The sequence below is a fragment of the Nyctibius grandis genome, chromosome 3, assembly GCF_013368605.1.
Source record: "Nyctibius grandis isolate bNycGra1 chromosome 3, bNycGra1.pri, whole genome shotgun sequence".
NCBI classification, from domain to species: domain Eukaryota; kingdom Metazoa; phylum Chordata; class Aves; order Nyctibiiformes; family Nyctibiidae; genus Nyctibius; species Nyctibius grandis.
In genome coordinates this window covers 78,318,528-78,390,616 of record NC_090660.1, presented here as the reverse complement: position 1 = coordinate 78,390,616, position 72,089 = coordinate 78,318,528, and the positions used below count along the sequence as shown (strand labels likewise).

Genomic DNA, 72,089 nt, shown 5'->3' with positions numbered 1-72,089 from the left:
GCTGGTAGTGCAAGCAATACAGTCTTTATACTTGGTGTCTAAACAGGGGTGAATTTCACCTGGAGGCAACTTTGGCCTTTTGTACTAGCAATTATATTATTATAAAATATGAGTTTTACAGATGAACTAAATTCCATCTAGAATCTTCACCCAGAAAAAACAGCACTGCTGTGCCTTGTTTAGAATTTTTCTATTCCAGAGCTGGCATCCAGGAGTGTACTTGAAAAACAACTTTGATTTTACATCTACAATAAGCATAACACAATTTAAAAGCATAGATGCCACAGAGCTTAATTTAGAAACTGCTGCTTTTATTAAATTTTGTTACTTTTCACCTGCAGCTTTACATCAATATTGACTTTTAAGTGCTAGTAGCTTTCATTAAATTGAATTACTTTCTCCTGTAATTTGAAAAGTAATGAGGCAGATACTAAACGAAGCTGTTGACAAAACAAGAGCAGAGGCTACTAAAAATTACATGGCAAAGTGTGAGTCATAAACAATGATGGTTAGTGTTCAAGGGTGGTTTCTGAAAAAAATTGTATAAACCCAACAAAATAAACCATTCTTCTCAGTCACCTTCTGTGTGCCTCTAAGAAATGTGAATTCTACCTGATTAATTTTTTTATTTCTATTCTATTTCAAACAGGTTCTATAATGATTCCCATTGTATCCGAGTATCTTCCAGTTGTGCATTAAGTGATACAATCAGCATCTACTATGATTAACATCTGTTTTGTTTCATATGTTCTTTCATTCTCCCCAGAGAGAGAAGTGGAGTTTCTTGTTACAGAAGCATTTTTGTTTGGTGGGCTTTGGAAGTGCCTTTCCAGGGGTACAACATCCAAGCTGTCTTGGATTTATAGACAAACATATACATATAAGGTTCTATGAACCTGATTAAAACTACTGCAACCAGTATAGGAAGCAGAGTAGAAGTATGATGTACTTTCTGTATTCTTCATTGCTTCACATGTAGCAGCATTCACAATAGCTGGAGTTTTCCAAAACCTAAAGCCTTTATACCTGGAGCTGATTTTCCTGGATTTCTGCAGTCCTTTGCAAAGATGCAGAAATGAGAAACCGAGACCCACTCCTCTATCAGGTTAGAAAAAATTGCCCACTCAAATATGACTAATTTGAGCATACTTTCGTTTGACCTTGAGCTTTACTTCTGTCTTGCTGGGGTCAGTGTCGGTTGCTAATTTCATGCAGGAATTGACCTTATCTTTGCAAGCGGTCATTTGGTTGTAGTATAGCAATACAATATGACGGAGCTTTTTACCAGTAGCACATGATCAACTGAACATTGGACATATAACTTTATTGAAAAATCTTCAAGGCAGAAAATGGATGTACATATGAAGTGATGAATGACAGAAGAGAAATTCCCCATTGGTACTCTTTGGGTATCTCTCCCTTTTCAAATGACGCAGGACAGCAGGCTTGATTTCCTGTGATCTGTTATGATTTCAGGACCAAATATTTATGTCACATTTTTACCAGCAAGGAATTTTATGTCTTTTGCCAGTTCTAGTTCACACTGTATGTCAATAATGAGAAAATTGCTGAAAAACTTTATGTATACATTGCAAGCAGGGCATTCTAGATAGCACCTAGGTGCATGGCTTCAACCTTGATTCCATCAGAGGGTGCATCTTCAGAGCACCAGTAATGCACTACAGTGTATACAGAAAGACTCCGAGTGTAGGTGTAAGGCAAATTCACGTCAAAAATAACCCTTCTCTGCACTAATGTAGGTATGCCCTTTGTGCACATTCCTTTTATAAAAACTCAAACTATCATAACATATTGTCTAAATAATTCATTCTGGAGGGCCAGCATTCCTCTATAATCAACTTTATAATCAAGTGTGAAAAAGAAGTCTGAGAGCTTAAGAATAAATATTTGTCCATTTTGCATGGATAGAGAAGATATCTATTGCTGTGGTCAAGTTCTACTGTCTCCTGGGCAGGAATTTTGTTTTTGTAAAATTTTAGTGTAGTGCCTACTAGTTGGGTGGCCAGAATGTAGTAGGCACCAATGGAGGATGAGCCTCACAAGAAGCAGTGCAAATGCAGCAGTGACCTGACCTGAGCTGGCTTTGGTGCCCAATAACTCCACAAACACACCATCTCTCCTGTCTTGACCGACAACCATACCAGATGGAGCCCAAAGTCATGGACTAAAAAAACCCTCATTGGACATTTTGTGGACATTTATGGACATTTTATGAACATTTCACAGTGATGGTCCATAGACTAAGGGAATGATATCTGTGTATATATCAAAGGATGGGAAGGAGGATGGTGGTTAATGAGGATGTGTTGGATAGCATGAGACCTGAGCATGACGTAAATTATATGGAATAAGGGGTGGAGAATGTACCAGTTTTGGCTGGGATGGATTTAATTTTCTTCATAGTAGCTAGTATGGGGCTGTGTTTTGGATTTGTGCTGAAAACAGTGTTGATAATGCAGATTTTGTAAATTTTGTAAATTACAAAAATCAAAGAAAAATACATGTTTATTTAGATTTACTTATTCTTTATTCATGTTCTCATAAAAATTAAATTTCACCAAGAACCCCCAGTGCTCAACAGCTGTGAATGTTGAGTTAATCACTCAGTTGCCCAAGTATGGATTCAAATACCTCATTTTAGACATTTCCTTTAGAAAATGTAAGATTCTGTATCTTTCTGTAAGAGTTTAAACTGGTGTCAGTGTCTTGATCAAAAGCAAGGTTCAGCTCCTCAGCTGGTGCATTTCCATTAACTAGTGCTAACTCACCACTAAAACTTCTCAGGGGAATCAACTCCCCACAACTGTGCCCACCCCAAGTATTCACATCACTGTTTAAAGGGCCAATTTAGTGCCACCCTGGACCACTCAAATATATTGGAACTAAATGCAGTAACTGCTGTACTATTAACTATCTCCCAAAGACCTTGTCCATTAAATAAGAAGCCTGTTCATGACTTCTAAATAAACTTGTATCACAAACAAGTCTTACTAACAGGTATTGCATACTTGTCATTTGTGTCTAAAAGTACTCTGAAACAGGCACTGAACACAATAATCAGTAAGTACGCTTCTTATTTGCTAGACTACAAGGAAATTTACTCATGAAAAATGGTTCTTAATTATGTGTTTCATGGGTGATAGCCAACCCTACCATAACGAAATGAATGTCTGTGACAATATTATTGACTTTTCTTTCCAGAAGATCATGTTAAGTGCTTAGTGTACAGCTCCACGCCTGCAGAGGGCTATGGATCTGACAGGAATTTCAATGATTTTTCAGTAGTTGGCTTGTTAGGAAGTGCAGAGCAATAGAGATGAACACAACTGGATGCCTGCTTAACAGACACTCTCCAATCTTAGATTTATATAGGGTATGTTATAGATAAAGTACCAAAGAGGGGAAAAGGAAAACTATTAGTTAAGTGTCTAATTTGTCTCCCATTTACTTCTGTGTCATGTGAGAGCTCCTTTTATGGAAGTTTCATCAGGATTAGAGGGGTTTGTTTTGTTTTGTTTTGTTTTAAAGACCAGAACATAAAGGACAAAATAATTGTTTGAGTAACTTTACTAAGAAGAAAAACATTACATTGAGAGAGGACTCAGTGAGCATTTAAAAACTAAAACCTCTTCTGCTAGCTGAACATGACATTGACAGTAATTGGTCTCCTGAAGAACAACCCGATGTAGTACTTAACATTTTTACATTCAAATAAGTAACTGCATCTCTCATGGCATAATGCATTCTACAAAACATGAATACCAAATTTTTGTTATGACATATATCTTCCCTATTTTTCCCTATTGTCCTGGTTTTGTGGGAATAAAATTTATAGAATCACTTATCTGTTACATTTTGTTTAAGCTTGTGGCCTGCTGTGGTATGGTGATCAAGGCCATTAGCAGTGAAAGCCAGGGCAGCTGACCCAGGCTGGCTCGCAGGTGTATTCTATATCATTAACGTCACATCCACTATAAATGGGAAACCTTGTTGGGGTGGGGCTTTTTGTTCTGCTATCTTCTCTGTCTTCCTCCTATTTTCAATGGTTGTGATAGCTGGAGGAACTTGCTAGTGCTGTATAGGCTGAGTATAATTTTGTGTCTTTTGTATTAGTATTGATATTGGTTTTCTTATTTTATTAAATCTGTTTAAATTTCAACTCGTGAGTCTCCCTCCTTTTCCCAATTCCCTTTTTCAGCTGGGGAGGGGTCTTGGGTGATAGAACAACTTGTTATTGTTTAGCCCTGGGTGCGGGCTAAATGAAGACACCTATTTAAGTCATATGATGTTAGAGCATAGATAGAATGAAGAAGAGAGAAAGGAAGGAAAGAATTGTAGCTTTACATATGGAACTATTTTCTTAGTCTTATGTGATGTATATGTAAATTTTAATAACATACTTGATTTAGTTTCAGAACAAAAAGACTTTTCAAGGGACTTCATTGTAAAATGACATTCTGTAGAAGCTGTAGCAGACAGAATAGGAAAAGTCAATATCTCCAAAGGCACTTCACTCATTTTTACTGAGTTACCTTTATTAAAAACTTTCTTGTGGCAGAAAAAAAGTTAATTCAGCTTTAAAACTGGGGCTGTCTCTGTGCCCCTGAGCAGCCCTGCTCCTGGCTGGGTTTCCAGACCCTGGGAGCTTCTGGCCTGTGGGATGCCCAACAGCCTAAAAGTCCAGGTGTTGATAAACTCAGGCTGAAGTTAGAGAAGGGACTGGTGAACAGTGAAGCCTTTTTATCCACCACCAGTGTAGGATGTCTTTTCTAACTGGGGGAGTTATCCTAATATAAGAGAAGGTGTGTCTTCAAATGACATGCCTGATGGGCACACTTATTCCTGTCCAAACATCTTTAAAGATATTGCTTTTAAAGTTATTGAAGGTAATTTGAATTATGCCAAAAACATGAACCTCTTTCTCAGATAAGGGTGGGAGGGTTATATTTAGATATTAGTAGCTCAAGTATATAAATATACATGTATTGTTGTAGCCCATAAAACTTTGCTCAGACAAGTTCCAGTCAAACTGCTGTTTTGATTTCAATAGGTTTTTTTTTTCAATAGCAACCAGTAGTTTATACAGCAACTGCAGATTTCTTTTTCTTCTGTATAAAATTTAAGATTTTTATAGAGTTTCTTATAAAGGCAACCATACTTTTTTCCCCCCTCAAGCTTTATTAGAGATTCATCTTGCTGTATTGACAAATGATTTTGCCTACATTCAAATATGCTTATTTGCTTTTACCTCATATTAATAAGGCTATTTTTGCTGTGTATACAACTTTGTATTTTTGATTCTATTTTCACTGAGCCTAGTAACAACAAAATCAAAATTAAATTGGATTACTTATACATATGAATAAAAAGGAAACACTGTCTATGGGGATAGAAATAATATATGCAATTTAAACTACCTCATCAGGAGCCTTTAAATATTGAGGGTGTTAAACAACAAGATATGGACAAAAGACTCTGTGGGTGATGATATTTTAGAAAAAGCAAATGTTGGCATGGGAATATAGTCAGTAATGGAAAGGAAAAGTAAATTCTGTTTCAAAACTGATCATGAGCTCCTACTTGTTTCTCAAGCAGGACAATTTTAATCTCTAAGAGATGAACAATTATTCAAATATATAATTGCATGAAAATGTTGTAAATGTTCACATAGCTCTGCATTAAAAGCAAATTGAAAGGGATCCTAAGAGCTATTAGAAATCTCCATACTTATTTCTTTTTTTATATAGCTAGTTTATTTTTAAATCCTAGATTGTGAGCTTTCTGTGGGTTTTCTTACTGCTCAAAATGTGTAGAGTGCACTATGGCTCTGCTCCATCTAGGGTTCCACAAGGCTTCTCTCACTAATGTGAAATGTAGGGGTTTTTCTGATACTTTTTTTCATCACCAATATGAAAAAGACAAGGCAACCCAATAAATCATAATAGTCATGTTCTGTGTAATGGATACAAACAATTGTGATAAAGGAGGAATCTCTAGTTGAATTTCTATGACTTACTTTACCCTGCTCACTCCTGTGAAAAGCAGTACTCTGTCAAAACACATCAGTGTAAGGAAAGAAAAATTAGACCTTCAATGGGCAGATTCATCTTTAACATCTGTTAGGTTTTTATCCTTTATGTATATCCAAAAGGGCAGATCTTTATTGCAATGACATTTTGTCACAACATTTTTCATTAAATGACCTCCAAATTTTTCAAATTCTCATGACTCCAGGAAGCAAAATCTTAAGGCAATTGCCAGATATCAGAAACCAAAGGCTAAAAATTGCAAGAACCAACAAATGAAAACTACCAGTTTCAAGCTTTACTTGTAAGAATAGGATCAGCATCATGAACCATGCTAAACTTCCAATCTGAAATAATGTTACAATCATGTAAGCTATTATGATTCAAAAAGCCTCCACCTACCCAAAATTAAATGAGGCCCAAAGTGTATTCACACCCTGACATACATCAGTAGGCTACATCTGCACTGTACCCAGCAGCCTGTTTGCAACCGCATTCTCTTTTTGGCAGTCTAAAAGTCTAAGCTTAGGTTTCCTGTAAATCCCAGTTGTCTTTTCAGGGCATTCTGTCATAGCAGGCAATGTCACAGAAGACAGAAATACAAGAATAACTCCCTCCCCTTACTCAGACTATTTTGTCTGGCTGATATCAGTCCTGTCATAATTGCACAAAAATGGATGGAATACATGGGGAAGGACTGACCAGCCAGAGTATGTGGAGGTGCCCTGAAGTCAATTCTACCCTCCAGATTCCCACTGAGTTTTGCCCCAGGAAATACAAGTCAGAGCTGTTTTAAAAGGGTTCCCATAAAAGCAAACAGTATGGAAAACTGGCAAATTTCATCACAAGTCTTCTCTGAGCCAGCCACAAGAAGTTTAGTGTAAATGTAGAATAAGATTTTCTGCTTTAAATTCCTAGCATGTTGGAAGAGACTTCAAACTCACTGAGTCCACCATTTGACTCAAAACATTGCAACCCCTTCAAGAAAACTGCTTTAATTAATTCATTCCCCCAAGTTCCTCCTGCTAAAAAAAAAAAAAGGCATAAAAATTATATTTTCAGTATTTTGCAGTCTTTCTACTGATTTCTATTTTTCTTCTCAGTAGTCAGCAAAAATGGTAACTATTTAAGCACTTTTCAAATCCAGTAAGGGAAAGGCAGTCAGAACAAGAAATGATATCCTGCTCCGTATGTCCACTGAGATACTTCAGCAGCAGCAAATCAATTCATAGTAAATTGAAACTATACAGTTTACTAAATTTTGGAAGGAAGAATCCTGGGAATTATTTAAAAGGATGCACTGGAAAGCATCTGAGGGAAAACCACGGCAAAACAAACAAACAAACAAAACAAAAACAACAAAAGAAACAATAAAAGAAATCCAAATCAATTTAATTACATTTGTTTTAAAGGTGTGGAGGCCATAGCTAAGGAACATGAGACAGTTTCCCGGGAAGGTTACCACAAGTAGAGTCAGAAAAGTTCAATGTGTTAATGTGTATGCATATTTTTGGTATTAAAGAAGGTCTTTGATCTCATTATGGCAGCATTGGGAAAGTATGAACAATAAATGAAACAAGAAAGAAAATATGTTAATAACAAAGGACATTATGAAAAACACAGGATTATTTGTCAAGATGATAAAAAATATATGAGTCGAATTTTTGGCTTCAACAGAAACCAACCAGCACCTCAGAACATTTTGTAATGTTTTTCCTCTTGAAAGTAGTGGCATCCTGTGTTCATTGTTACCATTGTATGTTTGCATTAAATGACTGAGCACTGGCACAGGTTGCCACGGAGGCTGTGGATTCTCCATTCCTGGAGATATTCAAAAAGCCATCTGGATGTAGTCCTGGGTAACTGGCTCTAGTTGGCCCTGCCTGAGCAGGGCAGGTGGACCATGTGACCTCCAGGGGTCCCTTCCCACCTTGACCATTTTGTGATTCTGTGAAATGTGATGGTTAATAGTGCTTATATGAATTATAGTATTCCATGTACAAAGTTGTTACAGAGATTTGAAAACCACCTTAGCAGATAACAGTATTTTTTTTACAGTGGTCAAATGCTTTGATTTCAAATAAATAAATGCCAGGCCAATTCTTAGCATATTTTATTTACTGTCTGATTAGAAACAGTTCTGCTCAATCATTCCCAAGGATCAGCAGCATTTCTGAAGTCAGGTGAGGAAAATCAATAATCCTTAAGAGAAGTGTTAAGCTACCTCAAGTATTAGGTTGCATAAGTCTCCATGACAGAAGGAAAAGAATAAGAAAAAATCAAAAGCCAAAGAGAACAGGGAGGCAGGTTCCCAGCTGCAGGTTGCACTCAGGAAAAGGAATGCTCAGAGGTAAAATTTTGCATAAAACACGTCTGTGAGAGCCACAGGAAAAGGCTGACAGTCTTTCAGCTTCATGAAATTAATGGACAGCCTCCTGGAACTGATCAAAATTATAGAGAACCATAAATTATTTTTTTTCTTTCCATTTTTGCATATCCATCTCTCAATCTGCCAACTACTTTGTTCAGCTTCGTATTGTAGCGTTCATATTTCCTTGTACCATCATTTCTGCCTGGTGTTAAGGGAGACTGGCATAACCATAGACATGCTGTTCCTGGCTGAGAAGGGTCTTATGAAATTGGCCTACTGGCTACCCAGCCCTGTCCCACACACCAGTTCTTAGGGAGGTGTGGAGTGCTCTTTTCTTCTAAGCCACACATGTCAAGTGTTATAATGCAGTGTGAGATAACTCCTGACGACAAGTTTTAGCCTGAGTTTCACTGGCATGCTGCATTTTCCTGACCTTTGTAACTCTGAGAAATAAAAATTCACCTCAAGTATCAGATCAACCTTCTGTGAAGGTTACTCACATATGTACAACAATATTCAGGACTCTTCACAATTTTCCTTCTCTGTTGTCACTTTGAAAGGTAGTTGCAGAGTAAAGGTACAGTGATGGGTTGGAAAAAACAGAAAGATCAAAATTTGGTCACAAAATACTCAGAGAATTCTTGAGAGTTACAGAAAATCACGATCAGTTTGTGGGCAATTCACAAAAATACAAAGTGCAATAATTTTCACACATCTTTTAATATAGAAATAGTGTTGTCAGTATATACAAGATATATTTCCTTTTTTCTCTTTTTGTCTTATCCTCTCCCTTTCCCCACCCCTAAATTTTTTCTGCATAGATATACATATACCGGTTAGCTATTACCAATAAAAATTGTACAGTCAAGAAAGGCTGATGGAAATTAACAGGAAAAATACGACTATCACATTGTTAGTTTCATTACTGCAGTTTAAATGTGTTCATGATTTGGTGTAGCTATTTTTTCCCAGAAGGACGCATTATAAAGATTAGATTTTCAAAATGTATTATAATGATTAGATTTCTGATCTCATCTAGTGCCTTCTACAAGAGACAGATTTTCCAAAGGACTAGGTGAATTAGGTGTTGTTTTATTCTGATATTATACCCTCATCTGTATTTTCTAACCCTGTAGTCCAGAAATTGGACTTTTTAAGAAAATTTGTCCCTAAATGTACAGGTTGCGATATACCAACAAACAGACATGAGTACCTATTTAGTAAAATAACCACCATTGTTGTTTCATTAAGGTTCTCTTTGGAACCTTTGTGTCATTGGATTTTTGTCCTGATTAATAGAAAACAAGACGTGGGTATATTTTGCCCCTAAGTGTTCCTGATGCAGTGCTAAATATGAGAGATTTAGGTTTTGCAATGCCATACAGAATCATAGGATGTAATCTATATTCCACCTAATAGTAGAGAGTAAATCCACACAACTAATTTAAAGAAGTCCTTGTTCAGGCTCCATAAATATTCATATGCAAAGGAAAAATCAGAGCACTTCCATGGGATTTGGGATACTTTTGGGGCCAAGCAAAATATCATCTAGAACTGACTCAACATGAATCCCTTTTGTCTTTAAAAACAAGTACCTATTAGTTTGTGTGACACTGCTCTAAACAGCTGGCTTTTTACATTATCCATTATTTTTACTGTGCTTAGGTTAAATTCTGGCTCTGTGTTCAGCCTGCATAAATAGGCTGTGTGCAGGGGGCTCTGCAGGAGTTGCCAAAAGAGCTCCTCTCTCACAGTCAAAGAAAATGAATGACAGTAAAATTGCTTTGCGGTGCAGGCTAGAGTTTCTGTCCCATCCATGCAGCAAATCCAATCCTCTCCTGCTTTGTTTCCTGAAATCTTCATGCTGGAAGAGATATTCTCCATTGTATAACCAGGTATTCATGAAACATTTATTACAATAGGAGTAAATTTTTAAAAATGCCATCAATTTAAAAAGTCTTGTTTGCTTCCTGTGTTACCATTTTGTGTTGTTGACCAGGAAATGACCCTGAGCTGTTGTATAAGTTTATGGAGGTGACAGACTATGAATCCAAATTAGATGTCCTCTTAAGAAGTTTTGCCAATGTTTATTTTCTGTTTGTTTTTTGAAGAGTATAGACTATACTACCAGCTTGTGTAAATTAGCAAATTTCCCTTGAAGTCAAGAGAGCTGTCCTGATTGACACCAGTTGAAAATACAGCTTGAGCTTTTGAAAACCACAGTGATTAAATATTGGCATTATTTTTCTTCAGTAAGATTGTTTGCCAAGGTGGAAAATGAAGTAAAAGCTTCAGGGATAGAAAAGTTTCAGCTATGCATCTCAAAGGCAACTGGGACAATGAGCCATTAAAGGGAGTTGCTTCTTCCCCATGATGGTAAATTTAGCAGATTTTGTTTTACTAAAGCTGTGTCCCTTAAACCAATAAACCCTGTTCATTATGCCAGAACAGCAAGAGGTCAATGGACTTGTCAGTTGTGTCAAGCACGGAGATTATCTGAAGGCCAAAGGAACTGTAACTTCATCCCCAAAACATTCAGGCATGCCAAGCTTGAGAGAAGCCCACATTACAGAAGGCAGGGAATGTCAAGCTCAAGTCATATCTTGGGCTTAGAGGCCTCTTGCAATGAGACCATTCCCATCTCTGTTCTGTTCCTTTGGGTAAATTCTACCTTCCTCTGTCTTGGTGTACCAATGCTATTCATAGAAGTAGGAGGTACCAAGATTAGTCAGCTTGCTGTGTAAAAAAGCTGGCATCCAGAGGGATATACCCAACTGGATCATAGCATAACACCCCAAAAAGACGTATGGGGACGAGACTGTTGAGAAAAAGTGTGTAGTGGAGGGAATGGAGCAAGATCTGAGAAGACTAAGCCTATTCATGGGATTATAAACAGTCCTGTTCAGGCTGTTTGAAGGAAATGTCTGCCTGATCAAATTCTTATGTGATAGAGAAGCAATGATCTGCCCCCAAGAGAAGTATTTTGAATAATCTGTATAACTCTTAGTGTTTTTTTCCTCTGAAATAATCTCCCCGATTGTTTTGAATGTTCTATAATTCATGCCACTTCTCAAACATTTCTAACCCTGAATGCTTGACTTCCTCTGTTCCACCAGAGCTGTTTCCAGTGACATCAAACAAAACAGCATTTTCTTACATCAGTTCATTCATCACACTCAAATCTCTCTGTCTTGTTTATGGAGCTAATGTAGAAAAGATCTGCTTTTTGCAGAGGATTATCTCATCTTGTGGTATTGCAAGGCTTCCCACTTTTACATTAAATCTTCTGAGTTGAGCCTTCACCTGATGTGGATAGGTATGAATAGACTGATACAATACTTTAAGTCTGAAGAGGTCTGCCAGTAATTACAAGCCTGAATAACACCCGCCGGCAATAGCAAAACTGGTCATCACTTTCAGCATACTGTCCCATTTTGTAAAGGACATGTTCTCAGGTGGGTTTTTTTGGGCTCCTGGCAGTGGAAATTTGGAACATTGCTTAGAGCTAGATGAAGGTCACAGGCATATAACCAGCTTGAAGAGTCATATGATGAGACTGAAAGATTTTTTTTATGGAGAATAATATGAAAATATGATTATAATATAACATCAAGAATAGTGTTTGTCAGTGTCTGTACACTGCCCCCACTGTCGTGATTTAACCCCAGCTGGCAACTAAGCACCATGCAGCTGCTTGCTCACATCACCCCTGGTGGGATGGGGGGAGAGAATTGGAAGGGTAAAAGTGAGAAAACTCGTGGGTTGAGATAAAGACAGTTTAATAGGTAAAGCAAAAGTAGCACGTGCAAGCAAAGCAAAACAAGGAATTCCTTCACTACTTCCCATCGGCAGGCAGATGTTCAGTCATCCCCAGGAAAGCAGGGCTCCATCACATGTAACGGTTAGTTGGGAAGACAAACGCCATCACTCTGAACGCCTCCCCTTCCTCCTTCTTCCCCCAGCTTTATATGCTGAGCGCGATGTCATATGGTATGGAATATCGCTTTGGTCACTTGGGGTCAGCTGTACCGGCTGTGTCCCTTCCCAGCTTCATGTACACTCCCAGCCTACTCGCTGATGGGGTGGTGTGAGAAGCAGAAAAGGCCTTGACTCTATGTAAGCACTGCTCAGAAATAATGAAAACATCTCTACATTATCAACACTGTTTTCAGCACAAATCCAAAACACAGCCCCATACTAGCTACTGTGAAGAAAATTAACTCTATCCCAGCCAAAACCAGAACACCCACCTAAAGAATGAAAAATACCAACTAATCTCTATTAATCCCTGCATTAAACTTCCTGATCCTGCAGCCACTGTATGAGCAGATTATTTGCAGACTAGCAGGAAGCACTAGAAGCAAGGCACAAAGAGGATGCCTCTTGTCAATAGATGAACACTGTCTCCCTTAAGATCCTCACAAAGAAGCTAATTAATTATGGCCTTGATGAGCAGACAGTGAGGTAGATTAAAAACTGGCTGAATGGTCACACCCAGAGAGGGATGACCAGTGGCACAAAGTCTAGTTGGAGGCCAGTAACTAGCAGTGTACTCCAGGAGTCTATACTGGGTCCAAGCCTGCTTAACATCTTCATTAGTGATCTGGATGAAGGGGGAGAGTGTACCCTCAGCAAGTTTGCTAATGACACAAATATGGGAGGAGTGGCTGTGATGCCAGAGGCTCGTGCTTCTATCCAGAGGGACAAGCTGAAGAAATGGGCTGACAGGAATCCCATGAATTTCAACAACAAGAAGAGCAAAGTCCTGCAACTGAAGAGGAACAATCAGGCACCATTACATGCGGGGGGCCACCCAGCTGAAAAGTAGCTTTGAAGAAAAGGACCTGGGCATCCTGATGGACATCAAGTTGAACATGAGCCAGCAAAGAGCACTTGTGGCAAAGGTGGCTAATGGTAGCCTGGGCTGCACTACACAAAATATTGCCAGCACATTAAGGGATGTGATCCTTCCTCTCTACTCAGCACTGGTGAGGCCACACCTGGAGTGCTGTGTGCAGTTTTGGGCTCCCCAGTACAGGAGACACATGGACATACTCGAGAGAGACCAACAAAGGGCCACAAAGATGATTAGGGCACTGGAGCATCTCTCCTATGAGGAAAGGCTGAGACAGCTGGGATTGTTCAGCCTGGAGAAGAGAAGGCTCAGGGGATCTTATTAATATCTATAAATACCTGAAGGGAGGGTGCAAAGAGAGTAGGGTCAGGCTCTTTTCTGTGATGCCCAGTGGCAAGACCAGAGACAATGGGCACAAACTGAAACACAGGAGGTTCCCTCTGAACATCAGGAAACATCTTTTTATTACAAAGGTGATGAAGCACTGGCACAGGTTGCCCAGAGAGATTATGGAGTCTCCATCCTTGGAGATATTCAAAAACTGCCTGGACACGGTCCTGAGCACCCTGCTGTAGGGTGGACCTGCTTGAGTAGGGTGGGGTTGGACCAGATGACCTCCAAAGGTCCCTTCCAACCTCAATCACTCTGTGATTCTGTGATCACCCTAGACTTCAATGTCCCAGAAACATATTAGCTACCTTTTCATACAGGTCTCTTCTTATTAAAGCAGCTAGTACCAAGATAAGACATTATTCAGAACAGGCAATGCTGATCCTTCTTCCACTAAAAACATTCGAAACACTGACATAGCTAAAATTTTACAATGATGTCATTATTTGGTGAACAACTTGTTTCCTTCAGAAGTATTCTTATAATTAGGAAAAGAAAAGCTATCCTTACTGCAGTTTTTGAGGAGTGTCACAGGTATTGGTGGGATTATTCTGTTAAATAATTTGTACCAGTTTAACTGAAAAGATAACCCAGCCTTTCGTTTATCACATTTGCAGCATTATATCTAACAATAAACAGCCTGACTGCTTCATAATACAGTTTGCTAAATTTCCCCATGCACAAAACCTGTCTGTTGTCAGTATTGTTAACGTGCTGAAGGTGCCTTTGTTACCAGGCTTCCTTGTACATGCCTATGGTACGGCAGGACTCATTCCCTCCCTCTCCTCTCTGTGATTTCACATGAACATTTCCAGTGACAGAGCCCTGCAAGGAGTCTGCCATCCCTCTAGCCCCGCTGTGCAGTGCAGTATCACCACAGACATCTCAAGATTTTATCTTTCTTTGTAACTCCCACTTTTGACTAGGAAGGAAAAGAGGCATTTATGCTCTTGCTGAGACTCAAAGCAGCTGGGTTAGGTGGGAGGAGAGACACTACCTCTATTTCACAGTCACTTCTGTCACTAGGCATGAGTTATGAGAGTAAGAGCTGAGTAGCAACTTCAACTGTGCAGATACTTTTAGTAACTCCAAGGTCAAACCTGGAAGTTGTACTGAATAACAAGTCTAAGTCATTCAGCTAACACATACCATTTAGTCACTAGGTTGGAAGAAGTTATTTCCTTTACGCTGGCTTTTTGGGGACACAAACTGCATTCCTCAGGAGCAGATTATCTTCCTTGCACTGTGAGGATAACTCATATATTATTGCACCTTTTATAACTTTTCACCAATGCATATTGTCTGGATTTTCACTCCTAACACATTGCTGTCTAGGAATTTGTATGTCTGGAGAGTATTGCTGATCAATGAACTGGTAGAGATACACAGTGAACTACAGATTGGAAGGAACAAGCAAAGGGATGAGTTTTGAGTTGAACAGACTAGAGGAATTTAAGTTTGTTTTTAAGTTCTTGATAATTCACTCAAAATAAAATGATGGGTTGGCACCTTTATATCTACAAACTTAAATAATGAATTATTTCGCTCTAGAAATTAAGAAAAACTTGATGATTGTTCAGTTTAGAAGACCGCACAAGATGTACCTGCTAACTAATCTAAGCAATTTGGGAAATCTTCTACAGCAAAATTATAAAACAACCCACCCTCCACCCTGTTTCTGCTTACTGGATACTTTGCCCTATTTTCTGAATCATTTGACCTTCGTGATCCATCACCTCCAGACTCTTAGAGCAGTTCTAAAAGGTACCAGTTCCCCAATAGTTTTTATTTCTTTAGAGGACACTGAGAGGTGTAGCTCTGTATTATAAGCAGTTTCAAGGCATGAAGATGTATTTCTGAAACACAATGAGGAATATTTCTTATTTTACCTTACAGTTATCACTAAATAACTTTAAAGCTATATTTGCAAAAGCTTATTGTAAGTCGATTTCCTCTGCCAGTCCTACAAAACAGGTAAATGTAACTCAAATGGACACTCGATTTAAGTGATTTGTTTGCACAAGTACAAGCTTACTGGAAAACTGTTTACTGAGAGTTTGGGTGCTTGTGAATGAATCTTAAAATTTTCATCAGATTTAGCATTTGTGCATCAGCATAACTCAGCATAACTCTTATCCACCTACCAGTCAAACTACAGACAAATTCTCCTTCTCAGCCCCATTGACCTTGGTATTTGCCTATTTTCACATACCTAAGAAAAAAAAATGAGCTTTGAAATGTTATTCAAAAGTCATTTTGTTTGGGATAGTAACCAGACAGTTTTAAAGTACTGAGATCAATCTTTATGAAGATTTATTCTTTGTATTGTTGCAGCATCTACAAGTTCTACTCATATCACGTGATATAGGCATGGAAATTTGTTTTCTAATACATCAAAGTGCCATGCTTTCCTGTAAGAGGCATTTCTCATGTTCTCTGAGACTTCAGGTATTCTAGCCTTCAGCTGCAAAATAGTCTCACCTTTCTTGTTAAGGCCTGATTCTTTGCCAAACTATGGATGCTAAGTTATTCAGTATATTACAAGAGACATTAAGTCCTTTGCCTATGCATCTGACTAGTGCTAAATAAGAAATGGCTGGAAACTCAGAATTCTGGGGAGCAATAGACTGCAATTTTTATAAGAGTGGTTCTGTGTTGTTATGCTTGTGCTGCACTGATGTGAGATAAATAAGAGATGAATGTCTTCTGAGAGACCATGGTACAGATGGTGGTTTTCCTTAAATATATTTTAGCTGTTTTGATTGGACTGTACTTATTCAGTACATTGTAATGAAAACTACAAATTGAACCGAAGCATTAGCAGAAAAGAAGTCCTAAATCAAAGAATTACATTTTTATGGTGCAGTAGATGCAACAGTACATCTCCTTCAAAGTGTGACTTGCTCATTTCTAGAACAAATCTTTACATATTCCAAAATGATAAAAAATTCCAAAATAATAAAAAATTCCAAAATAATTACCTTGTAACTTTTAGAAAACTGCTTTCAAATTATGTGGGTTTTGAAGCTGCTGGAGCTTCTAAATATAAATTGTTTTAACATTAGCACCAAGCAAAAAAATCACTGCATTTGCACGATCTGGACATCATTGAACATATTTGATATAACATGCTTACACCCTCTTTCAATGGCAGATGGGCAAGCTTTATCAGCAAGCCACCAAACCCATCTGTCTTGTTATTCCTTTTATTTTAAAATGCATTTGCCTCATAATTCTTACTGGATAAGAGAGAGGGGCTCAGAGCATTTCACAAAACTATTCCTTGGCTCAGTTATAGCTGTGCCAGAGTGGGACTATCACCTCCAGTACAGCAAGCACTAAATCAATTTGTACAATGTACTTCTTTGTGTACTGAACTGGGCGAAATCCAAAATCTGAGACTAAGTCCTTCTGCATAAAATGATTGCTCTGTTTCTGTGCTTAGCGCAGCCTGCAGCCCCAAAGGTCTTGGGAGTCGTTCCGACACAATAAACGAAACACTTATTCAGAAGACATGATCTTCTGCTAGGAAAAAACCACCCACCACCACCAAGAAACAGATGGATTTCGACATATAAATAAGGAACGAAGATTGAACTGACTACAGGGAGATTTATTTAGCAACTGTTTCCAATTTATCTTTGGGATGTACAGTAGCAGCAATTTATGAGAAGTCAAAGCCAGCTTGCTATTTACATTGCATATAAACAAGCCTAAGTGAATAATTAAGCAACTGAAGTACTTGTTTTTCAACGTCTAGGTTAAGTTTGGAAGTCTTACTACCTCCTAGCACTTTTTGTTTCTTGAGCATCCTAAAACTAATTAGTATTACTACAAATTCTTAGGAGTCTTTTAGCCTTTGGAAGTAATTCCAAAAAGATATGCAAGCAAATCTAATGCAAGTTCTTGTATTTATTCTAAAATAATACTCCTAATAAGGATATTGTCTTCATAAACAACATTAATTCAGAAATAATTGCAAACACATCAAATAAAGTTTGTTAAACTGTGTAATCAGTCTTATATTAAATAAAATTTCAAGGATATTATTGCTAATATTGCTGGTGTAAGCTACAGCAATTTCTGTTCAGCTGAAATAAAATGGAATACTTTGAACAACTTAATTTCTTACTAAACAGTTAGCATCTGCTGACATTTTTATTTTATTATAATGCTTATGCTTTAAATTAAATTAGTGGATTTAAGAGCCACTGGCAACCAAAGTCTTTTGTGTGTCTATTAAAAGATATAGTATTGCAAACTTATTCATGTTGTTTGGCCAGTGTACCTCAGTTCTTAACCAACAATTTCGCTGCTAGCCTTCAGATACTCACCCCATTGTTAGTAAAGACAAAACCAATATTTGATACAGCGCTGGGGGCAGATACAGAATTGAATAACTAGGGTAATTATTGCAGAAATCAATGTGACTAATACGACACGGAGCATCACGACTGGCTGATTTGGTTGTATGTTCTTTACTTTCCTCCTTCGGTCTCTTGTATTTTCCTGTGCCTTATTATATTGAGCTGGTCTGACTGGGGGGCTTTTGCTAGCTTCTGAAAATTTGAGACTTGTTTTCAGTACTTTTTGCAAAGTGCTATGATGGTTTAACAATGTAGGCATCTGTCTCCTAGCAAACAGGCTAAGATGAACAAGACATTTAACACAGATCATTGAACTGCTGATAGCAAATTTCAGGTGTCACATTACCATCCTATGTTAACATGGAGCAGGAATCACATTTTATCGTATTTTCACACCCCCCTAGTACATGACAAGGACTTCTCATTTAATAACAATAATATCTATAGTGACCGTATTTAAAATACTATTTCCATCATTTATTCCTGACAGCAAAGACAGGCTAAAGCTAAGACTGACAGCATGGCTTCTTTTCCCATATGCACAATGTATGTCTTTACAAAATCATATGCAATTTTCAGAATACTAAAATATGCTAACATTTGTATATCTAAAGCCCTGTAAGATGCATATTATACACTGAATGAAACAAAACTCTTCAGGTTATTCCTTCCTTGTATAATTCCCTAGAGTTCCACAGATGCTATAAAAAGCCTTAAGACATAGAAGTGTGACAGTACAGTGTTTCATACAGTATTTATATAAATCTCCAAACAGAATATCGCACTGTATGAATAATCTTTGTAACTTCCAAATATTTACATTTCTAAATCTGACCCTTTGTATGACTACAGAAATTGCAGGAAATAAACCTTCCCTTGTGTATTCACAGGAAGCTGGGTTATCTGAGTTTTAAGCCAAATTCAAAACGTACTTGAAAAGCAATTGCCAAATAGAGGACGCTGTTTATATATGTACATCTCTGCCATATAAAGTGAAGTGCCATGCATTTTCCTGAGTATCAACACACACACAACAGCTAATGTTACTTTTCTTCTTTTAAATCCACTGAAAATCCACAGACAGCTGACAGTCTGACATTTACATAAAACTTCAAACAGTGTACTTCATCAGTTAAAACCTGCAAACTTACACACGTTATCCCAACCTGTGTTTCAGGCTTGGTTCCAAAAATACTTCATGTATAATTTCTAGATCAGACTGTCCCCTATACAGAAAACAGACCACAAGGGAAGTCTGTAAACTCTCTAAAATTCCTCAGTATCCACAAACTTTAGGAAATGTTTCTTCGTTTCCTTAGTTTATGTCCAACTAGTACTATGAGCTGTCTGCTGACATGAGTACAGGTCCCAGGTTCCCTAAAACGAAAGTATCCTCATATAGGTATCAAAATGGTGAGAAACTGTTAAAGAATTATCTGTTTGGGTCTAACCACTTTCTTTCATACTAACTCTTGTTTAGTTTTGAAATTAGCTACTCCAGCTGGAAGGGATGCAAGCACAGTAGAGAAATGCCTTAATTGATCCTTACCGAAAAGCTCACCAGGCAAGTGAATTATGCTTGACAAATACTTGACTCCTCTCCAAATGATTCCTATGCTTTTCTTTTGAAAAGATTCCTCATGGAGCAAGTCACAATGGGAAATACCACAGGATCATGGGACAAGGTTCATATGTATTCTTCCCAGCTTCACATACACTTTCAAGGGTCTACTGTATTTAGTGGGCTTATATTTCTTGGTATTTTAGCCCTTTCAAAATTATAAATGGCAGATATCGACATACTAAAACAGCTTTTTTTTTTTTTTGGCAGAGGATTGTTATGTATCAGTTGTAATAAATCGTGTTGGCTACTTACAGGTCTTTCCTGGGAGGCAAGTTAAATATTATGAACAGCATGAATTAAGCTTTACTTTCTTATTCATTATCCTTTTTTTTTATTTCAAGTTGAGAACATGATTTGTAACCATTTGGTTAACCAAATAATTCTTCAGAATTTAAAATTTAACTTCTGTATTTTTTCATTAGGCTACAACAAATTTTCTGATACTGCTAGTTACTCACTTGGGCTTTCTGTGGATTAGTTGTGACCATCTGGCATACAGTTGCTGCTGGTGCACATAAAAATACCAGTGTGTAGCTCCCACACTACAACTGCTTGGAAATGTCTACTCTTTGACTCATTACTTACAGTAAATATGGAAGATAATTTCTCAAAAAGCCAATGTTAGCTGGAATATCTATAATAGGATAGAATCATTCCATGTGGAAAAGCAACAGGACTCCAAAATTTGTGCAACAGAAGATGTGAGGAGGAAGAATTACTCACCTCCCTTTCTTCTTGTCACTGTGCTGGTTAGTAGAGCTGCTCACAGCAACCATTCACACATGCTGAGGTAGCCCCCACTTCTCCTCCCACCAAGCACTGCCCCTTTGCACAGGAACTCACAGCAAATGTAGGTGGGGACTTTACAGATGAGACAGAGGAGAGGAAGCAAAGATACGCAGCAGAAGAAAAAAGAACAGCAGGAACAAATGAGAAAAAAAGGCAGAAATTTGGTGTGGTGACTGCGTTTCCACATGGGACCCAAATCATCCATCTACTCAAAGTGAGGAAGTTGTAGTTTCGACTGAAGTTGTGACTGCCTTGTTTGTTCCCTCACCCCAGGCTCTGCGTTGTTCGAAGAAAGGGCTGTACCCTAGTGCCTGGTCAGAGGAGTAGGGAGCTAGCTCACCGTCCAGGCTCTGCAGCACCCAACAGGCTTTCCATGGGCTCCTGAGGCAACTGCTAGGCAGGGCCAGGCAGTGGACATGGAGAGCTGCTGGATGGCAAGGCCAGGCTGCAAGAAAGTGTCCCGCCTGTGTGGAAAGGGGCACTACGGTTGCATTCACACCGTTCTGTTTCAAATGTCTCCCTCAGCAGTTCTGTGTGTCCCTAATTTCAGAAGTGGCCTCACTCCATTTTATGTTCTGATAACCACAACTGTAGGTATTGCAAGGCCTTTCTGTGTTACTGCTTTGGTGCTTTTAAGGAAAGGCGGTGCAAGTCTGTCTCAAGCCTTTGAGTGACCTGGAGTCCCATCACAGTCAAAGTGTACTTGCACTTTGGTTTCAATTCTGAAAAATGGTTAATGCCAGTATTGCAAAATCTACATAAAGCTTCTTTCAATGGCCCCCTGCCACCACCTTCAAAAAAAAGGGGTTTATACATCAAAGACTCTTTGTCTCCCTCATCAATTAACAGATTTCCCAAATGGAACTCCCAAGCTGACCATTAGTCTTAAGAGGCAAAAAAAGAATGTGTAATATAAAAAACCCGTTTGTTCCCAACAAATGTAGCTAGGATCATTTGCACTAGAAACATTTACCACAACAGCAAAGAGTTGAACTGAATAAAAAGTGGTAGCTTTTTTATAATCAGTTCCTGACACAGAGGCCCCCATTAAAATGAGATAGCAATCTGCTCCCAAAGACGGTGGTCAAAACTTGAAAAAACGACGAGATTTATCCATAAAACTCCCAATGCAATTAATGGAAGTTGTGTGCCTAAATTGCCTTTACAGCTTTTAGAACGCCAGACTATGTCTGCTGCTTGGTCCTACACTTGCAATGTTCAGGACAGAAAAAGTAAATTTTTTTTCTCCTTGAGGCAGGACAAACAATTCAAAAATAAAGGCTGTCAAAGGTACTCTTACTATGTAAATTAATTTTATTCAAAACGGATTAAAAAAACTAACAAAGCTTGCCTAACTACATGAGGTAGTACATGTAGCAAAATACAAGGCAGAATATTGTATTCTGAAATATGAAGAATATGTATAAGTTTACAAGTTGGAAGGAAATAAATTCAACAACAGAAACAAAAAATACCAAAAATAAAGTTTAACAGCTTTTCAGTCTTAAAGCACCAATACACTTTTCATAGAAAGAAACATAGTATCACCACTACATGTTCTTCATATACCATAATATGGTAAAATTAATGCACAACGCTGTTCACCATAAATGAATTTTTTAACACGGTGAAGCAACAAGTGACATAATCATCACTGGGCTCCGTACCACTGTACTTCCTGGCCTGCAGGAGTATTTGCCAGGTCATGAGGAGCAAGGTTAGCCTTTGTTACCATTTTCTTTAAGTTTTACTTGAACATTTACCCTCATATTAACGTATAGCATACGGATACCATGCACAGCTTAAGGCCTTAAGCTTGGATATTTTTATATATGTGTACAATTCTATGTTTTTGCTGAAACACGATTTAGGTAAATTGAAGGAGTCACATGGCAAAAATAAAGCATGTATGTATGCATTGCAGAACTGATGGCTTATTCCTTAATTTTACATTAGTCCATTTCTCAATATGAAAATTTTCTCAGATCCTTCAAGGTTATATATGTCTATCTCTCACTCACCCATCCCAAGATAGCTGAACATTTGTGAAGGACTGGGCCATAATGAATTGGTTATTTGAACTAAAGAGCTTAGCAGCATCCAATAAACATTTTATTTATTAATATATTTAAGAAATAATAAACTTGAATGGCCCAGTCTCTTAAAAATATTTCTTTAGATGAAAACATGTTAATATGACACAGGACTTCCCTATACTTTATATTTTCCACTTTACTTCAAAATAGGTATTTGTACTTACTATTAGTGTGAAATTGAAAACAGTCTAGCTCTTCATTTATGCTTGCACAGCTAATGCTACTGTAAATCATCAAAAAGTTATATATATTTTTATTTTATTTTAAGGCATGATTTATTATATTGAATTATTCAGATGGCTTCTTTTATGTACACTGGAAATAAAACCTCAGGCCTCCCTATGGTATAGTTTTAAGGTTACTGCTAGTGGCATATAGAAAGCACCATACAATAATATATTCAGATGAAGAAAACAAAGAACATTTACGAGCTTTGAATTAACTGTATAGGTGTAACTGCTAAGAAAATATAGCAATATTTAACACAGGATTCAAAATATTGTTATATATCATTACAAATTTTCAAATGAATTTTTCTCCCATGTTTACTTTTACAGATTTTTTTTCATTAAGATATATACGTAATTTAAACTTTTTGGTGGAAAGCAGTATACATCTTCTGTACAACAATGTTACAGCTTTATACAAATTTTAGGAATTATAAGAAATGGCCTTTATTATTCTCTTCCAAGTGCTCTGGTTTCACTTGCCTGTTTTACATTTTACTTGCTAGACTCAAACAACAGCAAATACTCTGAATGCCTTGCTTCCTGGAGGATTCTGTAAACTGAAACATAAAAAATTTCCTGATGTTATTTTAAAGACTGCAACACTCCAATGACAACTTTTTTTTAATTGTTAAATATAATTCTAGGATCCTGCGACTCCTCCTGTGACTACTCATAACTTTCAACTATCTAAGATTTTTTATAAAATCTATTACAAATAAAAATTACATAAATTTCAGATTAATCTTTCTTCCAAGCAGCTTATTAGGAACAAATAATAACATAAAAAAATTCAAGCAATCCTTTGTGATGAGGGATTCTGGTTTAAAGAATAAAGCTCTTCTGAAGCAAAAAAAACCATGGAGAACAAAAGTGTCAGTAAGGAAGCACTCTTTCTGAGGGAACTGGATGGTCACGTGGAAAGGCCAAAGGATACATAAATTAAGTCATCCACTAAGCAAAGGAAATCTGTATTTTACAAGTTTCCAGGTTTGTTGAAAGGTTTGAGGGAAAAAGGCAAGACACTCCCCCACCCCCAATTAAAAATAAGAAAAAAATACTCTATCTTTTCCTACTTCCAAGTTTACTACAGAAACTTTTGGAGGTTTTTTCCCCACACAAATTTCTTGGAAAGCCTATAGTTTTAGAGGTAACAAGCATTCTTAGCTTTACAGGACTAAAAGAGTGCTACAGGATTTTTTTTAAGGTAATTTCTCTTTCTTCCTTTAGAACCTGGAGAACTCTTCCAGGGATTAAACTTAATGCCTGCAACATGCAGCCATGCATTATCATCATAAAATGCACTAATACACTGAATACAACTAAATGAACTTTCACAGCATCTCCATGTCTTTCAGAAAAACACTGTTAAAAACAGTCAAACCATTAAAAAAAAGAAATTAAAAATATGTTTTAATGATTGTGAATTTTAATGTTTATGAATATTATTTATGATCCAGGCTCACTGGTTCAATGTTATGTAAATCAGTAATGAACACTTCATCATGAACCAATGAACTTGCATCAGCTACCAGTACTCGTCTATTGCAGATCCTCTAACTTGGACAGAATAAAGCACTAATGTTAATTTTTAAAAAATCCCAAAGAAAGCAAAAGCAATTTTCTTATCAAATATTGTGTTAGTTGCAACAGAACCAGCAAAGTAAACAAGAGGGTTATTTTATTTCATAAGCAGCTTTTTAGAGTAATGATTTATGAGCTTAGAGGAGGCAGGCAGCTCTGGTACCACAGCTTCTCCAAAGTCACCACAGCTCTTACACAAGCTCTGTAAATCACTCATGTTGACCTATTTGTTTGGTTTCTAGCACTGCCCCAGGTACAAACAGACACGATGCAAGACTTTGTAAATCTTATTGAGGTGAAGGGTAAAGTGTAATGTTTGAAACTGGGCTCTGTACCTTTCTGAATATATCCCATTTTGAAAGGAAGCAATGTACACCTTTCTTTTGTCTACTGGCATAACATCAACATAACCGCCCTGGTTGCGGACGACGCCAGCATGTACTGCTGCCCGGCAGATACTGGATATCTAAGAAAGAACGAGAAGAACATTAGTTTTCATTCATCCTTTTATTTCAAAATTGTTTAGCAGAAAACTAATAAAGACACTTATACCAAGTTCTAGGAAACATAAAATACTTATATTTATTGCATGACTGATTTTATTAATCTTATAGTATTTAAATCACTTTTGTAAGAATTAGGCCAATTTATAGGAGTACACACACTGCCTCTTCAAATATCTCCTGCAGCATGACCCCAAAATCATTTCTTTCAGGCTATTTCAGTTCAAGGATCAGGAACACGTTTGAAATCTTGAGTCTTTCAAAGTGAAAGGCTCTGTCAGCCTTCACTTCAACAGCAGAGAGGTAGTAAAATTCAAACCTTAGTCCCATTACTTACTATACATAGGAGATTCAGTTTAATCTCCAGTCAGACCAAACAGGGGAACCATAGAACAGCAAAGACTCATCGCAGTCATGTTTCTAGGAGGATGTCCTACCCCAAAAGTGAGGGATAGACTGCAATAATTCCATCCCTAGGTGCAAAACCTCAAACAGCAGTGAAATGTTCTGTATTCAAAGGGAACACCACAATTTCCTATCCAGGCACGGGCAAATATTAAAAGCTAATTAGATTAAAGGTATAATCTGAGCATCAAACAGAAGACAAAGGTCTAAAATCATCCCTTAGCTATGACAGTTGATTAATGGCAGACTGATGGCTTTAGCTCCTTAACTCTGAATGAAGAAATAGAGTCAGGAGGTAAAGACTTCAAAATTGCTTCAAAAGATGAATTTTTAAATCAGGGTCTAATTCCACAAACTTCATGCAGGCAAAATTCTCTGTGAAGTTAACAGCAGTTTCGTCCGAGCGAAACCTACATTCTCTGGCCACTAATTCCTCTCATGAACCTATGTAACATAAATAATACCCACAGAAGTATTGCTCAGTGACAATCTTGATAATGTTCATTTAAATAATTGATTTAAACTTGCAGTCCTCTGCTACTCTTTCAGTATTTAAAAAATTAATCACCAGAGAAATGAAACTTATTAGATACTCCAGAATGTAGGTCTCGATCTTCAATACACAGCACAGCAAAGTGTAGCTCCAGCTACAGTGAATCTCCACTTGAAGCCAAGTTGTTTCATGGAAAAAGTCTTCACTGCAATAGGTCTCTCCTCAACCAACCTTAAAACCTAGCCAATATAAATACCAATAGCTAGTCACACAGACCACGATTTAAACAAGAACTGCATTTCTTCTAGTTATAATTGGAATAATTTATATCTGTTACCGTAGCTATTTTGTAATCTCAATGCTATATAAAATCAGGAAATTAAAATAGCAATGATTTTCCTACTCTCATTCCAAGTACAGAACTTGCCAGTTTCACTGTTATATAGTTTGTCTTTTAATATTACAGTATTTCCAGGAGCAAAGTTTTGAAATTGTTTATGCAAAGAATCTTCTGCAAAGACGCTTTAGAGTTCTGCTCTTCACACTGCTGGCTGCAGGTTTTGAACATGCCAGAAGGGATGCCGTCTATGCTCCTCCGTACTTTTTCTCCTCCTCCCACGGCTACAAGACTTTAGTTATATCCTGAACACCAGCAGTCACCTTATTTTTCAGATTATATAATTCTTTATGTACTCATACTATGGGAATAACTTAAGATCAGATTGATCATATGCAATTTCAAATATACAGGGGGAAAAATGACCTCTGCAATACAGGATTACAGTCTAAAAAAAACAAAATATGAGATGCACAAGCAATTAACTACAGTGAAGAACTACAACAGTATTAATTACCAGTACTATAATGTAGTAGTAACTTTGTTTTCAGTTCACATTGTAGATGTAAAAAAAGCTAGAGGTACAATTGGGGAAAAGAAACATCAAAGTTTGTCACCTCTGTAAGAGTAGCCAATTTTGTGTACATCATTAGATAGGCAGATACCTTCATAACTGCATTTGAGGGTAGCTAAGATACTGGCTGTTACAATGTTATTCAGAAGTTTCTGGTCAAGTAAAAAAGAAAGGAAAAGTCAAGGGATGGAGATTTTGACAGAAGTCTGGCTGACTATTTGTTGGAAGCTACTTCCAGTAAAGGATGGGGTCATTGTTAGGGTTGGTACCACAACTGGTTACTGGATTAATTAAATACAGCTAGGCTAATGCACAACATTTTAAAGCTAAAGGGAAGACGCTTATATGGGATATGTGAAAAAGGAGACCTCTGAAGAATGGGGTTGATGAGGCCAACTCAGAGGCTATTTTCAGGTGAAAAATAAGCTGATATTCTGATACTGCTTTCCAGATGAGACTAAAGAACAAATGTGCATACTTTTTGAATATATGAACAATTAAAGGGGTATAAATTCACAACTATGAACAAGCTCATAAGAATACAGATTAATAAATGCATATAGTTTTATCAATATATAGAGAATATATTTTTTTGAGAAAGTATTATCTGCTTTGAGCTTTCAAGAACTTCTCATTGGCTTGGCACTCTTCGTCTAAATGGAATCAGATTCCAGTACTGATGCCATAATATTTCCTATACTCAATAATATTATGTCATCCTGATCACACTTCCTTGAACTGTTAAGGTGAACCTCCTGTTGATTTAAGCAGAATATGATTTCACACTTAGGTCTATCACAAATTTCAGCATGTTATTGGTAAATTAATTTTACATTAGCAGCTTTATGCCACTTTCTGAAAGTCTTTATCAGAGATTTGGGTTTGTTTCTTTAATTTTGATGAACTCGCTCCAAAGGATACATAAGACAGTATTTTTAAGTTAACATAAACATTTCATACAGCATTACATGACCCTACTTCATTGCTGTGCTGTGAACCCTCTGAAATTTGTTAGTATTTAACAGGTCATAGAATCTGAATACCAAGCTGCTTAACTAATTTCCTTCTTCAGCTACTCAGCAAAATACCAAATATCTACCACAGCGTAGCAGTACTCTGCAAAGGCATTTTAACCACAAGTGTCTCTCCGTCACCATCACAGGACTATAGAACTATTTAATAGCATTTTTACATCATATTGTTTATATTTTACCACAGCAGAGAATTATGAATACTTCTGCACAGTATTAGGGAAATATTTCCATACATGGTTACTGAAACAAAAACTAATACGGCCAAAGTTTTCAGATGGTATGAAATTATACAACTCCATCAAATTCTTTAGATAAAAGACTTTTGTTGATCTCTAGCCCTCAAAAGGAGGCTCAATTTTTTTGTAGAATTGCTCCATCAACATCCATAACATAGAGTCACTACTGGTAAGAGATTGCCTTTGGGAAAATGTTGCCTACTGTGAAAACAACAGGATAAATATAAACCTTAATCTCTTTAGAAATTCTTATAAGGCAACTGGAATGTGGTTAAGAACTTCTACCATATACACATCTAAGATGTACCCATTAAAATAAAATTTTACCAAAAAAATCTGCAAGTGAAAGAATTTTCAACTGAACTATTGTAGCCTCTCCTTCTCTCTATGATAATGCTTGTTATTTTGGTACCTTGACAATCCAAGGACTAACAGCAACAACAAAGGACAATCTCTGTACAGGCAGCTGCTGCAAGATCAACTCCGACAGAGTTCAGACAATCACACTGTTTCTGACATGATTCAGTTCTTGGGAAGGTTTTTATTTTATTTCATAAATGAGGTCATATTGAAAAGTGCTTTAAAAATACAGATATTGTTAAAATGCTTGTCAACATGACACGATTCTGAAATTCCAGAAATAAGACACAAAAAGTTTCAGACAAAATGGATGAACCAAAGTTGAAAGGTGGAACCAACTCTTCAGCACAAGATAGGAGGAAACTTTCTTTCCTGGTCTTCCAACAAGGCAAAGCATTGCCATGTGGAAACTCTTAGCAGTGGGGTCAGCGGAGACACAAAGCGCAAAGGTGGCAATGTGTTTGGGCCATATGAAGAATGAGTAATTTGTACTTCTGTCTGCTGAGAACGACACATACTACAGTTGTTATTCACACCATAACAGCTGTATTCAGAAAAGAAACTAATTGTACCATAAACTCAGAACAAGAGATACTTTTGTTTTAAAGAGCTTGCAATCTACCTCAAGACAAGTGAAAGAAAAGATCAACTGAAAAACAGAAGATACAGAGCATAGAGGGAGGGGTATTATGTGAAAACTCCCCACACACATAAGTTTCTAGATGCTGGCTATATGAACCATGGCTGTGATTTATCTGCCACAGACAAAGAAACAATACCTAGCAGACTGGAAGAATCGAGGATGAAATAATGGGGGTTTTTGTTTCAATCGAGTCAGGGCCAGTCATTGCAATGTCAAAGGAAAAAAAGAATGGGAGGAAAAAAGGGTGAAAATTCTGTGAGGCACTACTGATAAACCAGAGAGCAACCCTTTTCAGGAACAGGGAGGAAATGAAGTCACCGTAAAATAAGAAATGAGTTTAAGAATGAATGTCTGAGCAGACCAAAGCCAGAGAAAGAAGTTTAACTAGATTCTCATGAATACTACAAAAATGTTTTTGTAAACATATCTTTTTGCATTATAGACATCTATTAATGTTATTGCTTATTAAGAAGAATCTCTGCAAAATCTTCTTCGTTAACTGAATGCAAGTGGCCTAAGCAGTGGTGCAAATAAATAGTCATATGCACATACGCATACATCCACATACATATATATGCATTTTTGAAACAAAAGAATTTGCAGGAACATCACAAAAGCCTCATTTGTTTTGTCGAAATAATCAAGCAGATCATGAACTGCAACTTCAAATACATGCTATGACAAGTGGGCAAACAAATTCTCTATATCTATGAACAAATCTGCCTGTGAATACATGAAAAACTGCAAAAGAGGACACATTTATTAAATAGATTATTCTCTATAAATACTTCACCTGAAACTAGTGCAGTAATATATTATAATGCACAAAATACCCAATCATATTATTTAGTTAAAGTTTCAATAAAAAGTATCTTCGTTTTAAAATAATTTAAATGTTAGTAACAAAGGAACACTGTAGAAAACCACATAATGCTGATACCATCGATGGGAACATCTGTACAAATATAGGGAGGACACATCTGTGTACATCTAAGCTATGTGCCCTAGGACCCTTCTGTAGGAAATGGAGAGGAATAGACATCTCTATATACTGAGGTAGACACTCTGAAAAGGTCAAATGAATTCTGCTCTGCAGGTGCCTGTTTATCTCCTTTACCACTATACTGTAAGTACTACAAACTACTATAAACATAACCTAGAATAGCACCTTCAGTGTAGATATCTACCTTGACAGCATCTGAAGTTGATAAGAAGACTCTCATCCCTGGTTCCTTACCTGTATTTATGTCCATTTTTTCCTAAAAGCAGTATGGCTGCACAATTTCTATACAATGGAGATGAATAATGAGATAGTATATCTAAAATAATTTTAAAGCATAACGCTATAATACTAATTAAAGTCATCTGGGACTTCTCCAACCAAAGCAAATACATATTCTGAGATGTTCTCCTGTGTAAGTTAAACAGAAATGGGTCTTCTTTCTCCTACAACAAAGTCTTTTCTAACTCAGTGGGAAACTTTGGCTGTAGCCTTTGATTGAAACCACAGAACTGAAAGAAAATCAACTTCCAGAAAATGGACTTTCATGAAATCTATTTTCACTGCCCCTCTTACACACATTAAGGACTCAGTTCCACACGCACAAATCAATTTACTTCCTGAAATGAAAGTACTTCTCACACACGTAACACTACTTACGGACAAGAGTGTTTTCAGGACAAATTACTCAGGTAATCTAATGGACATTAGTCAGTTTCAAAATAATGATGAATAAATATTTGCATACTATTTTCACACATTTCAAAGTGCTGGAAAGTAGTGAAAATCATCATCTGACTCAGCTGGTTGCCATACTATTCCTTATGACAGCTAAAAGACAATTAAAAAATACAGTTTACTGGCAAAAATGTAAACTGAAAATATGGGTCCAGAGACTACTGAAGTCTACACTGAGTTTTCAAATAACTTTCTGTATCTTCAGCAGCTGAGTACTATTAACTTAAATGGGAGCCTCTGAAAAAGAACTTTTGAAAAGACTGTGTAAAAAATCAGCATATGGAGGAAAACTGGATTTCTATATTTTGTCTTATTATCTTTACATTATAGCTTTACATTAGGATTTTATATTTCATTATATAATGCAATGTAAATCACTATACTTACATCAGAATAAATTCGTGTTCCAATTACACGAGCATAGTGTGGATTTGCCTGCATACAGTTGTGAGGACAATACACCCTGAAATATCAAAAATAAACAACACACAATTAGGAAGAATGACATCAGAGTATTACTGTATCATATTCAACATCAGCATTATTGAGTATAAACCAATTTGATGATGCATACATATGGGTCCATACTGATACTAAAAGGCTGTCAGTTTTTGAGGCTTTGACAATATGGGTGAAAGCATTGATGATGTGAGTTGTGGTTCAGAATAAAGTGCTTGAAAACATACTTCAATAGGTCTGGTCTTCTTCCCTTTGGATAAGCAGATGGTGTTCTTGTTCAACGTATGTGAGGCCAGTGGAAAAGCCAGAGAGAAGACAGACTGTTCACTCATATTATTATCTGTTTCTACAGCATCCTACACAAACTGTACAGTTGAATACCTTCTCAGGAGAGGCAGATCTGAATGAGGACCTGCTATGATGCTGATGATGTGGTGATGGAAGCCAATTTAGCAACTTACAATGAGGGTGAACACTTGGCATCTGTGGCTAAAATTAAAAACTTTGGAAAGTAATGAGATTCTAAGCTGATTCTAAGAGATCAGAAAGCTACTGAAACAAAGACTGTCTTTATTTAACTGCATTTTGTTAACCTTTGAGAAAAACTCTGTGATTTGTGCCTGCTGTAGCTCCAAAATGCACAGGAAAACCATGTGGGAAGCTAATAGTAGTACAGAAGGAGTCAAGTATCGTGTTTGGTAATTGTGATATGCTACAAGGAAGAAGTGTCAGTCAGCTTTAGGTCTACTCTGAGCTGTTTCATTTAAAAAATGGCTTATGCCCTAATGGCTTTGGAGCCAGCCTACACACAGCAGGCCTGGGCAAGTGTTCTTCTCCGGGATGTTATCCACACTCTAATCAATATTGGGCATGTCACACCACTTGCACGTGCTACAGTCTTACCAGATGGGTAATTCAAACAGGCTGATGCAGCTAGGAAAGAGATTTTTGTCTGACGGAAGCAAGATGCCAAAGAGGCCTTTTGAAGACCTGCTGATTTATGATTAGGGCATGAAAGGGAAAAATGAGGTAGTGCAATCAATGCCATAGCTGATTACTGCTTGTAACTCCTGAGACTACATTTTCAGAATTAAGTTAAGAGCATGCACAGAATCTTCAATGAATCACTGCTGTTGTGAAGTTCCTTAAGTTGATGCATAATTTTTAACCTTATTTTTATTTTTAAATTTTCTTAAAGACAGACCCTATTTTTCTCTTAATGAAGCCAGTTTTAGTTTTTAATAATGAAGAAAAAAAGAAAAAGATAGAAGTAGGTGGTTGTACCCATCCATTCCTGCATTCCACTCCTTCGCTTACTTCTCCACATCTTCCAGTTAGAAAGCCAGGAGTCATAGCCAAACACCAAACAAGTCCATGGACCCAAGCGCTACATGAAGGGATGTTTTCCTAGCAGTTCTGGCTTTGTACTTGTTTCCTGTATTGGCTGTAGGATTGCTATGAAAGTAATCCTGTGGATATCTCCAGCTTAGCTTGCGGTAAATCATGCTACAGTGTATTTACCTTTGACTCATCTATGGTTTTAAGAACTGTTACCAATTTCCTTCCTCAAAATATTGCGGCACAGGCTCCTTTTGAAGAGTTAAAATGGAGGCTTCAAAGAAATGGCACATATATTTAAAGCTGTTAACTGACCTGCATACCACACCTTACCTTGATCATATATATTTCTTTTTTTTTGCAAACATATTTGCTCACTCTATCCTCCAGAACTCCCAAACAAGTTGATAACTTCTATGATAAATATCTGTATCATATCCTTTTATTGTATCTGTTTTACAGGCAAATAAACTGAAATAAAGTGTATTTTGCCCAAGGTGCATAGGTATAATAGTGGACTATGAAGAACAAAAACATAACTTTCTTCACACTCTTTAGTCTAACCACCGATGATTTCACTAAGATTTTCCAAGGGACCAAAGAAAGATCATTATGGACAAAAGAAAGTGAGAATCTGCTAATGAAAAAACCTGTAGATCATCTTTACCTAACTGGTCTTCTACTTAGACCAAAGACTAAAATACCAGTAAAACATTTCTGGCTTCACTTTCACAGCTACTGTTGTCACCTTTATCAATTACAACTATAACTGACAGAAAATATGGCAGCACTTTAAATTAATAAAACTCAAAGAATTTTACCTTGGACAGTGTGAGGCTGGTTTTTGAAATGGGCACAGTTGTTCCACTGTTGTTTCACAGGTTATAGCTTGAACTGAAGAAAGTGAAACAGAAAAAAATAAATGTGTGCTATTTATCAAAAACACAACTCAAAGTAGTACTGAGTTTATAAGACATAAACGCTAACCTGTTACTTTAGAGACAGTGAAGGAGTTAGCAGACTGGTATTTTCTGAAGAAGAAATAATAGCAATAGTCAGTAAGTAACATATCTCAGTGATTTCTTTCAGCTAGAAGAATTTTTATTAGAGAATCTAGAAATAAACTCAAGACACTGACCCCAATTAATTTTTTTTTCACTGCACCCCCTCTTCCCAGTTGTGAATCTATTTATTGCAATGACATATTTACTTTGTACTCTCAGTGAATCTGTTTGAAAACCAGGAATGCATGTTAAACTCTTTCAGTAATTTAATTTGCTAAGAGAGTAAGTGTGCTAGGAACAAATTATGCAATCTTATTTGTCCCTCAAAATGTAGCAACCAAAATCTGTGGTTGCTCAGAAGCATTCATCTACTAGAAAAGATCATTCACTTCCCCCTAAAGGTTCAATCCTACAAACAACTCCAACACTGAAAAGAGTTTCTCCTAGCAGCCTTTTTGAAAAATTGCATTAAATTTTACTTTTGGATCTCATGTATATGTTAAATTATCACCAGCATCACTAAAAACCCAGTATAACATGTAACAGTCTGTTCTTCTCAGTAATTATATGGTACCCAGATGTATCTGTTTCCTGTTGTTATATAAAGTCAGGTATATACATTCCCTTGTTACATTACAATTGATGAACACTTCTATTTTACTTCTTTTTGTCTCCTATTTTACTCTTTTAACTCATTGGATATGCCTCTGATTCTAATATTTTTCATCTGCAACAAAGAAGCTGATGATGCTTTTGGCACCCATAAAGTTATTTATTATTTAAAAAAAAAAAAAAAAACAAGGAAATGATTCCCTATTCACCTCTTGAGCAAATCACTCTTGCGTGCTCCATAGCACTGCAATTTGTATTCAGAAACTGTTTGCTTGCATTAGTTTATTTAGTTGTATGGCTCACCAATTTCACATTTGCTCATTTATTGGATTCCAGTTTGCTTTCACGGAGTTAGCTCATACTTCTGTTCCGCTAGCATTGTCAAACACTGATGTGGGAATAGTTCACTGTATTCTATTGTTGATTAGCTTGCTGAGATATTGCTAAAAATGGTATTCTATACTATGAAAATGCAACAGTTGAAAAAACATCTGTATTAGCAATCCTGATTATAAATCAAAGGAGCTGAAGATTAGGAAATTTGCTGTATGTTGCATGGACATTCCCTTTTCTGTCTTTCTGTTTTGCAGTATGCATTAGAGGTGAGATCCACTTCATTTCATCTATTCATTGAATAGATATGTAATTTATGCAAGGCTCCACCTCGAGACACCATTGAGAGTCAGCCCAAGCCTTATCGATGGGCCTTTTGAAGCTTGAAACTTTGTTAAATCATCTTTATTTATCCCAAAGACTTTGATTTATAGACTGACTTATGAAGCTGATGCCTGATCACAGTATTTTGTAAATTCACTCTAAAAGGTGATGTCCTAAATACTATAGGACATTAATGAAAAATTATGTTATCTGTGTGCACACGTAGCATCAGGAGTTTCCTGAAATATACGTGTAGATAGGAAGGTATAGATTTGGTCCTTTAACAGTCTTATCTATAAAGTATCTAATTTTTTTTTACAACATCTGAATCACAAAACCAAAAGCAAAATGGCCATTACTGTTCAGCAATGATATGATTATCCATGCCCATAGCAAACAAAACCAAGTGTTAATACCTCGCTCTGAGTTCTGATTCTCAGAGGACAGGTGCTAAACACACTCTGTAAACAGGACACTCGTACAGTTTTGCCTCAGATGGCACAGAAACACAGAGATTTCAAGTGATGCGAAATCAATTCCTTCTAGTTTGAAGATTTTCTACAGTTTAACTACTCCTACATTTGTAAGAAAGCTGGGTCCTTATATGTTAGAATTGATATAATCAAGATTTACTTCTCTCTTTGTCTCAAAGCATTTTAAAAAGAGATATTTGTCTGTACGTTCATTTTTTGCGGGGGTAACTTAAACCACAGTCAGATCATCCGATGACCCAAAGAAACAGATTGATATCAATGCCTTAAGTGCCACCCAGGCAGCCCAAATTATAGGCCACTGAATTTAGTCTACCGAGTCAGTGTTTCTCTCTATCCTGGATTAGGTAAATCTGTTGAAAAGAGAAACTATGACAGGTGTCATAGCATGTGACATTTGCTTGCACAGCACAGAGTGAGAGCGCAGCCTCGAAGGATTACCTATGTCCTTACCCTCAGGTTCACACCTGAGCCAAACATATTGCTCAGCAAAATCCTGTTTCCTTTCAGTTTGATATTACTCATACATTAACTGTTACACACATACTACTATTACACATATACTAACTATAGACAGAAATAAGGACAGCAACTTACAGCTCTACAGAGTACTTTAAGATATAGTAAAGTTTAATTTGCAAATACTAATATATCTTAGATTCACACATACTAATATTGATGTTGTCCTATCATAGGATTATTACGTTTGGAAACAACCAGGTATTTTCCACATTTATGCACTGTTTTTCTGGTTTTTCTTTTAGCATGTCAACAAGTATTTGGATCTGTTTTCACATACCAGTCTTAGGGCAAGCATCTGAACAGTGTAGTACACCTCCGAATGAAGCTTCCATAGTATGTGATATTATTCCATCACTGTCCAATCCGGAAATTGTGCAAAATATTGGTGCAAAATATCATATGTAAATTGTGGAATTGTGATGAAACTATCAAACATATAGGAACAGGTATATTTGCTACTTGGTTCATATTGTTCATAGGCACAGTACAAGAGGGTCATTTCCAAACACAAACTTGTAAGATTATTGCCTTGTTAGCTGTCATAGATTACTGTGCTCGTGGGCCAGCCCTGGAAATATTAACAGCTTTGTCCAAAACATGTAAAACAATCTACTTCAGTGCCAGTATGTACTAGTTTTCTACAACACATATATACACTTACAAATGAATTAATTGAATACTCCAAATATTGGGGTTATTTAACTACAAATACTAACTTACTGCCCAAGTGATTTTGTAAATTATTTCACCTTCTTTTGCATCATTACTGCATCACTCTTCTGTCCACCATTAAACACTGGCTAAAGTTTCAGAATGGATACAATACCTGTATATCCACATAGCTTTTTATAGCATTTTCATATTCTTTATGATAAAAAGCATGAAAAAAATGTTATTTCTGTGATATATTTTGTATGAAAAATTTTCCATACTTTTTAATTTTAAGAAAACTTACCCAATTGACTGAATGCCATTTCTATAAGACTTGATAAAGAAATTTTTCCTTCCTTGCCTAGTGACATCAACCCAACCACCTTCATTGTCTAGGATGCCATAATGTATGGCAGCTTTACAAATACTGGATTGCTGAAAACAGAGCAGGAAAAGCAGTTTTGTGTCAGACAAAGCCACTATTTTACACTGTAATTTAATATGAGAAAATCATTTTTTAATTACAATGTGTCATTAAAAACTTGGTAGATAGTCTGTTAAGGTTGATGTGGTCTATATAGGCTTAATTTCAAATGAAGAAAACACTACTTTGCCCTACCCAGAGATAAACTATATCCATTTACAGCGTACTTGTTCACAGTAGCTGTTATTTCCTATACTGTTTTTCAGTTCTACAGACTAAATGATATATTTTCAGCTAGCACTAAGCTTACACAAGTCGATGTCTTACTGAAACAATTTATATGAGTGTACCCACAAATTGCTGTATTTCTTCTTAAGTCGTGCCCTCACATGTGGACACAAAAATTCTACTTCTGTGCATGTATAAGGAGTATTAAGTACATTCGGACAGTACATAAGGAATAGCAGATGCAAACTTAGATCGTCTGACGCTACCTTAAACATTTGGTGTAGGCTTTTATTTTTGGTGAATACTGATTTCTTCAAAATCCATACTTAATACCATTTTAACTAGTATTCCAACAGAAAAGACATTTCATTAAACATTCTACTGGTGCAAAATCTAATTTAAAAACATTTACCATTTCATAATGTACACTTCCAATAACTTTGGCTTTGCTATCCGAACAACCAGCAGGACATTCATACCTAAGAAAACAAAATACAACTTGGTCTTAAATCCTGGGATTACAAAAAGGGAAAATACTCCAGCTCGCATACAAATATAGACTTTTCGAATAATCTCAGAATGACAACTGTAAAATTTATCATACCTATTGCAAGTTGTTCCTTTGCACTGATCTCTTAGCCTTACTTCACATGAAACAATCTGAGCTAAAACAAGCAAAAAGCAATTTCACTGCAATGAATTTGATACTATATAATTCAAATTTGTTGACCAGTTTCAAATCAGGTAAATTCCTTACACATTTGCTGTGTGCTTATTACTTCATTTTTCTCACTGTCATCAGGGCCTGTGGAGCCTGAAGGTGAATGAGTTCTTGGCCGGCTTTGTGCCATTGCATCCTGGGCTTTGGATCGCTGCCGTTCAATCTCATTGGTTTCCTCTTCTGGTTCGTGGGGAGAATAAGGCCTTTCTGAATCCTCTGTTTCAGAAAATGGGGAAAAAAATAAACTCTCGGGAAAAAAAAAAATCATTGTTTGTGGAATGTAAATCCCTTGCCATGTTTCAGTAACATTGCTTTGTTCTCATAAAATAGTGGACGCATACAAGCAAGAAAGCAAGGAAAACTTTCCACTGCTTCGCAAGGTGAAGACATCAAGATTAATAACATACCTAAAATGTGTTTCTGATGCCGACAAAAGGTAGATTTTTTCTAGCACAGGCAGCACAACTGAAGTATGAAAATGCTTTTAACACTCCTGTTTCAGTATCTTCTTATGCCACTGAGATAACATGTTTCCCTATAAAAAAGTGACTGCATAGACTTCCACTATAATTACAGAAAGGCATATGAATAGCACACATCAACAGTCCACATTTTTGTGTACTAAAAGCCTTCAATCAGCACTTAAATCAGCAGGAGTTCAGTACACTCCGCTCCCTCTGGTGAGGCTCGGCCTCACGTATCATAAGCACATGATCTCATTCATCCTAGTAAAACAGGCCCCTACCAGGTCTTTGGGCATATGCATATTATATTCTATTCCACTATGTTAAAGCATAATGAGGAAAGAAAGCAAAAGAAAGGTTACATTCCTCTGCCCATTTATAGTTGTACTGTTGGAATAGTACATACCTCTGTAACAAAGATTTTCTCTGCAACCTCCTCCAAAACTAGGGGGACATGCAGAACAAGGGCGGCCAGGTTTATAAGGAGCATGACCCCACCAGTTACCCCTTTACACACACAAAAAAAAAAATTAGCAAAACATCCCTTAATAAATGAACATTTTAACATAAAACATCATTTAATATGTGGACAAATAAATGATGAAAAACAGCAAACACTTAGACCGCAACATTGTTTTGATATACCAAACATACAGGAAGTTTTGATATACCACATGTACGGGAAGTAATTGAAAAGTTCATGAAGAAAAAACTGAAATACTGCCATAAGCTGCTGTAAAATCTTTTTAGATTGGCATAGCACCTTAAGACTAAATTCCTCAATTACATGAGAACAGGCTCCGCTCTCCTAAATGGAATATTCTATAGAATTTGTTCTTAACCATGGGCTTCATGTTACACATTCCTTAAAGTAACAATGGGGAGATACGTTTATTTTTCAGACAAAGATCTTTGATGTTGTATGCTAAAACACAGGCCAGAAAACTGAAGCTCTAGAAAATCACAAGAGTATTTGTACAGCCAAAGGCTGCCTTGGGAACAATGCTCTACTTTGTAATAGCACAAAAAAATAGAAAACCCAGACTGATTTCCTTTCAGATTATTTCCTGGATTATTATAAAGTATCTTGCCCACTCAAGATATTATTGGGTGTCAGCCTACTTACTTAGGAGAATAATTGCATACAAGATAGACTGCTTTTGGCCAGATCTGTCCCCAGATGTTCATGTTATGACACAAATTAATTGCACAACCGATTCTGCTACTTGTAGCCCAAACAACCTATGGAAAAGGAAAGACATGTGAAAACCAAAGCTGATTAACATGAAATCAAAACTGTCTCCAAACTTCAACATATAAAACTCAAATTACAAATGTGATGTTATATTCCCCTCTGTTATAAATGGGTTGAAGTGACCTAATTACAACTGTCAAAAGGCCATTCAGTTATATCCTTATTAGAAAGAAAAGCTTTACCTTGATACAGAAGATATGACTCTCATTTTATATAAATGGTCTAAGCATGTATTTGGAAGTGTAGCAATGTATTTACAAAACATGATCTGAAGAACTGATTCTTGGAATTACAAGTAATAGAAAATTGTAAATTAGAAGGAAGTTAGGTTGCTGTGCCCTGGAGTTCTCAGCACAACCTAAGGACCCAGAGGCGTTTAGATTGGTTAGACAGAGAAAAGTTATTTGTCAGCAGTGAAAAGAGGTAACATAAACGACAAAACTATTCACAAATAAAGTCATACACCAAAACCACTCAAGTCATGGATTTTAAACGAATATGCTTTCATGTCATTGCAATCTAAGGTGGCTGTGCTCCTTCACTCATCTGTTGAAACCATTTTCATTGCAGATCTCAAAATAATCTGAACGACAAAGGCTGAAATGTTCAAATTAAACAAATATGACAGGTGCTAAACTTGTATTAATTCAAGACAAGCCAACTGTGTAGTTACAAAAGGATTTAGGAGTTGAAAGAGATAGGTACTGTGAAGAATTAGTACCACAAAAAAATAAATATATGTATTGTAGATCTCACATGTAATGGATAAATGTAATTATATGTATTTTTACAGAAATGGTAAATAAGAATATGGAGGTAATTCTGTCTTAAAATTAGATACAATTGTAAATTGTACTAGTAAACAAATAAAATAAATGTTTAAAAATTAATCGTTTTGAAGTTTTCTAATATTATATTGAATACTATATGCGGATTTTAGTATAATCTGAGGATCACATATTTCTCATTCACTGATAAAATTACTGATAACCCTCTGGAAAAATTCAGGCTAGATAGATACACAGATTTCAGAAGTACCAAATCAATTAGTTCTTATGCAATTTCAAAATCTTGCTGAAGTTAAAGCAACATGTTAAAAACCATTGTTTGATCTGAGGAATTCCCCTAAGAAAATCTTTTTTTTTTTTAAATGTTCTGTTTCTTCAGCATATTACAGAAAGGACTACCAGCATACCAGCACAGAGACTAGATTATGCAAAGTACACTGAGCAGTAACACTCAGTACCGGGTTTTGTGAGCTTTTTCCTTAATCCTGTTAAGGAAGTGATATTTATGAAGATGAAATCTAAAGATTTGTATGACAACCCTACTCTGTCACCAATATCCAGTGATTGTAACTATGGAGTCTAATAACAACAAGCCCCTTTTGCACTTTAGTGCTATGGTATATACTGCAAGATTAATATGTTCTACGTGTCATACAGCAACATAAGTGGAGGTCTTGACCGCTCTTTTCCATAGCTGACAAAAAACAAACCCACTTACATACCTGTGTGTAATGTGTACAAACAGGACCAGAGCATTTGTAAGGACAATATGGGTTGCATTCATGAGGATGGGGATATGTGAAATCTCTCACTTCATCATACCATGCTTGGACATGAAATGTTGGAGGTCTGTACCTATGAAAGCCAGTAGTAGTCTATTAGATCATTCAAAAGTTACAGCTTCTATCATTCTACTTTTAAGCAAATTTTGTTAGATTTAAAAAAAAAACCATATATAGTACAAAACAGTATTTTAAACTACCTTCCCCAGTGTGCCCCCAAATTCTGCCCAATTGATGGAAGAAGGCTTGCAGGCCCATGCTCCCATAGACAGGTTTCAGCCCACGACTCTGCAGATCTCTCCAGTTCTGTGTCCCATGTCTGAAATTTGAAAGGAAAGAAAGGGACATCTTAGAAATACTTGATGGGTAAAAAAAGAAGGTTGTCCATTTTTAAAGCTTCTGTTACCAGGGCAGTAAACTGAAGAAAAAAGTGAGACTTTACAATTGTATGCACCATTTGTGTTACATAAGACAAAAAAAAAATGTTTTCAGCAAGAGAAAAAAAGTTTTAATCTCTGCACAGCATTCTCTTTAAAAGCATGTGTAGCCATGTTGCAGTGAATAAAAGACAAATATGAAACCGAAAGGCTTAGTTCAACTTTCCAAGCTAAATTAAGTGCATTTTCTCTCTTGTGAGATTTCTTTTTTAGTAACAGGCACTTTTCTTAGCCAAAAGGGTATTATCCAACACACTTTCAACATAAGGCTTTATTTCCTCTAAACCAATAGTTTATTTGAAATGAAAGTGTTTTTCTCTCCCTTTTCTATAATCAGCTTTTTTTGAAATAATACACAGTGCAAACACAAAATAAGAAATCTAGAGTAAGGTTGTCATTCACTGGTTTTATGGCTAGGTTGGCAAAAAAAAAGAGGCATTCATGTTAGTAAGAGGCATGCTTAGGACAAGTTAAAGATTATGAATTATTGTTTATCAGAACTGTTTATCCTTGTTTTTTATTCTTTAAGGGACATGGAAGAATAGGCTTGTAGCTGAAAGGCAAATGCAAGGTTTTTTTCTTTCAAAAGCATACTAAAACCTGCTCTTCTTGAAAGAAATTATACCATACTGTGTATGCATAGTTTTTACTACATTAAGCTGGGGTTTGCTCTAAGTGGTCCCTCTTGTGCAAAGTATCCATACCGCTGCTTGACTTTTTAAATCTCCTGATAGTTGCAGAAGTAGTTTCCAGATATCTGACTCTCTGATACCAATGCTCAGGTTAGGAAACTGAAATATTTCCAGGAAGGAAACACATTTCTTGATAGAAGCTCAATTATTTCATCGTAAGTTCAGACTAAGTTTCTTATAGTGAGACTGTGTTATCTAAATAACATTAATTCAGTATTTCCAAAACCAAATTCCCATGCAGACACTGGAGATCATGTCTACAAATTTTTGGCACAGATTAAAGGTAAAAAACTCCTTAACAGAGCCAAAGAATAAAGAAATATAACAGACAAATTCCATGTGCTAGAATTTATTTTTCTATTGATTTTGACATGCAGTTTTCACTTTATTAATCAGATTACTCATTAAAAACAAATGTGTCCTTGGTTATGCAAGGCCATGATTATGTAAAGACTTCAATATCACCCAGTTAATCCTAGAATATCTGTTCTTGATTCTCTACTTCAGAAGTATCTAACACATTGAATTCCATTTTGTCTGTTATTATTTATATTATCAGCAAATAAGAAATTTACAGGGTATATTTTGACTCCCAAAAGGCAATATTTATTTTGACAGAATTACTCTAACAGTATAATAATGACAGAATAAAGCTTTTAACCCATATACAGATACAAAACCCACTGACTTTAGGAAACAGCAGGAATTTTCTGTTCACCCTACTAGGCCTGTATTTCAATGTCATAAGCCATAAGAGTCTTTAATGTTCATAAGAAAATAATCTAATCTTAAATAAAGAAGTTTTATATGACAGTTTGTATAAATCTTTTCCTTGTCCCTTTCCTTGTCACACCATCATAAATAGTTCTTCTGATTGTACCCATTGTAAAAAACATAAAGATTAACACACTGCTTCCACATACATTTTTTTTCTTAGAAACTCTAGTACAATTGCTTTATCATTCTACAATGAAATGAAGAGACTGTAACATTTTAAAACAAATGCCACAATATACTCTCTTGTAAAGCATCCCTCACATTTTCAACTCTGAAAATAGCGGTCATTGTTAAAGGAATTGTATTGTTGTTGTGGCGTTTTTTTCTCCATGCAAGTTTCAAAATATTTTATGCCGCTATTTTAACTGAAATAATGATTTTTTGGAAGATCAGAGCTAGGCAGTCAATAGTAGCTGCTTGAATCAATTCCTCAAGCTTGTGAAGTAGTTATCTTTCTATAAGAAAATTTTCTTTTAAAGACTGATGATAGCTATGCATGACAGAGCCATCCAGAAGTCTGCAAGAATAGCCTTTTGATGAAAAACTTATATTCATCGTTAATCCTCCTGACAGATGAACACCCACACTCCAAGGTATTGTTGAGATTGGATACTGTCTTCAAAAAGTTACTTCTTTTTAAGTGTTTCTCTGCCTTCATCCAAGTATAAAATATGGTCTTCACTCCCCGCTGCTTGCCTAGCCAGAGACAGGCACACTTCTAGGCCACAACTTCAGCTGCAGCAAAGAAATAATCTTCATGGCTGAGCAGATGGGATGCAGCGAAGCTCTCTGCCCTGTCTTGCTGACAATATCAGCAATGAGGAGTTTGGGGTGCTTGGCTATTTTTGCTCATTGCACAGTCATTCCTGACTTCAGAAAATGTTGGTATATGAGCTGGAGAGCCAACTCCACTCTCCCCAAGAATGGGTTTGTGTGTGTGAGATTATCTCAGAGAGGAATCTGCACAATTAGTTCAGGGCAAGAGGTCATAACTTAAGGCTCATCATGAGTTAATCACCCTATTTCTTCTTAAGTTAGAGATTAAATCTGTCCCATTGGTGCTTTCCAGGGTTTTTATTTACTACTGTCTATGGTGAAGTGAGCTTCATCATAGTGCATTTTCTTTGAAGCAGCTTCATTTATGATTCTACTCTGGAGTCCTCTAAGACAGTGATAACATCAGCCTTCCTTGCTCACTGCCCTTCCATGTCAATCACAATGACAGGTCTAATGACAGAAACTCCACAGAGTCATCAGTTCATGACATATATGAGAGGGATGGAAGGGAATTAAGTAATAGGGAAGTTAGAATCAAGTTAATCACAATTCTTGGCAGTTTTCATTGAAAACAAATCATTGGCGGATTAAAACCAAAATTTGTTTCAATTGAAATTTTCCTTTCTCTAATCCAAAATTAAAAAGTATTCTAACTAGCATTAACAAGCTAGACAACTGTCATTTACTAGTGTGTCAAAGAAATAAGAAATCTTTAAAATATACTAAGAAAGTAACTATTTAGCCTAATGAGATATTAATTAGCATGGTAAATTTTTATATAAAAATATCTTTGCATCATTCATTCAGTTATCAACTGTTCTCTAAAAACAGCTTTAGCAATCTAATTGTTGTAACACTCAAGAAAGAATATGATTTTTAAAGCTTGAATAATTCATACTTCAGTACCTTTGTAAAATGTCTGTGATACTGTCTCATGTGAACTGTCTTGTAAATCAGAATTTAAACACAAGCATAAAAATACAGCCATTTTTTAAATCAAAAATATACTATAAAATTTCACAGCATACATTTAATATACTCATTAATTTTGATTTAAGTTTAATCACTAAAATGTTGATTAAAAGCAGTGAATAAAAAGTTTATGATAAAAATAATCAGAAATCTAACAGTAAATAGTTGCTGCTGTGTAAGGATTGAATTCACCCAATTATATGGCCTAACCCAAACACACAGTAGGCTGATCAATCAACAGATAACCCCAACTTCAAAATGTTATGATGAGATATCTGGAATTAATCAGATGTCAAAAAAACCTGCATATATATTTTGGTTTTGCAGCAAATGATGCCACGTCTTGCTTTTGTCCTCAGTGCATGCACCACACAACAAAGTCACTTCAGAACAGTCAGCTGGTCAGGAAATTCTCTGTGTGTGCCACAGAAGAAAGGACTCATACATTTGTTTCTCAGCCTTTAACACCTAAATCTCTTATTTTTAAAGGCATATACAAAAACTACCTGGTATGGAGATCATGCACATATAACTAGTATAGTTTATTGTCAGGAAATGCTTCCTATTATCCTGCCAGCCAATGTTTAGTTTGATCCAGGGTTTTTCTTTGGATGAGAAGGAGATCATGAAGAAATATCGACTTACAGTACAGCTTAACATTGCCTATTCTTCACCAAGACCATCAACAAATATTGTTGCTAATGGAGCCAGTTATTTCAAAGCTACTTAAGGTATCTCAGTGCCAAATTGTAGTCGACAGTATCATCAAGTAGATTACCAAGTACATCAAGTAGATTACCAAGTACATCAAGTAGATTACCAAGATATAGCTTAATTTTTTCTTTATTTTAATTATTTAAGTATTGTTTTGGGGTGTGACGAAGTAAATCTCAAAGCTATTACATATTCAGATGTTAAAAAACTGTGAAGTGTAAATTGCATGTAGGAAACAATCATTTCTTTAATTGCAGTATTCATCATCCAGCTGTCTCCTTTTCTCATCAAAGCCACTACTTCTTGAAGTGTCTGTAACTGAAGTTAGAATTAAAATAAAATCTCTCCTAAGTTGCATCAAATCTGTGAAATATTCTAGAAGAAATGACTCGATGTTCCAGTTCCAAAGAATTTCCTAGAGATCCAAGTGACCTTCTTCATCGCTAGAGATTTTCAAAAGAAACTTAAAAGGGGATAAAACACTGATAACCTCCTAAAGTCAGCAAAAAGAGGAAGAAGGGATTAGAAGTCTCCAACCCTACCAAGACAGAAGCAATACAACAAAACTCCAAATCACAATGTAGAAATGAAAAAGTTTTTCTCAGTCTCCAGGATCACTCTAATGATTTTTAATAAAAAAGGGAAACTGATATCCTAATTTCTGATGCAATTCTTGAGAAGACTTTATCTTAAATTTATATCTGACTACTCCAGTGACACAAACATTTTACATGTGTTAATAACATTATGAACAGGTATGGAATTTCTCAAAACAAATTAAAAACTTGTAAAAGAAATTTGACAGATTGGAATCCCATATCACAGCTAACAGAGTAAATTAGCTTAAAGGTATTTTTAAAGGTCATTTCTACAGTTACATGTAGTTGGAACTTAAACAATTCAAAAGGTTTTCTACTGCTTTGCCACCATGCTTAATCATTGCTTCAGAGACGATCAAGAACAGGAAGAAGCTGATTTACATCAGTGATGCCACCTTTAGTTTTGTCCTTCTCCTCCAGCAGTTAAAATAGGAGATCCAAATTTCCTTCCTAAATTAATTATTATGATTGAAGTTACATGAAGAAAAACTGAGCATGTTAATTCTAAGGACTAGAAGACTCTTAAAGTATTTTCATACCAATCCAGCCAGATTAGCTCTAAATATAATGCATTTTGCTCTGTGTTTGCTCACATAGCAGGCTAATGAAACAATCATGTAAAATAAAGTATATAAGTATATAAAACCTGCCTCCTTACTGGAACACGAGTTTTATTCTTGTGCTCTTAATAGCATTCCCTTGTTTCACTTACATAATGGCAAGCTTTTGGCTTCAAACAATGAAAGCATCTCCATATTCAAAAAAAGATATACATATATGTTTCCATGTTTAATTTCATAAAATTCAAAAGGCTTTTGTTCTCCTAGTGTTCCCTTCCTCCTTAAAGCAATGAAGAAAAAAGATAAAGGCCGGAAAGCAAATGTATAAGGAAAGGTTTCCAAAAACACATAGAAAGGTCCATTCAGAGCAAGTTACACAACGAAGAACTTCAAACAAATATAGAACTAATTAGTCAATCTTTAAAATGCCAAGGTTCTTGGCATTTTAAAAAAAGCCAGAATAAAAATGAAAGAATATGAAGAGTCACAGCAACACAGGTATTTTACATCCTACCAGAAGTAGGCATTTCTCATGCTTTAACCACAATGTCATTAGTGATATTAAAATCTGGCTACTGAAATATATACTGAGCTTACATAGTTCTGATGCTTTAAATTTAATTCAAAAAGTTCTTCCATAACATTCAGCAGCAGCAGCTGGTATTTTACAGATTTAAAGTAAGGACACTTCTAAAAGAACTTAACTCTTTGAAACAATTAGTACAGAAAAAGTTTAAAAGAAACCTCTGCATAGCTAGAGGCAAGGATCCTTTTTCTTGTCCACATTTGCTCTGTAAGCATACAGGTATACATTTCTTCTGATTCACACAACTCATTTAGACAACCGGTACATTAAATGGTGCTAACAGCCAAAGGGTTTTGGGTACCATTATGCTGATAGCTGACGGCTGGAGTGTTGAGTACACATATTCCTGAAGACTGTAGCAACAAGTGACTTTGGACATCTAGGTTCTTAGGAAGGCAAAGGATGATGTCCCTCTCTCCCTCATTATTGCCTACTGGTCTATAGTTCCAAGTGGTGGAGAGATTCATTAATCTAGACCTTACTCTATAGAAATAAATGATGCTTTTATTATTCTAATGATTTTTTTTGGTGCATTCACAACAGCATGTCTGTGCTTTGTTGAATAAAATGAAAAACTGAAATATTTGGCAGAGATTGCTGAGTGGTAGGGTACTGATGCTAAACGTCATTTGAGAGATGCTCATTGTGCTTCAGTTTTTGATATAAAGATTTCCAAATTCAGAAGGAGAGGATCAAAAAACAACAAAACAGGCATAGGTAATATTGAGTTTACTGATATTCAAGATCAACATTCTGCAAGGCAGACTTTCTTAAGCAAGCGCTTATTCAATACTTAATCAAGATACTATACGTTAGCTGTTAACCTTGCCAAATGTACTCTTCCTAAAACCCCTAGGTCATGCGGACATGACTAAGTTCTCAGGTAATACCCCTCTTTATGACAAACAATCTTTTCTTCTAATGAAACATGTACATTCAGAACAGAAAATCCAGATGCTGGAAAGCAGCTTCTTAGCCATCCCAGAGGACACATCTTTCTCTGTAGCCATCCAAGAGGACATATCTTTCTCTGTAGAAAGGTGCCAGCATAACCAATTCCCTTTTACTCTTGTATCCTCCTGTGTGACAAAAATGGTCTACATTACATTAACTTCTTAGGCATCATTGCTGTGAAGCACGTTCCTCCCATAGTACAATTCATCCACACACGAAAACCCTTAGTTCAAGCCTCAGTGCTGCAAGACTTGATTTCATCATCTAGTCTGAAAAGTCTACCACTGACAAGATGGCATGGTCTATAGCTCAGACGCTTCTGCTATTCAAACCAGTATACCCACACAGTAAAACCGCTATTTCAAACTTGTATTTCAGCCACTATGTACAACAGAAGCATTGGCTAAGCTTCCAGACCCTGCAAGCATCTATTTTACAGTAAGAGGAGAAAACATTTAGCTCTACATACTTCAGCCTTAGAGTCTCAGCAGGGTTGTATATTTTATCTACCGTCTTCCTGTTTCAGCTTTGGAAAACAACTCGCATATCATCTGAGTATCAGGATCAGTTATGCTATTTCTGCTGCATTTCTTAGAGTTAGGTCTTAGTTAGTCCTTAGTTTAGACCTACTATCTAAAACATTGCCTTTCATGAAGACAGCAGTCAGAAAACGATGCTGATCTTTTAGACCGGGTTGCAATACCACCATGACTGAACTCAGAGTGGATTAAGGGTTTGTTTCTTTTTTTTTAATCTAGATCAGGAATGTGCTTTTGAAATGAAACTCCTGATCACTCTCACTGTGCATCACAGAGCACTCGGAGTACAAACTGGATCCTTTCCGGATAAAATGCCAGGAGTTGTGCTCCAGGAGTGCATCTAACACTTTGCAGTTGTTCATAGGTATTCAGTCCACACAGATTAGACCTAGTTTTAAAATAAAAACTCCTGAAATGCAGACAGTACAAATGTTAGGTCCTCAGCACTAATGCTTTTGCTCTACAAATCTGCTCCTATTGCATCACAACATTCGCCAACACGGCATTGCCTTCATCAGTATCTTGTTAAAACCTAGTGCACCATCAAAGACATTCACACAGAAATGGCACTATCAGCTTTTCACAAATGTTTCACATATGCTAGACTAGCTGAGGCTAAAACCCAGGTGGCAGATTAAACTGAATGGTAGTAGCAGTTAGTGTCACCAGCTGCCAACTCTTCTTCTACCCCAGAAGGTTACAAGTTTTGCAGCAGGGATCTTGCATGCAATATGGATCTTCTGAATGCTTCTGGTTTACAACATATCACATTAAAATAAGCCACAACTAACACCAGTCTAACTTTACAGACTGGACTACAAATTGTGGTATTTAACCTCTGTCAACATGGAGTTCAAGTAGCGTGTAGACTGAAACCAATGTTCTGCTTATGGAGGAGCTGATGTTTCAGTGAGGATACCGCAGCTTGAATCACAATTCATCAACAGCCAAACTAATGACATGGGGTGGAATTAACCTCTCCTGAATTTAAACAGCCTCAAAGCAGATACGTACATCTGAGCTAATTATCTAAATTACCTTTGCAGTTACATAGACAAATAAGTATCTATAGAGGGAGATAATTTTAGCTACCCACCTTTAATTGAGATAAACTGTGTGTTGGAAATTCTCTTTTTTCTCTACTAATTATAAAGGAGACTGGCTCACACGCAGACATCTATACCACAGACATCAAAAGCTTAGTGAGATGAATCCCACCATTTGTGTTGTGTGAGTGTTAAATCAAAAGACCACATTGTCACCCAAGGCAGATCAGCATAACTGAGTCCAACAATTATACCAACTGGTATTGCAACAGAACTGGAAAGCCCCATAGCTCAAAAAATGTTTTCCAGTAAAACACAAAAAATACAGTGACAACATTTTAATTTGAGAGGTTTTCATATACGTAGTAAGGCAGAAAAAAATCATATGGGATGGGACTATATGGAAAGAAAAAATGAGCTAAAATTTAAGCTCAGTAAAGATGGAAAAGTAAGTACAGTGGGTGCCACTGAAAGTAAACATTTACCATGGCATAGTATAAATACCTCATTGCTGTATACATTCTAAATATAGAGAGAAAGTGGTAAAGTAAATACCACAGTACAGTATGGGTATTTATTTACTTTTTAATAGAATCCACTGTATTCTTTAAGACTAATGACACTTAGAAGGAAAAAAAAGGAAAGATGAAACACAGAATGAGAAATGCCATGAACGAATAAGCCAGAACTAGAAATCTGCTGCATGGTACCAGCACAGAATGATAGAAAGGTACAGCTGAAAATTACTTCAAGAGACTGATCTTGACTGTAGTCTATCTAGGCTCTTCCACTGAGCCAGAATCAAATATATGTGTACTATCAACATTTTTAAAATGAAAACTAATAATAGTAGTTTCAGAATAATATTTACTGTCATTTTTTCCTGGAGTTTTATGACTGCAAGACTAAAGAGGATTTCCTTGGTATGCAACCTAAACCTCCTACCCTGCAATCCTAGCTGATGTTTTATTGCCAAGAAAAAACAAATCACTCTCTTTCCTGTAACAACTTTTATTTATTTCCCAGATTAAACAAATTCAGCTGCTTCATTCCTTCAATCTTCCTCATAAATCACATATTCTGTGTTTACAATCAATCCCATTAATCTTATTAATTGTCTCTAGAATGGCTAGACCATTCTTCAAAAATGACCAAAACTGGGCATTGCACTTCAAAGTCTCACCAGTTCGACACAGAGAAGTCTCCTTTCAAAGACTGCTGTCTCATGTTATTTTTTAACTCAGTGCAACTCCTGCATCTTTTTATTGCAGTGTTACCCCCACATTTGATTCCTTGTATTTCACCTGTTTGGCTTCTTCCTTATTCCATACCTTGCAGTTAAATTTCATCATGTTGATTCCAGGCTATTACTTCCACTTGTCAAGTTCTTCTGATTTTGATTGTGTTCTCTAAAACAACCCCAACCTGTGCCCATGTTAATGTATTCTGCAGTTTTCAAGTGTATTCTTTGCTCACACAAGTCATAACCTAACTGCTTAACCAAAAAGGGACGGGCTGCAACGCTGTCAACACCTTCAATCTGCCAGTTTAACAGGGAGTTTCTGTCAATTTTCACTTGCAAAAATGTCAGGGTCGAGAGTGTCAAGAAGTTTCCAGACTCAAAAATATGACACCTACTACTTCCCTCTGATACACTATGCTGGTTAATTACTGGGTCAAAAAAAAAGTAAAATAGATTAGTCTGACATGATCTCTTCTTGATGAACAGACATTGTCAGTATTTATCAGCTTGGCTTTCAGTTACGCTTAGGTGAGGCATTTTCATCTGTACCAAGGCTGCTGAAGTAAGTCCATGGAAACTAATAATAATTAGCACATCTGAAAAGTCAATAACTTGCACATGACTCAGATGCTTACCTTCAGTCATTTGAGTTTGAAAAAATGTAGCCTCCGTACTAGCCTGAGGACCCTTACAGTATACAGCTGAGTGACCACAAAAACTCAGGAGTACTGAAACACCACACAACTCTCCTTGAAAATACAAAACTAACCATACTAACTAGTACTGAAATATCTTTTAAGCACAAAGACAGAGGATAGCTAAAATTCTTAAACTTTCCACTACCAAGAAAGTTAGGTATCCATTTTCTGTTGGAGGACTACTGACTGTCTAGAAATGAAATGGTAAGGACCTTACATGCTACCATGTGGTAGACAAGAGTTTATAGAGCTTTAAACTGGGCAGAGATCCCTGAATAGACCTTGAGGTTTCAGCTACTCTCTTGGAAAAGAGTAAAAAGCAGGAAAACTGTGGCTTTTACCTGGAAACAGGAAAGCGGTATGAGGCCAAAAATATTGTTCCCTAACACTGAATAAATTGCACCAATATTTAGAAGTATCTCCCTATTACAGTTTCATGTGTTTGAACTTTTTGTGTTCAAAAAGTAAAACCAGGAATAGGAATCAGTAGACATGACTAATCACATTTAATTCTGTGTGTACTCTAAGCATGTTAAAAAAACTCTGCTGGAATATTCAGCTTTCCAAGGTGTTCTGAAACAGTACATTTACTTTGCTACTTTTTAAAACCAGTGCATAAAGACTTTCTATTAGAACATGACTAAATATCATCTATTCACTTCTATATTCTGACACGAATGGAAGAGAAGCAACAGTGATGTGAAAGCTGATCTTGATTTCTGCATTCTGTCCTTTGTCAAAGTATGAATTACACACATTCATTACAAATAGTATTCATAAATATTTATAGCTAATTACAGAGTGACCAGAGCACTGGTCCTTACCTCAAATCCTATTAGTGATTACCACGATAAACTAGCTGTAACTGATTGCTTTCATATAGCAGTTTTAGAGATGCTACAGAATTTCCTGGACTTCGAACGTGAATTAGCCACAATATCTCAAATACATGTCACAGTGAATCACAGAATCAATCAGGTTGGAAGAGACCTCAGGGACCATCGAGTCCAACCATTGCCCTGACATCGCCATGTCAACTAGACCATGGCACTAAGTGCCATGTCCAGTCTTTTCTTAAACACATCCAGAGATGGTGACTCCAACACCTCCCTGGGCAGCCCCTTCCGATGTCTAATGACCCTTTCTGAGAAGAAATTCTTCCTATTGTTCAACCTGAACCTTCCCTGGCGAAGCTTGAGGCTGTGTCCTCTTGTCCTATTGCTAGTTGCCTGGGAGAAGAGGCGACTCCCACTCCACTACAACCTCCCTTCAGGTAGTTGTAGACTGCAATAAGGTCACCTCTGAGCCTCCTCTTCTCCAGGCTAAACAACCCCAGCTTCCTCAGCCGTTCCTCGTAGGTCAGACCCTCCAGACCCTTCACCAGCTTGGTCGCCCTCTCTGGACTCACTCCAACACCTCAACATCAAAGATGACTACTGTGATTTGACATAAATGAATCGAACTTACTACCAGAGAGCACCTATTGATCATAAGTGACTTGGGACTACTGTTAGAAATATGTTTAAATAAAATCTAAAAAAAGAAAGTTGGAAAATGTATTAAAGAAGTTCCTGACCATTTGGAGATCCAATTGGGAATTCAGGACAAATATATTGTGATATGTATTGGGCAGCCAAAATTCTGGATTTAATGAGTGAAATAGCCTCATTTTAAGAAACTGTTATCTTCCTTCATAATAAGGTAAAAATTGTCCTTCTCTATATGGATACAAGATAGATAGTCTTCTTAATGAATCACGCTTTTCTAACTATGATAGTCACTCTACTTATGCCAAATCTGAGGTTCAGGACTATATTTATAGATAACAGGATAAATTAATATCTAGCATTTAAATGAAATTATGTTAAGAAATAATTTTTTCTCAATTAAAAAAATCATAAGTTAAAGAAGATTCCCAAGCAGATATCATGAAGATGACAGGCTACATAGAGTTACTTTTATAAATCTCATTGATTCTGTGTTCAGTTCATATTTTGTATTTAAGTTCTGATTCTGCTACTACTAACTAATTTTTAATAATCTTTTTGATACAGGGGATGAAGTTCTCTGACAGGAAAACAAAAGATGAACAGTGCCTGTCCTGTGTTGTTAATTATTTTATTTTGGGAAGGCTCCCTTAAACTTTGAGACAGCAAGCCTTTCTGCTACTTTCCACTTTCAATTTCTTTACTTGAAGTTGCTTAGCTGTTGTTGGCATTACATGAGTAAGTCATAACGTGGACTTATCCACTTGCTTTCTTGCCCACTTCACTTGCACAATCCTTTGCTAAAACTGCCAGAGAGAATAAGAGGATAAGTCAACGTCACTCTGTTCTTTGATGCAGTGTCAGTAGCCTTTGAGCACAGGCAAAGGAGCTGAAGCACTTCCACCAACCTTTGAAGTGGAGCAGAAAAGTGGAAAACCAGAGGGAAAGCAGGCAGGTTCACTTGGAAAAGGGCTGCTCTGTTCTTGGCACCCAAAGTGCTCTCCAGCCACTTAAGGGATTCCACAAACCAAAGTCTTCTGCTCAAAAGGAATGGGAATTGTTTTTAAACCAAGCGTCTCTGAAGAGTTTTGGCAAAACAGACAAGACACACTAAACAGAGATATGAAAAAGCTTTGTCAGAAAGGTCTAGGAAATTTAACAGGGCATTTCTATTCAGCACAGAAAAATTCACCAAAATGTGTAAGTCCACTACAAGGCCTTCCTTTATGTTTCCTAATGCGGTTTCTGTTCTCCTAAATATACTACAGACAAAAAATTTCAGCCAGGAGCTGACAGATACACACAGAGAAACTGCTACATCCAGACTTATGCAGGTCATAGGATCTAAAAGCATCACAAAATAGCCAAAAATTTATTTCAATCCCTATTCACTCACTATGATGACATGAACAACATTTTACTATTATCCATGCAAGAGCTCTATCCACTAGTGGGTTCCTATGATCTAAAGTCCAAATATCTGTATTTAGATACAGGAGGAATTTGCCTGAGGAAAATCTAAATAAAAGATTGTCCTGGTTTGGCCTAAACCAGGCCGATTTTCCTTTCAGTGATTTTTCCTTTCAGCTAAGTCTCCTCTAAGTAACTGCACTTTCTGAAACTAACTGCATGTTTTTGCAGACAGTGTCTGCTTCCAGGACTGATAACGCTCGAAGTTTGTAGTTATCACTGAGGCACCGGTAGGGATGTTGTGCAGAAAGGCTCTTGCTGTACTTGTTCTTGAGAGAAACCAAGGTCACTGCTGAATTCCTCACTGCTTACGAGTGAAGAGCCGAAGGGGGGTCACAGCTGCAGGGGGGAGCGGACAGGGCAGGTGACCCAAAATTGACCAACGAGGGTATTCCATCCCATACATGTCATTCTCAGTATAAAGCAGGGGGATCACGAGGGTCTCGCTCTTTTTCTGCTATGGCCGGTGTCCAAGGAGGACTCCGTCTGTTTTCCTGCTGCCCCCGATCCCGATCCGTGCGTTCCTGAATCCAGCTCTCGACCGTCGCTAGGCCCAGCCTGGGCCTTCCCGCAGCCTGCCCTGCAGTGCTGGTGGTGACGTGGCTGACTTCAGGGGAGCTCAATCTTGGCTTTGTATATATATTTGTATATATTTGATTATTTCTATTATTGTTATTATACTCTTTTTCATTACTATAGTTTATTAAAACTGTTTTAACTTTCCAACCCAGAAGTCTCTCTCCCTTTTCCCTTTCCCTCTGGGGGGAGGGGGGGGGATAACAGAGAGCATCTGCCGCAGGTTTAATAGCCGGCCCAGCTTTAAACCGTGACAAAGATATTTACAGTTATTCTTCATTTTCTTCTTCTGAAGGCTTCATTAAGTTACTGAAATGGAGGGGCAAACCTTCAAGCCTCCCAAAATATAAGGCCCCAGAGAAGTCACAAGTCAGTCATGGTTTTCAAAGGAATTATATGATATCAGCACTTTCAACACATCACTATCACAGTTTTCTAACCAAGACCTTCAGAGGTAATATACCAACACAAAGTAAGAATAAATATATTTCTTTTGTTTCCCCCATGAACAAAATATGGATCCAATACTGCTGTTAGATACACATCCGTAACTGTCCCTAAGAAACATGCAGCTATACCAAAGCCATTATTCTAATCTGAACTTTTTTAAAAGTACCCCTTAGAAGACTGTATTTTCTTCACAAGGTCTGCAAAATAAAATTTTATAGAAGCAAGGCACGGGCTTTGTGATAACATCCCTAGCATGTATCGGCATGATCTTGCCAAAAGAAGACTAAAAATAATTCAATAAGAAAAGACTTCCTTGCCCTAGAGGACATTGGTGTTCTCCAATTACAGTAATTATAAAATGCAGTGTGTGGCTAAAAGCCAAGAAATACCAGGTTGAAATGCATTGCTATCGATCAAGCTGGGAACCTAAACACTTGTCAGTACAGCAAAGGCACATGCATGGAATGAGGATCTCAAATATGTATGAAATCAAGGAATGAATACTAAAAGAACAGTTTAAAATAGAATGCATTATAAATTCATTAATCAAAATTGCTTTTGTAAATTTTATTCTTGGTGAGTCCTTTTAGTTTGCAGAGTGTAACAGCTTGGAATATAAAGGAACTAACAACTTCCACTATCCAAATAACAATGACTATTTTTAAAGTGTTGACCATGATAACCATGAAAAAAAAAAAAAATCTGAGTTTTCATTAACATGTTTGGATTTATTAAGGTGCAATGTTGCCAACGAAATTATTGGGGAAAAAAAAAAAGTTTTTGCAAATTTAGTCCATGGTACACAAATAATGCTTACAAAAAAAAAAGATCAAGAGGTTAGGAAGTTGTAGGGTTATGGTGCGTAAAACAAGTTTTTCAAATTTTATTAACACTTTACAATCTAGTAAGAATTAATTAATAAGGCAATAAAACCCTTTCTAACTGAGTAACATAGAATAAGGCTTTCCACATCAATCTGGTCTGAACAACAAACCAATGTACTGATTTTCCAATTTGGTCACAGTCTCTTGTATGATACTTATTTAAGGGTGAGATTGATGGCAGTAGAATGCATAAGGTTGTCTAAAGTCAATCTGCCAAATAACTACTTTAACCACAGAAAGAATGTATTGCCTTATATATTCCAAGATTATTATGTACATTGACAAGTACATGACAAAGCACGATGGTTCCCATTTTTGCCTTAAAGGCTAGGTTTTCACCAATGGAGGCTGGGCAGGCACAGACAGCTCAAGCACAGTAGAGGAATAGGCAGGGACACCGGAGCAGCTGCAGAGCAGCAGAGCCATAACAGCACACTGCTCTGGTCAGACTGACCACTGCCAGCAGCAGTTGGCTTCAGTTTTCAGCACTAGCTCAGACATCTCTTCCATACAGATGTACCCCAAGTGTGTACATGGAGTAAAAGCTACACTGGTGTCAATGGCCCAGGATGGGAAATGCCAGAAGCATATTGTATACAACACACTGATAAGGGTTGTTTGGGTGCTTTGGAAGGGCAGCAGGGAAACGTCATCCCTCTCTGCTCTCTTTACAGTGCTGTTAAATTCTTATGCACACCAAAAAGAAAATGTTCCTTACTCCTTTCTTTACTAGGAAACAATTGTGTACAGCATATGGCGGGATAAACATATATACAGTTTGCATCTGCCATACGTTTTCACAACAAACTGCTCATCATAACCTCAAGAAAGATTTTATTTTATTTTTTTTTTTTTTTTTCGATTGAAGTCATAATGTTGACAATTCAAAAACTCTCTCAGCATTGAAGGAAGAGGTCTAGGAAACAATGATCTAACATGCAGTCATAAGGTCATATAAGGCCACTGCAGAGGAGTGAACTGAATTTGTTGGACTGCTGTTCCCTACAGAGGGGCTTATGCAGGTTCTCACGCCAGAATCCTATACAGAGAAAGAGACAAAGGCAAGCTGGAGGACCCATATCAGCCTTAAGAAACATTAGATGAAGTTGAAATTATTAACAGTGTCAAATTGCCAGGACGAGACAACATCCTTAAAGAATCAGGAAGAACTTGATTATGAAACTTCTGAATTACTGTGTGGGGGACAACCTCTCTTAAAATGGCCTCATTACCACAGTAACAAAAAACAGTGCGTGGGTGTTAATATTTTAAAAAGCTTCCCAGTAGATCCTGAGAAACTGCAGATTAAAAACTGACTTCCACTGGGATGATTTCATAGGACAAGTTGGAAAACATATTAATTATATGGATAATATGAATTCCTCCCAAATATATCAGACTTTGAAGGTGTCAACAACACATGGAAAAGGCTTAAGTGCAGTTAAGGTTTCTACAAAGTTCCTAATTATTTAAAAATTAATAAATGCATAAAATCAAGCTATCATGAGATAAAGAAAAAAGTGAAAACAGACAGAAAGCAGATTTAAGAATACAAAATTATTTTTCAGATTCCCTGCAAGATGTGTCCATGGTCCTCTGCTGTATACCTTCTTCACAATAGCCCAAGAAAAGGGAATGCAAGATGGTATTAACTACTTAAGGTAGTTAAAAACAAGACAGGAAAATAAAAGATAGAGATAGGAGACTCCTTAATACTAAATGATTGGAAGACAAAATGATAGATAGCATTCAATGTAAACACATGCAAAATAATGAGGACATTGCTGGAGATTACAGCCAACTATACATACACTGTAGTGTAGTAAATGACCTCAGTGCATTGGAAAGATTTTGGAGTAATTGTGAATAGCTCTATGAAAATGTCAGGTTGAGTTTAGGCTCAGCTGAGTTGAGTTCAGGCTCAGCTGAGTTGAGTTCAGGCTCAGCTGAGTTTACAGTCAAAAAGTAAAAGAATGTTAGAAATTATTAGGAAGAAAAAAAGAGAAAAAATACAACTCTATCAATTTGCAGTATGCCATAACTATCAACAGTTTGGTTTGTTCCCTTTGAATTAAAAGGAAAACAGTAGAACCATAGCAGATAGAGAAGGAAAACAAAATGGAACAGCTTTTCAGATAGAACAGCTTTCAAGTAAGAGGAGTAGGACTCTTCAGCTGAAAGAGATGTGACCACTGAGGAAATCATTATTTCTCACAATAAAGAAAAACAAGGTGTCAAATAAAATAACAGATTTAAAGAAAAAAAAAAGTACTTTTTCACACAGAGCATAAGTAAATTTATAGAGCTCTGCAACGTGATGCCATGGATTCAAAGAATACAACGGGACCCAAAGGCATTCAGATTCATGAAAGAAAATTCCATCTAAGACTATTGGATGCAAAAAGTACAAGAGCAGATTTAGGAAGTCCCTAAGCTGCTGTTTGCAGGAAGCTGGGGGGTTTCATTGCAAAAGTTTCTCTGTTCACATGCTCTATTCTTATCCTCTTACCCTAGGAATCCACTACTGCTCACCACCAGAGCCACAGTTCTTGGGAAGATGAACTTTTCATCCTGTAAGTTCAGCCAATCATGAGAATGTTCTGCTCATTAGACATATCTACTGTGAATCATACTCCAGCTAGTAACTTTAGGTCTCTGAACTGTGATAGCCCAGCACCCTCTTTGTTTTTCAAGGTGTAAGGGGAGAGTGTGCAGTAATTCAACCTTTTTGTTTTCCTTTTTTTTTTTTTTTTTTTTTTTTAAATAGAACCAAGATCTTATATGCTGGAGACCACCCTTATATGCTGGAGACCACCCTCAAAAGCTTTTCTCCTCTGCACAACTTAAACTAAAATGTGGCATTAGCCCTGCAGTTCCCTAAAAGGTAAGGCTGGACATTGCAAGTAAGGCATATGACCAACAGCTCTTACCCAAAGTGTGGTTCTTCATCCCTCCCATTCCTTAGCTATGCATTCCCACCCTCTCTTATAAGCACTGGTACTTATCTGACTCAGCCATGTAGGGAGCCAGTTTCATGACTCAGACTGGAAATATATTTTTTAAATTAAATTTAAAAAAAAACCCACCTGATTTTTCAAGTACTTGGATCAATCTCATCATCAACTCAGATATGTGCCAGTGGCAGGAGCAGAACAGAGGCATTCCAGCCAGAGCTGCCTCTTAGGTTAGCTTAGTTGTTACACACTAACAGTGCAACCAGAGCACGCAGCCCCCACATACCTTCTCCCAGCTCCAAACACTCTTGGAGATATTAAACTTCTCAACTATACAACAGACTTCTAGAGAGACAGGTGCACCAGTGAGGCACCTGGACCTTGATCACCTCCATCTGGATTCAGTAAGACATAAAACTTCACTTCAACAAGCAGAGCTAGCTCTATTTACAAGGAAACGTTTTAGTACAAGGGGCAGCTTACAATGACATGACTGTGCCCCCAGTAGGGGATTTTTTTGCCAGCATGTCTATACTAATAAACCACCCCAAAGTAGACAAAAGTATTTCAGCTGCACTTATCTAGCTCACTAAACATCAGGCAAACATTTAGAGGGATTGTTTCCCTATTCTGTGGCACTGGAACTCACCTTTGCTAAGACCCAATGTATCACATTGCAAGGATGTTTTCTTAGTGGTATCGGTCTATCTGCTGAAACTTTTTTTTTTTAATTAAACATCTCCATTCATCCTCATCCTTTATTTTACAAAAAATAGCCAGATACAGTTTTAATTCTATCAATACTTGGGTATTTGAACTTTCTGTCATTCACAAAACTGATCCAGAGGTCACAGACCCTTGGAAAACCAGATCTAAGAGTGCTTATTTCTTTACCTGGAAAAGTAGAACTTGTCTGTCCTATTGTTAATATGTATCTAGAAAAATAAAGTGACTATTAAGTGTCAAAACAAGCATTTGTTTTAATTATGGACAAAAAGCATGCAGCAATAGTTATACAGCTATATCTGTCCAAAGTTATGAAATGATAGAATGGAGTTTGCTTCATCAAATTCTCCTTCCTTCCATACCCCTGATTTCACAACAACTTCTTTACCAGACTCTCAGCCTCTCTCCACGCCCTTCTCATGGGCCCGTGTCCCTGAACATGTATCCATCCCTTTGACCAGACCCTTTACACAGACCCTTTGCACTCACAAATCCCAAACTCTTGCCTATCCCAATCCCTGATTTGCTTGGATATTATGCCAAAATTGAATCCCACTCTCTTGAAAGCTGCTGTCCCGTTCTGAATAACAGGACAAAAGAGTACCTCCTCAACATTAAAATTGGGTAACCTCTTTTCCATGCTACTTGTACTCTGGGTGAGGGGTCATTGGGGAGCACAGAAAAAACACCACCACCACAAAAAACTTGTTCCAGATGTAGACCTAACACAAAGTTTAGGCCAAAGTGTGTGCAACGCAGGAAGAATCTTGAATACAGCTGTCAAATATGCAGCTCCATTAGTACATTCAAATTCTTCTTTCCAAGATATATACCACAGGCAAATGTAGAATGGCATTAGGAATGGAAAAAGGTACATAACTAAAAATCAAAGCTACCCTTTTGCAGAATCTCAGGAAAAAGTTTTGCAGTATTTTAACAAGGGAAAACAATACAGTCTTCCCTATTCTCATTTTACAAAAAGGCTTGACAGCTTTTTCTTAAGGTTTCTAGAATAAATCAACCTGAGTTATTGGTAACAAAAAGGCAACCTATATTATAATAAGGTCTGAAAAAGTCACAACAGAAACCAAAGTTTAAGGACATGTGCAGACAATTGTAACTGAAAGGGTTAAAGGTGTTTCAGATATTGTCATCTGTTTGTTTGGAGACTAAATGTGGTAACTAATTCTCTGATGGCTCTCAGTCTAATATAGTAACACTCATAGGTAAACTTAAGTTAAACTACCTTTATTAATGGTTTAAGCAACCATGGTTTCTCTAGGACACACATATGCTCAGTTCAATCAGATCTCCAAGCTGAGAGACATCACTCCAAGGTATCTACATCTTGAAATGTGTTAATATGATCCTCTGTCATAACATTACAATGGAAAGTGTTGGGAAACCTGTGTAATATTTGCTATAAACAACCCAACTTGTAGTAATGCTATTTCTCCGGTGCCTGGACAGATAAACAAATAATACACAGTATGAACACAAGAAAAAGATCTGAGCTTTTCTGCAGAAACAAGAATACAGAAGAAAAGTTGCCCATTCTTGTCAGACCTCTGGACTTCTTAAAAGCTCTAATGATCTGATTTGATCTAATTAGCAAGAAGAGATAGAGTTAGCCTTGAACTATGGCATAAAATCAAAGTTCAAAAACATGGGAGATTTAAGTCTACTAATAACAAACCAAATATAGAGACTTCTTAAGGGAAAAACACAAACAGAAATTACATATTACATTATTAATCTGTTAAACACAGGAACATACAGGACTCCAGTCCAGCAACATGTGTCAATTTAAATAGAAGACTGTCTTCTCATAGGAGCCTCATTTTGCTCAGAAATTCCATCCAACCTAGAAGCACGGGAAAGAATCCACGTTATTTTGAAACTTCAGCACTCTTCTTAGATGGTAACTTCTTAGGTCACAATCAGCTATTTTGAGTAATGCAGTTTTGGAAACTGGCACCTAACACTGAGGAATTACCACTTAAATTCAGGAGAGCTATGAGAGATTAATCCCATTAATATCAGTAGAACATGACACAACCCACAAATAGGCATTTTTATCTCAAAGTTCACCCCTGTACAAAAAACAAAGACAAGTAACAAGTGCTTTAAAAGAGAAAACAAGCAAGCTAAGACTGGAAGTATGCTGTTTTATAAAGTGACAGTAACTATTCCAAAACATTTCTTTCTGCATGTCGCTATCAGTTTTTCCTTACCATATATTCCATATTGGAAGCTGGTGGATACACCTGACCCCGTAATTTATTATGAAGATCCAAGATACTTTGCATATCACTGTCTGTGATAGCCCTTTTCCCTCTCTGCTTGGCGATCCACCACTCACCATCTTCATCCATGTACTTTTCCAAAAGTTCCTCTAAGAGCGTGGCATTGGGAAGAACCATTGCAGAAACTGCTTGAGCTATGAATAGCCAGGTAGTTACTCTGAGCCATTCCTGTACTACATACTTCATGATGAACGTTCTCAGAATGCTCAGGAGTTAGCTCCAAGACAAAGTCTTTCTTCCAGGTCTGTTGGCTGTAAATGTATAAGAGAAAGTAATGTAATTTGGAGGTTGAAGTACTGGCCTGTATGAACTTACTAAGCAACAAAAACTGTAGTTTGCCCAGAGTTTGCCACTGTTGTTTTAGGGGGAGAAACCAGGATGCTACTTTTTTTTTTTTTTACTCTAAGAAGTATACACTGTTGCTTTGGGAAGATAGCTTATCTTCAACCTTATGAACTTCAGTTTGTTGAAGTGGTTTTATACAGTACACTGGAAAGCGCATTTCACTGCCTGCATGCAAGAAAGCATGCTTTTCGTATCTACTTGAAAGAAGCCAGACATCGATGAAGGTTAGACTGCAGATAAAGTCTTCCAGTATTGGAATTTTAAGAACAAAAAAAAGTTAAAAGGCCTGCATTCATTGCCAAAATGTGAACTGAAAAACACAACAAAGTTAACATGAAATATACCCTCTTGGTGCATTTCGAAATATGACTTTGATTAAAGCTTTTGTTTTATGATTTCCAAAAACCTAATAAAACTAAAGGATTCAACTCGGACAAGAAAATGGGGGGAGATGGGGTTATTCTATTCACCAAACAAAGGAAAGCACAGATAACTCTCAGAAAAAGTAGCACCGCTTCCAACATTCCAACACCGCCTGTTACAAGACCGAGTGCTTTAGGTAGGAAAGCCACGGTCACTCCCTCACTCTGGGTGAAAAAGCGTGAATCCCGCCACACCGACCGCGCTGCACCCGCCGCTGCGAGGGAAACAAAAAAGGGCGACGGGGGCAGAGCCGGGCTCTCCCCAGCGCGCCGCCCGCAGCCGGCGCCCCGGCCCCGGCGCCGCTCTCCGTGGGGCAGCCGGCCCCGAAGAGCCGCTCCCCTACCGGAGCGCCCCGCCGCCGCCGGGCCCTGGACGCCGCCGCCCCCCGGCCGCTCCTCGCCGCGGGCTAGATGCTGCGGGGAGCCACCGGGCGCCCCCCACCAGCGCCCTTACCCCTCCGGCGGCGGCTGCCTCCTCTCCTCACAGCCAGCTTTGCTCCGCCGCCCACCTCCTCGCCAGGCCCGCGTCGGGGCCGGAGCCGAGGGGCGCAGGCACGGCCTCGCCCCGCTCGCTGCGGCTGGCAGCCGCGGTGTGAGCGGCGCGGCGGGTGCAGACGTGTCCAGCAGAGGAGCCGCGACGAGGGGCTGCCGCTAAGCGAGCCGCCTCCCCCGCCGGCCTCCGGGTCACCGCCGCCCCGAGGAGCGCCGCGCTTCTCCTTCTGGCTCCCGCCCCGCCGGGCATTTATCGCGGGCGGCGGTGACGTGCGGCGGACACCCCTCCCCGGCACCCCGCGGGGCGGGACGCGCCGCTCTCCGGGCACCGCGCCGCTCTCCGGGCACCGCGCCCGCCCCCGGCACCGGCACCCTCTCCGGCCGTCCTCGCCCGGGCGGGCGCAGGAAGGGCCGGGGGCGGTGGAGCCCGCACCAGCTCCCCGGGCGGTGCCTCGAGTCGCGCGGGCGGCAAGGGCTGGCAGGGACCTCTGCCTCCTGCCAGAAGCTGGCTTCGGTCCTGCAAAAGCCATCACCCAGAAAAGGTCGATGGGGGCCCGTCTCCTGCCGCCTCCATCCCTTGGTAGCTGGCAAGAGGATGCCAAGCCAGCCTGCTCCTGCTGAAACACGGCAAAGAGAAAAAGCTGGGTGTTCACACACGAGCTCCTCGAATGACCAGAACGTGTGAATATGGCTGGAGGTATCAGGACAGGCATTTTATTGTGGATTCAGACCAGCCACACGAGACTTCTCTTTACAAAGTAGAATTCAAGAGTTTGTGACCACTCATTTCTGTTTCCGGCAAGACTAGGCATCAGATATATACTACTTTGTTGTATTTGCATCAAATCTTCTGGCCTGAATTTTTTATGCAAGCTGATCAGGACAATGTTTCATTTATTTAGTATAATTTAGTACATTGAGCTAACGGCAGGATTGACCAGCTTCCAGTCTTCACAGGACTGCTGTATGAGCTTGCAAAGGTTTTCTGTATTTTCATTTTCAGAAACTGAGAGACTGAGGATAAAATTCATCAGAATCCAGCTGGCTTCAGGTTGGCTCTATAAATGCTTCCAAATTTCATGGGCCCAAGAGAAACAATGCCGTGCAAGTAACACACTGCTGCTTATTGTACTCTCTCAGTTTTAGTTATAATGTCCCTGAAGACTTTGAACCTAACCTGTCTTGCAGGGTGCCATGGGTACTCTGTTACTTACACACCATAATATGCAAAATTTGTTATGCTCTGTATTGGTTGATCTTTACAACTTTTTCTTTGCGATGCTGAGATGTGGACTTCTGCACTCAAGTATCAGGCACTAACCTTTTTTCCTAGCAAAACTGTGTGAGGTAAAATGACACTGTGCAGCTGGATATAGAGACTAGTTGCGATTTTTTTCAGTGTTTATGCACTACGATGCCTTAACATCTGTCATTTTTGATATGGAAGAATGAGCCTTACTTATAGTCTGGACATCCAAAAGAGTTTGAAGGGGAAGGAAACCAAAAATGAGAAGAACTTGCTGGAGTCTACGCATCTGTTCTGTATTTTTATAATACTCATGACCCATTTGTCTCCCTAGATGGACTCACATCCTCCTTAAACCTCTGGAGGCCAAGATGTAGACTCTATACCATCAAGGCACAGCTTCACCATCATCACCTGATAAAGAATACGTGTCATACTGAGCCATTTATTCTCTGTGCAGGCACAAGAGCTATTTCATTATAAAGCAGCAGAAAAAGTTTACTGTTATAGCCATTAATGGTTGCACACAAGAAACTGAAAAATTTTAAGGGATTGAAGATATTTATGGGGTTCCTGTCAATCACTGGAAAGTACAGTAGCTGCACTGGACATCTTCTGGGCTTCAAATAGAGTATAGATCAAACATCACCTTGCACCTTCCGTTTTGAGTATTCATCATACTTTTTAGAAAGCACTTGATCGTATTTGGTCTTTGTCAAATTGAAGCCCGTACTATATTGTAATGCAGGTTTTAGATTCAATAAAATAAATACTAATACAAAAAGAGATAGGCCTTATTGAAATGGATTTTTTTGTTTATCAGTCTATCAGCAAGTGAATGAACTGTTTACACTCTGTGATAGTGCCCTTTGTATTGGTTTATGGTTGTATAATTTGTGACCACGTAAAAGTGTTGTGAGTTTGACAAATGATATTTTGACCTATCCACTAATTTTGTGTGTATAATTAAATGTAATTACCTGGATATTTGGTCTTAATCAGCTTGGGGGAGACCCTTTTTTGTTATTGTGGATTGGTTTAAACCTCTGACACCGAGGATATAACTGCCATTCATAATTTAAAATTGTTATAATAAACAGTTAGGCACCATTACATCTCCTGGAACTAAAACTAACTATCCTCCTGTCCTGGTTTGGCCCAAACCAGGCCAATTAGTCTTAGAGAAACCAAGGTCACTGCTAAATTCCTCACTGCTTACGAGTGAAGAGCTGAAGGGGGGTCGCACCTGCAGGGAGGAGCAGACAGGGCAGGTGGCCCAGAATTGACCAACGAGGTATTCCATCCCATACACGTCATTCTCACTTTCCTATTTATCACTAACCCACCGCCTCCTGGAGGTGGGGCCCAGGAGGGAGGGGCCCTCCTGTCTTCCACTGATTGGTACCAGCTTTGCCAATTCTCCAGTTAAAAGCCTGCAGGTGGGATGGCAGGGGGAGCTACTGCATTTTCCCCTATGCTTGTGCTGGGGGGAGCAACTCTGCCTGAGGAGGACTTCCAAGCTCTCAATCTTGGTTTTGTATATATTTGATTATTTCTATTTTTATTGTTATTATACTCTTTTTTATTACTATAGTTTATTAAAACTGTTTTAACTTTCCAACCCATAAGTCTCTTTCCCTTTTCCATTTCCCTTAGGGTGGGGGGGGAGAGGGTTAACAGAGAGCATCTGCCACCGGGTTAATAGCCAGCCCAGCTTTAAACCGTGACACCTCCCTTCCCAAAGGCACATGCAGACAGGGCATATGCAGACAGACAGATTCAGTAACTGTTTTCTGAATAGCTGTAGCAGCAACACCAACACTTGCAACAAAAAAATCCACTTGAAAGAAATCAGTAAGGGGTCACGAGGTACATGCTGGACAAGCACTGAGAATATGGCACTGAGAAAATCCTGGAAAGGAAGATTTTTAGCCTAAACTTTGGTTAAAAAAATATTTAAAGTTTGAGGGAAAGAATATCTTCTGCTATTTGAGTCTTCCTGGGTTCGAGGAGACAGAATTCCAGCAGTCATTGTAAATAAACAAGGACCTGAATGAAAGATATTTTACTTCATCATTAATTTGTTTTCCTAATAGAAATAATACACAGGGCCCCCAAGTGTGGATAATTGGGTTAACAAAGAGTGACACCACCAAGTGAGACAGAGAGAAAGACTCTAATACATATAAACGCATACTTAGCAAATCTGCTAAATTGTAAGAGATGGGATTTTAACTGAAAACAGAAGGAAGAAGAAAAATCCAGGCCATCTTTCTGTTGATTTTAAACACCTTTAGTTAACGTACCTTCTGGTTTGCTGCTTGACATTACAGTATCACAGCACTGCATTGACCAAAAAGAACTATTGAAAAATCTGATCCATTACAGGAATTTAGTGTCATGGTTTTTTTTCCCAAAAATTAGACCCACAAAAAATGTGTTTAGTTGTTGCCTGGTCCTATAGGCAACTAATAATCATGGGAACAGTTTTTGCCAGAAAAATCCACTGTACACCTGAAGTGCAACCCCCGGAGGTGTACATTACTGCATATATCACAAACCTGTTGTCAGGCACGTAAGCTCCAGTCACGTTCCCAAATCAGGCACCTCCTACCTGTCCTAACAATGTGTCAAATTGCTTCAGACTCCCACAAGAATGGCCAAGCAGAAGATGTTTCAGGAGACATGTCTATAACGTGGGAGAGCAATTTTCAAATTTAATCACTTCCTGACGTGGAGCAGGCTCTTGACTGCTCCTTTGCTGGAACCTAATATGCCCACCATGTTGCTGTGCAGTCTGATTTGATTTTGCTTTTGGTGACTCTTGTTTCATCTGTTCAATTTTACAATTAAATATACATAGCGCTAGAAAAAACAAAGATATTCATCGGTAAGTTGATGGCTAAAACGGAAGAACTGTGCTCAGAGCCTTACTTTAAGCTTTTGCCCAAACTGTCTCTGCAGTTTTTTGATTTTCTGCCTGGTCAGGTTTAAAAAACTGTCACAAAAGGCTTCTGGCAAGTACAACAAATGAAGTAAAGAGACAATGGGTGTTGGTATTTCTGCTATTCTGGGTGTGGTGGGAAACCTTTATCCAAACAAAATTATTCCAATGTTGCGAGATCTTTTGATAGATGGATTCCTTCAGCTGAAAATGTCTTGGCCACGTCCATTGTTGAGGACCTTGTGAACTGTTTTCTTCTCAAAGAGAACAGCTATATTGGTAATTTGGAAACAGAACTCAGACAAAAGGAACCAATGGGACATAGCTTTTCTATGGCCAGATTTACCAGGGTAAAAAGATGCATAAATATCCCATATCATTTATCAGAAGTCATTCAAGTGCCTGGACAATTTGCATGTACGTGGTAGCATTTCCAAGCATTTCCTTTCATCAACAGGCATTACTACGCATTCCCTAGCACAGTTTGTGCAACATGCTGTTCATTGAAGCGTTGGTCATCTTTAGACATTGTAGCATCATAGAAAAAAATTTATATCTGTTGCTTTTGGTATTTCACCAGCAGAGTTCACAAAAATCATGGTTTCTCGTTGTCTCTTCGAGAAGCTTGAAAAATATTTCAAAGAACAGGACTTAACAAAGATACTGGTAACACTCAACAGTTCCTGGCCTTTGGAAAAAGGAGCCATACCTCTTATCATGTATTATCCATCACTATGATGAAGAGCAAAAATGGCAGAAATGTTTTTCTGCACCATCTGCACCAGCTATTTCACGCAAGTAACTGAAAAAGTAATCACAAAGGTCTGTAAAAGTAAATAGTCAAATATAAATTGGGTTATAAAGATACATTAAATACATGAAATAAAGTAATGCAGTGATTTCTATAACAAATATTTGAACATAACTTTTTATGCATAAGTTGTGAATAGATGGCATGAAGATTTTACTTTTATGTTACTAGCTTAAAAAATTTCATTTTAGAATTTGAATACAATGATTGCATGAGGACAGAACTATAATTTTATTATCATTATATTACTTTGAAAAAGTCATTCTTGTGTATTTACAGTGACTGGATGAAGGAGGGGAAAAATGGGGGGGCGCGCTCACAGGTTTTGGGCAACGGTCCAGAGTAACAACATAATCTCAATGTGAGTATGGAAGTTCTCCGTTTATTAGCAAAGAACGCAGCGGTTATATAGACTGAGTACATGCTAATCACGCGTCCCGATCGCACTTGTGATTGGTCTATAGATTTACATACTCAGAGCCGTGACCGCCCCCCCGCTGAAGCAGACGCCGCGGAGCCCCCCCGCCCTGCACCGCTCAAGGGGAGTCCAAGGTCGCTAGCTCTGGGCTTAACCCTTGCTCAAAGCCTGGGTTGCTCAGACTGCTCAGTGGCACAAGATCGTGCCCCTTCTCACTTCTACAATTCCCTGTTCTTGTTTGTGAGCAAGCCAGGCCTGATTTATAAGTTTCATTAAAGCTTTCTGCAAACAAGAAAATAAACATGGTAACACCAATAAGATAACTGCAATCACAAAAACTCCCGTAAGAACCATTTTTACCAGTTCCATCACCCATCCGCCAATTCCCAGGTCTCCAAGCCAGTCATCCAGGAATCCATGGTGTTCACGTAACCGGTTTGTGGATTTTATCAAATCCTGGACCTGCTTATGAATAGACTGAGAAGAATAGTTTAAATCCATACAACACATCCCATCAAAGTCTTGGCACCCACGTCCATGCATAAGCAAAAAAAAATCTATGGCAGCTCTATTTTGCAAAGTTGCATGCTTAACACTGTCTACATCATTTGCTAAAGCTTCTAATACCCGGGATGTTTTATTGACCCTTTTTCCACTCCGGCAGGCCAACCTTTGCATCTGCGAGATAGCATGTGCAGAAGCAACCCCGGGGGCAAAGATAGATGCGAAGATTGTCTCAGTTTTTGACCATAGCTCTACCTCATCCTCACACTCCTCATCAAACGCGACATGCCCCGTCACCAATAATGGCTCATTCACAGGCAGTCATTTACATCTGTCGCGTCTCCTCGCCCCTCCGATTTCTCGGGGAGGTGTGGTTTTACTGATCGGCTCGGCACCCAAAGTGGTCCCTGGTCGGTGGCCACGCACATAAATCGCAGGCCACTAAGGATCACTGGCACCGGTCCTTTCCACTCCCCTGTAGCAGGTTCCCAATAAATCATCTGTAACTGAGGTATAATGATGTTATTATTAAATTTCAGCTGCTGGTGATGTACTACAACCGGTGGTTCTTCTCGGACCCCTGTCAAACACAGAAAATTCAGAGTAAACAACACTTTATGCAGCCGCGATGTTGGATCAGTATCTACTTCCTTTTGTCTCCTCAAATATTCCTTTAAGGTTCTATGGGTACGTTCGATGATCCCTTGACCTGTCGGGGAGTGTGGTATACCAGTAACATGCTTCACTCCCCAGTGTTTTAAAAATACACGAAACTTTTGGCTGGTGTATGCTGGTCCATTATCAGTTTTGATCTGTTCTGGCACCCCCATAACGGCAAAACATGCCAACAAATGTCTACAAACCTGTTGCGCCTTTTCTCCAGACATCACGGATGCCCAGATTAACTTCGAAAAAGTATCTACTGTGACATGTACATATTTTTGTCTCCCAAACTCCGGAATATGTGTTACATCCATCTGCCATAGCTCAAGTGCTGCCAAACCCTTCGGGTTTACACCAATACCAATGCCTGGTCCCTGAGCCCCACACCTCGGACATGCTTGAACAATAGATTTTGCCTCATTTTCTGTTATTCCAAATGGTCTCTGTATTCCTTTTGCATTTTGATGGAAATGCTCGTGGCTTTGTCTGGCTTGTTGAAATTTATCTAAAGGAGGAATATGGCAAGCAGGACTAACCAGGGAGTCTGCCACCTGATTGCCCTTCCCCAAACCAAGATCCCATTGATGACTCCGCACATGTATTATGCAACAAGGTGCACTGCGTTGTTGCATAATAGACCGTAATTGCAAGAATAACTGCCCAAGGCGGGGATTTTGTGTGTTTCGGAGCAATGCCTCCTCCAATCGTGGGATGACACCTGCTATGTACATAGAATCTGTGACTATATTTATAGCCCCATCCAGCCAATTTGTCAAGGCCCAGCCTACGGCAGATAGTTCCAGAGTCCGTAAGGTATCATTGGTCTGACCATACAGCATGTGGTGTACCCAATCCCCTTTTTCCTGCCACACGCACACCGCTTTGCGCTGTTTCTTTCCCGCATCTGTATAGACTGTTAACCCTTCCACTATTGGTGTTTTCTGTACTTTAGATTTTTCTATCCATTGATTTTTCTGTAATATCTGCCATAATTTGCCTTTCGGTTGCTGTGAATGGACTCTTCCTTCGTACCCCAAAAACGCCTCCTGAATGGGTTGAGAATTGCGGAACCACCATTCTAGGTCTACAGCATTAACAGGAATACTAATATCCGCTGGATCCAGTCCCGTTAATTCTATAATCCTAGATCTACCCTTTCTCACTAGTTCCCCTATGGCTTCTGGTCTAGTCTGTATGCTTGTCTTCGGTTGTACACTAAGGAATACCCATTCCAACACTCAAAAAAGCTTCTTCTTTATCATGGCATTTGTAGTGGCATTGGTTGTAGCCCTGGGGGAGTTCCCCCTTTTTGTTTTGCCACTGACAAATGACACCACAAACCATATTTTCACTGTTAATTACAAGCAGAGACACAGGTAGTTCACGAATGCATTGCGATGACCATGCAGTTTGTAATTTGGCGATGATTGACCGCAACGCGCTTTGTTGAGTCTCAGACAGTTGTATGGTGTCAGCAGGGTGTGATCGTCACAACAGTTCGGTGAGGGGGGCGATCTCGGTATTCGAGATACTGACACAGTTACGGACCCACTGAATATCTCCGAGAAGTGTTTGTACATCCTTCAGGTTCTTCAAATCTGTATGTAGCTCCACCTTTTGAGGTCGGATTTGAGCATCCGAAATTGTCCATCCTAAGTATTTCCAGGGATCAGTTCATTGAATCTTTTCTGATGCAATCACGAGACCTTTCTCCGCCAACGTTGTTGT

The 72,089-nt window shown here is 37.8% G+C and overlaps 1 protein-coding gene across 1 annotated transcript; it reads right to left on the bottom strand.

Moving 5' to 3' along the window:
- Nucleotides 1-22,168: 22,168 nt before the first annotated feature.
- Nucleotides 22,169-63,873, bottom strand: CRISPLD1 (cysteine rich secretory protein LCCL domain containing 1). The gene is made up of 15 exons (XM_068396289.1): nt 63,738-63,873; nt 62,445-62,767; nt 41,270-41,388; nt 41,010-41,142; nt 39,371-39,486; nt 38,651-38,751; nt 37,817-37,996; nt 37,664-37,724; nt 37,472-37,538; nt 36,712-36,842; nt 33,458-33,501; nt 33,292-33,364; nt 31,061-31,136; nt 24,686-24,816; nt 22,169-23,326 (listed from the first exon to the last, which is right to left on the bottom strand). Exons 2-15 carry the CDS (start codon nt 62,700-62,702, stop codon nt 23,275-23,277), a joined length of 1,542 nt encoding a protein of 513 aa, XP_068252390.1. The 5' UTR covers nt 62,703-62,767; nt 63,738-63,873; the 3' UTR covers nt 22,169-23,274.
- Between the last annotated feature and the right edge of the window lie 8,216 nt (nt 63,874-72,089).

What these genes read in the sequence shown, in the direction of transcription:
- CRISPLD1 (XM_068396289.1), bottom strand. Translation starts at nt 62,702, where the DNA reads ATGAAGTATGTAGTACAGGAATGGCTCAGAGTAACTACCTGGCTATTC. An exon ending in GAAGTGTACATTATGAAATG is followed by an intron (nt 36,843 to 37,471) that starts GTAAATGTTTTT and finishes CTCTGTTTTCAG; the next exon opens with CAATCCAGTATTTGTAAAGC. An exon ending in CCAGCCTCACACTGTCCAAG is followed by an intron (nt 31,137 to 33,291) that starts GTAAAATTCTTT and finishes TTGATATTTCAG; the next exon opens with GGTGTATTGTCCTCACAACT.